The 69,289-nt window shown below is 43.8% G+C and overlaps 6 protein-coding genes and 1 long non-coding RNA gene across 11 annotated transcripts in view; 5 read left to right on the plus strand and 2 right to left on the minus strand.

Moving 5' to 3' along the window:
- The window catches only part of LOC137600501 (lysyl oxidase homolog 4-like), a 17,502-nt gene extending 7,138 nt beyond the window's left edge, over positions 1-10,364 (plus strand). The window contains exons 5-15 of the mRNA XM_068322165.1: positions 2,730-2,768; positions 2,873-3,080; positions 3,223-3,403; positions 4,628-4,782; positions 4,868-5,035; positions 5,558-5,720; positions 5,809-6,052; positions 6,845-6,960; positions 7,040-7,176; positions 9,227-9,338; positions 9,432-10,364. Of these exons, the coding sequence (XP_068178266.1) occupies positions 2,730-2,768; positions 2,873-3,080; positions 3,223-3,403; positions 4,628-4,782; positions 4,868-5,035; positions 5,558-5,720; positions 5,809-6,052; positions 6,845-6,960; positions 7,040-7,176; positions 9,227-9,338; positions 9,432-9,502 (1,594 nt within the window). The 3' untranslated portion in view covers positions 9,503-10,364. The remainder of the gene's footprint in view (positions 1-2,729; positions 2,769-2,872; positions 3,081-3,222; positions 3,404-4,627; positions 4,783-4,867; positions 5,036-5,557; positions 5,721-5,808; positions 6,053-6,844; positions 6,961-7,039; positions 7,177-9,226; positions 9,339-9,431) is intronic.
- A 2,147-nt stretch (positions 10,365-12,511) lies between these two features.
- r3hcc1l (R3H domain and coiled-coil containing 1-like) lies at positions 12,512-17,714 on the minus strand. 2 transcript variants are annotated; one of them, XM_068322017.1, is made up of 7 exons: positions 17,621-17,714; positions 16,763-17,232; positions 16,368-16,579; positions 16,073-16,143; positions 15,315-15,410; positions 15,052-15,192; positions 12,512-13,871 (listed from the first exon to the last, which is right to left on the minus strand). In XM_068322017.1, the coding sequence occupies exons 2-7, from the start codon at positions 17,213-17,215 to the stop codon at positions 13,819-13,821; spliced, it is 1,026 nt and encodes a 341-aa protein (XP_068178118.1). In that variant the 5' UTR covers positions 17,216-17,232; positions 17,621-17,714; the 3' UTR covers positions 12,512-13,818. The 2 variants fall into 2 exon arrangements, with proteins under 2 accessions (XP_068178118.1, XP_068178119.1); XM_068322018.1 differs by having other exon boundaries at positions 17,609-17,658.
- Positions 17,715-18,006: 292 nt separating this feature from the next.
- crtac1a (cartilage acidic protein 1a) lies at positions 18,007-24,383 on the plus strand. 2 transcript variants are annotated; one of them, XM_068321266.1, is made up of 14 exons: positions 18,007-18,115; positions 20,234-20,445; positions 20,535-20,731; positions 20,833-20,969; positions 21,059-21,215; positions 21,279-21,413; positions 21,542-21,678; positions 21,756-21,892; positions 21,981-22,063; positions 22,201-22,301; positions 22,454-22,622; positions 22,806-22,951; positions 23,070-23,109; positions 24,276-24,383. In XM_068321266.1, the coding sequence occupies exons 2-14, from the start codon at positions 20,246-20,248 to the stop codon at positions 24,302-24,304; spliced, it is 1,668 nt and encodes a 555-aa protein (XP_068177367.1). In that variant the 5' UTR covers positions 18,007-18,115; positions 20,234-20,245; the 3' UTR covers positions 24,305-24,383. The 2 variants fall into 2 exon arrangements, with proteins under 2 accessions (XP_068177367.1, XP_068177369.1); XM_068321268.1 differs by lacking the exon at positions 24,276-24,383 and adding an exon at positions 23,221-23,974.
- htra3a (HtrA serine peptidase 3a) lies at positions 24,375-27,630 on the plus strand. 2 transcript variants are annotated; one of them, XM_068321269.1, is made up of 10 exons: positions 24,375-25,030; positions 25,174-25,273; positions 25,382-25,610; positions 25,965-26,159; positions 26,303-26,335; positions 26,418-26,532; positions 26,612-26,680; positions 26,751-26,808; positions 26,950-27,045; positions 27,206-27,630. In XM_068321269.1, exons 1-10 carry the CDS (start codon positions 24,607-24,609, stop codon positions 27,372-27,374), a joined length of 1,488 nt encoding a protein of 495 aa, XP_068177370.1. In that variant the 5' UTR covers positions 24,375-24,606; the 3' UTR covers positions 27,375-27,630. The 2 variants fall into 2 exon arrangements, with proteins under 2 accessions (XP_068177370.1, XP_068177371.1); XM_068321270.1 differs by having other exon boundaries at positions 24,377-25,030; positions 26,630-26,680.
- A 6,403-nt stretch (positions 27,631-34,033) lies between these two features.
- Positions 34,034-35,690, plus strand: gpr78a (G protein-coupled receptor 78a). Its single transcript, XM_068322401.1, has 3 exons — positions 34,034-34,707; positions 34,801-34,914; positions 35,130-35,690. The coding sequence occupies exons 1-3, from the start codon at positions 34,034-34,036 to the stop codon at positions 35,368-35,370; spliced, it is 1,029 nt and encodes a 342-aa protein (XP_068178502.1). The 3' UTR covers positions 35,371-35,690.
- Positions 35,691-37,150: 1,460 nt separating this feature from the next.
- cpz (carboxypeptidase Z) lies at positions 37,151-43,781 on the plus strand. 2 transcript variants are annotated; one of them, XM_068322458.1, is made up of 13 exons: positions 37,151-37,342; positions 37,714-37,746; positions 37,972-38,023; positions 38,119-38,441; positions 38,556-38,765; positions 38,981-39,216; positions 40,015-40,176; positions 40,251-40,409; positions 40,515-40,650; positions 40,754-40,893; positions 41,026-41,125; positions 41,238-41,383; positions 41,503-43,781. In XM_068322458.1, the coding sequence occupies exons 1-13, from the start codon at positions 37,249-37,251 to the stop codon at positions 41,704-41,706; spliced, it is 1,995 nt and encodes a 664-aa protein (XP_068178559.1). In that variant the 5' UTR covers positions 37,151-37,248; the 3' UTR covers positions 41,707-43,781. The 2 variants fall into 2 exon arrangements, with proteins under 2 accessions (XP_068178559.1, XP_068178560.1); XM_068322459.1 differs by having other exon boundaries at positions 37,152-37,342; positions 38,981-39,177.
- An 11,514-nt stretch (positions 43,782-55,295) lies between these two features.
- On the minus strand, positions 55,296-57,325 carry LOC137600805 (uncharacterized). Its single transcript, XR_011036986.1, has 3 exons — positions 57,198-57,325; positions 56,717-56,831; positions 55,296-56,368 (listed from the first exon to the last, which is right to left on the minus strand). It is a non-coding gene; the product is annotated as an uncharacterized lncRNA (long non-coding RNA).
- Between the last annotated feature and the right edge of the window lie 11,964 nt (positions 57,326-69,289).

Here is a 69,289-nt window from a genome sequence, read left to right on the forward strand (position 1 = left end):
GACTTTTTTAAGCCTTTGTGGCAATTACACTAAAACCCACAATTCATGGAAAGTATATCATTATGATCCCATCGACTTGCCACTCCATGGAAGTGGATGGGATTGTCTAGAGGCTGTTGTGGAGTCAGTGTGGCAACCTACTGTCTCCTAAACGACTCAGTTGTTCCAGTCAGGCAGCTTTGCATTCATGCGGTATAATAACAGGTTATCTCTTTCCTGACAGTTATCTGTCAGATTCCCTCTCCAGTGTGGCTTATGGAATCTTGTGGTTGGGGTTGCATAAAAAGCCGAGCACTGAGCTGAAGATCCTGAGAATTACTCGGCTGGTTTAAAGGAGCCAGCCGTTCCACAGTCGCACCCTAGTTGGTCGTCGTGCGTGACGCTGGGTGCCTTGCCCTCATCGACCTTACAGAGGATTACGCCTCATCTCGATTGGGTCAGCGAGAACCAAAAGAACATGCTTTTCCTGCTTCTGTGAGGTTGGATGAAGCTCATAAACGTCGCCCAGTTCACAGACGTTGGGTCTTACATCACGCACCCCTTGTTTCCCAGCATGCGGTCATAACTTTGGGTAGCAATAGTGGCGTTTTAAAGGGCTTTTGTTTTTTATAGAGACAAAGCAGGGAAAGTCGATATGTACAGTATGTGCATATTTCTATGTCTGGTGGGTGCGAACCAACACACTCAACCACACAGTACTCACTGCCAAGCAGGGCAAGCAATTATATGGGTAGCACTCTCTCCACCCTCTCCTGAACCAACACCCCCACAGAGTCTGCCTTTTTAATTTACCACCACATTATGAAACATTATAAGACCGACATACACAGATAGACACAATCAATGACACACACACACACACACACACACACACACACACAACCAAACGAGTGTGCGCATCAAATGTACTGAGCCTAAGAAATAAAGAATCAACATAAGGAGAAATATGTCCTGCAGAAAATTCCTATGTTACTCCAAAATTTCTGCATCCATTTATCTCTTAGTCTAAATCTTATTTATGTACATTGTAGACAAGCAAATATGAAAGGAAATACAACCAGAAGGAATGAGGGGAAGACTCTCATTCATCTTAATGGTAGAAATGGCTGGAAAGATGAAAAAAGATGAAAAATTTCCAGGATTTCAGACAGATTTTACAATGATGAAAATGTTATCATTCCTCTGTTATTAGGTGGTGAAATTCTGCCCATCAGCACAATCCTAGATTTCCATTTCCAATGATCGACTAGTTTCTGAACCAAACCTCTCCTCGAGCCTTGGCTGAGGTTGACTGTGAAAAAGATTTTGACATTTAAATGGTTTAAAAAGTTAACATTACTGGAAAGGTAAAGTTAGTATGACCTGGCACTAATCAAGTTCTATTATTGAAGTTATTGATTACCCACCTTTGGATGATTTGAGCCACCTTCTTCCTGTAGCACTGCATGAACTCCTAGGATTAAATAAGGGTTTTAGTTGAAATACTGGACAATTTTTTTTCCACTGGTTGATTAAAAACTGCTTGTGCCCAACCAATCCTTGAAAAGCCTGGATTTGATCCGGCTCTCCTGGGTAATTATCCCTGCTCTCTGTGATTATCATCCACCAGTTGTTAAACTTGTAAAATTCTGTCTGTCTCTGTTTTATAATCTCATTTCATTTCATTCACCTTCATGGAACACTTTGCATTATTTTGGCTGCAGTAGTTCCTAACAAACCTGGAATTCCAGGATCCTTGGGTTCTCCTGGAGAGGAAACCTCTCCTGATTTAGTCAAGTTGCCAACTATTTAATTGCATTACGAATCTGATTGTGTTGTAAATTCACCCCCCCCCCATCTATTCCTGGTGTTGTGACTCATTTCATTATTTAATTCATGAAGGGCGTCAGTCATGCAGCACCTGTCTGTGGTCACGCTGGTCAGCTCTTGTGTGTGTGTGTGTGTGTGTGTGTGTGTGTGTGTCTGTGTGTGTGTGTGTGTCTGTGTGTGTGTGTGTGTGCGTGTGTGTGTGTGAAACTTCCCAGACTACCCTGGTGTATGAATCATCCTTTTTATTGAATTGCCACTTTTTTTCTTCAATACTTTAGGCTACATCATGAAGCGTGTGTGTGTGTGTGTGTGTGTGTGTGTGTGTGCGCGCGCGCGCGCCCACGTGTGTGCGTGCCCAGGCTCAGGGGTTTGGGAGGATTTGACTGGTTTCAGATCACATCCCTGGAACAAGGCTCAGTTTAGAAAACCCTCCTGTGGTCGGCGGACATCAGCGAGGCTCCTCACAGGGCTGAGTGTGTTTGAACTGACTCGTATTTTCAGTTCTCCTACATGCATCAAACCAGACATCCACTGTAGACATGTAGACAAACACTGACATAAAAATACACACGAATGTAGAAATGGAAGAAAAAACTCATGTATGACACGAAAGTGGCGGTTTGAGAGGAAAGACAGGGAGAGGGAATTATACGATGGCTCATTGTAAGTCTCTTTCCTCACCTCCCGTCCTTTTACACGAGGGTTATGTTTAAAGACGCGCCCTTTCCAACATGTTGTGCATCTTTCTTAGCTTTACGTGTTTATGTGTGTTTAGCGCCTGTGTATTTAAGGTTATACAAAGGGGAGGAGGACAGATTGGGAGGAAGGAGGAATCTGTGGGAGGGTATAGGTTGTTTAGTCTGCTGGATGTAGAACTCAAATCAAAAAATCAATCCAGTGGGATCTTCTCTCTCTTTCAGGAAACTTTGGGATTCAAAGCTGTCTGATCCATCGTCTAGGTAACATCACTTTATCCCTTTATATTTTACGGAATATAGACAATGAATGACGCGATATTGACAATCTGCCCCTGTCCCGTCTGCTTCATCTCTCCTCTGCCCAGGCTGAGGACGCAGGCCAGTAAGAAGGCCTACTGGGTGGAGAAGGTGCAGTGTCAGGGTGTGGAGGTGTCTCTGTCGCAGTGCTCGGTGCAACTATCCAACCCCAGGAGCGATGTCCCGTGCAAGGGGGGCATGCATGCTGTGGTCCGCTGTGTCCCCGGATCACAGTTCACACGCAACGGCAGAGCGCCGGCACCACCGGCCGTACCGGTGAGCGTGGAGGAGGTGGTGGATAATAGAAAATATGTTGATCTGTATGTTAGGGTTAGGCTTAGCTAATCTTGTTTTAGAGAAGATCTAAGATTTGAAGTGTCCAGGTCCCAGTCGCCTAACAAAGACTTTTGCCTTCCAGCCCGTCGTGCGTCTGAAGGCCGGGCCCCGGATCGGCGAGGGCCGTGTTGAGGTGCTGGTGGAGGGCAAATGGGGCACTGTTTGCGACCATCTGTGGGATGTCAGTGCAGCCAGCGTGGTTTGCAGAGAGCTGGGCTTCGGGACAGCCAAAGAGGCCCTGACCAGGGCTCAGCTGGGCCAGGGTAAGATAGAATCGTGTCACACAAAACATGAAACCTGTGTCAGAGAGAGCAGATGACCTCTTTTGTGAAATCCCAGAAAGTTTTAAAAAGGTTTACTGATCTGATAACATGTTGAAAGCTAGACTTTGTTCACTGTGCACTCCGAGCATGACGGGTTTAACTCCAAGATCTTTTAGACTAAACATTTCTCAGCCTAAATTTCTTTTGCTAAACGCAGCCATCCAAGAACCAAAGGCCCTGCGAGACAAATAAACCTAGAGAAAATGTTTACAGCCTGACTTCTACTTCTATTACAGAAGCTGATTGTTGAGGAACTCTACCCATGACCAATTATACAAGTGTAAACTCTACTAGGAGGTTCCAGCAATGTGAAACAATGGCATGTGTTGCTGTCAAAATAAACCTGATCAGTGTGAGAAGTCAACTCAGCTTTGAAACCGGCATTTCGGACAATCAGCCCCGGACAGGACCAAACATGCAAGACTGTGATTACTTTAACACTGCTTTTGTTGTGGTCACGAAAATATAACCACTAAATTGTCTTGGAGAAACATTTTCCAGAGATTTGACCTCATTTTCTCCCAGTTATTGTCTTTTTTTCACTTGCCGAGCCTCTGCAGTAATTCCGTAATCGCGTTAATTTCCTCCCATTATCTTTCTGCCCAAATGAGCACGTAGCATGTCCACGGATACCACAGGAGAGTTACTTTTAGCTCTATTAAATGAGGTGTTGTAGCGCTATTATGTCTGAATGAACATACTTTACTGGCAAAATGGAGCAGTGTGACTTTTAACGTCTCGGGTTGTGTGAGCAGACGAATTGTGAAGAGGTTAATGTGTGTGTTTGCAGCAACTATGTGAAGGCTAATGGCTGCTGCTCAGCGGCATTAGCTATTTAAGGCCAAATTATAGAGGTTTAGCTTGGGCCTCACACACCTACACAAACATAGATGTGTTCAAAGATTTTCCCCCATTTTCCACTTCTAGTGTCTATTTTGGTTCGTGAAACATGGCTCCATTGAGCAGCACTGTCGTTTAGACCGAGAGCGCTCTGGAGAAGCGCCGCTTCAGAGCCACATCAGAGGTTTCAATCACATCCGGACTCTTCATCCCACCCTGTGGACGTCTGAGGCCGAACATCACATCAGCTGTTGTTTTGTATGTTATCTGACTGAGATGCGTCCGACTCACTCAACTGCCCCCCCCCCCCGCCCATTTTCCTAGGTACCGGTCCCATTCACATGAACAGTGTTCAGTGCACGGGCAGGGAGAAGTCCATCACGGAGTGTCGCTACAGTCCGGTGCCGCTCTACACCTGCAAGCACAGCCAGGATGTGGCGGTGCGATGCAACGTCCCCCACACCGGCTTGCAGGCCACAGTGAGACACGCAGAACACGCATTCAAGCCCACAGACGAGGTGCAGCGCTCACAGAATGACCAGAACGTTTCTCCTGTGACTTCAGGTGCGTCTGGCTGGAGGCAGGGAGGCATCGGAGGGCCGCGTGGAGGTGCTGATGGAGGTCAGAGGGGCGAAGCGCTGGGGCTCCGTCTGCAGTGAGAACTGGGGCCTCAACGAGGCCATGGTGGTCTGTCGACAGCTGGGTTTGGGTTTCGCCTCAAGAGCCCATCAGGTATTGTCTCACTGCAAGTTTCACTGCTTCATTCTCTCATCTTCTGTCTCCAGGGCTCCCCCCCATCTTCCTGTCTCTCTCCCCCTTTCCCTCTCTCCATCTTGCTGTTTGTGTGTCTGTGCTGTGTTATTACCGAGGCCTGGGGTAATTACAGGCTTCTCAAACGTCCACTTCCAGTGCACCAAAAATAAAAGAGGGAAAGTGAGGCAAAGAGAGATCGGAAGAAATTCACAGAGCAAACAAACTGAAAATAGAACTGTGCATGGAAAGGGCAGTGTGAGTGTGCTGTATGTGGTGGTGGGGCTGCAGGGTGGGGGGCTGCCGGGAACATTTAACGGGCTGTTTTAAAAATGTGAAAAAGAGTGGAAAGTGTAATAATATGTGTTGATAGGTCTTACGGGGTTTCTCTGCTTAGGCTACTATTTTCCTCCTTCATGACTTCTTGTCGTTGTTTCACGTCTTCCCAAAGGAGCTCTAAAGATGTGGTGGGTGCGTTTGTTCTCTTCCCCTGTCTCTGTGCAGGAGACGTGGTACTGGCCTGGTTCCTCAGATGCTTCTGAACTGGTTCTGAGTGGAACTCACTGCATCGGCACCGAGATGTCCATCCAGCAGTGTCGCAGAAACACCAACGTCTACTGTCCCAGAGGAGGAGATGGTAGAGCTGCAGGAGTCACGTGTGTAGAAAGTGAGTCAAAGAGTACCAAAAAAAGTGAGTTCATATATAACCCACCTGGGTGGAGTTAACGCCGCCGCGTCCTGACCCCCCCCCACAGCTGCTCCGGACCTTGTGCTGGACGCCCAGCTGGTCCAGGAGACAGCCTACCTGGAGGACCGACCCCTCCACCTGCTAACCTGCGCTAATGAGGAGAACTGCCTCTCCTCCTCCGCCGCCAGGATGAACTGGCCCTACGGGCACCGCCGCCTCCTGCGCTTCTCCTCCCGCATCATGAACTTGGGTCGTGCCGATTTCCAACCCCGGGCCAGCAGAGAGAGCTGGACGTGGCACCAGTGTCACAGGTAAGACCTGGGGGGGAGGAGGAACATCTCCCAACTCCAACCAGGCAATTTAAAATGTTTGCTCCCTCCTCATCCACTAAGAGGAGCGCTCAGGTTTTCATTTAGAACCAAAGCTCAAATTACTCCTTCAACCAGACAGGGAGTAACTATGTGGTGACTTTAAGAAAAGCTGTATAACCTCCTCCGTGGGCCGGGAATGGACGTGTGGCACAAAACGCTGAACAACACGCCAAGCTGCCAGCAGAGGATAATGAACTTCAACGAATAAAGCAAAAGATGAATTGGGACGTCTGCAATGGGATCCCTTGATGCAGCGCCGTCACATTTTTGAGAGCCGTGCTATAAATGAACAAACACATCTAATGTATGTCATTTAACTCAATAAACACAATATTTTATCCCCAAAATGATGTTTACAATAAGCGTCCTCCTAAGCGGTCACCTAATTGTTACCTTCAGAGCCGCGGCTCTACCCGGAGCCACTGCTCTCTCATCTCAGCGGTTGTGTTTCTGGGGCCCATAATGAGAGTCACAACCCCGCGTCATGTTGGGCCGGGATCTAATCACCAATTGGCTCGGCGGTGAATGCTGGATTTGACATGCAGTGTGTCTCCAGCATCTGTTATGGGAATGGTTCCGTAATGACACAGGGAGAAGTCGAGCTGATATCTAAATGTGTTTTTACATTTGTTGGCTGTCATGCCCCCCCCCCCCCCCCTCCAGGCAGATTTATCATTATTTGTTCTTTATTTTCTTCATGTTTTAATCATTGAACTCCGGTCCAACCCTCAGGCACTACCACAGCATCGAGGTGTTCACCCACTATGACCTGCTGACGTTCAACGGGACAAAGGTGGCTGAAGGTCACAAAGCCAGCTTCTGTCTGGAGGACACCTACTGCCCCGACGGTGAGACGAATAATCCACGCTTCAAATCCATACCCAAGAAAGTTTCCGCGTCATACTTACCTGTCCTCATAACTGCCAGGTATCCATAAGCGATATGCCTGCTACAACATGGGACAGCAGGGCATCTCCGTCGGCTGCTGGGACACCTACCGCCACGATATTGACTGTCAGTGGATCGATGTAACAGACGTACGACCCGGTGAATACATCTTCCAGGTAAGGACGCTCTTTTCTCAGGGGAAAGAAAAAGTCTGCAAAGCAATTAGGAACCCACATTTTACTGTGCAGGGCAAAACAGAGTCATCTAGACCAGTGGTCCCCAACGCTTTTTATACTGGTCTTATCATTTTATTTTTTTGTATTTATCCGCCGCACCTTGATGGCCGGTCTGTGAAAATATTGTCTGACATTAAAATTGGTCTGTGGTGCAAAAACGCTTGGAGACCGCTGTTCTAGACAACTTACACAACTTTGTAGATGGGGAGTGAAAATGGAACCAAAAAAACAAACAAAACAAAAACCAAACATGTTTCCAAACTTAAAAAGAACTAACAAGATAAAAAGCTTTGATAAAAGACTATAATTTCCCTAAAGGGGTCTTAGGCTGTTTCAGGTGCCCAACATGTGTTGTTTTAAGGGTGTGTGCACATTTAAGACGATTGAATTTAGTCTGGATTTGTATAGAAAGTAGACCTGCTATTAGTCCACCCTTTCACAAAGTGCCGGCTTATTGGCAGAGGAAAACCTCAGTCAGCATTTTACGTTGTATAGACAGTTTAATGTTTAAAAGTAGAGTTTGTTGGGACGATATCGAGTGTCTCGTCTGTCTCTAGACATCCAAACTGCTGTGGTGACCTACTCATCTCTCCTCTGTGTCATTTGTTCTATTTTTTCCTGACAGCTTGGTGGCAACAATGTGATGATGTTTACAGTTTCTAATTATTTTTGAGTGTACATAAAAGTAGACTTTATATAGTTTACATGCAGGAGTGGTCCCGCCCGCGCTGTACGAGCTGTGTACACTTGTACACTTCAGAGATAAACCCACATGCATGTAATAAAGTGGAGATCCACTGTTGCCACGGCGGCCTGACCCGGCGGTGCTTTGTAGATGTGATTGCGGGTCTGTCGTAGTTGAGCCGCTTATAAATTTGTGCAAGACATGACAGATGGAGGAAGGGTGTAGAAGCTCAGTCTCCTTTCATGCAGCTGGGACTGGGAATGGAAGGCCACTTTTAGAACTGAACATTTGGGCCGATGAATCATGTCCTCCTCGTGTTTGATCGCTCCTGGATTGACCCACCGTTTAAAAATCAGTAGTTCAGCCTCCCAGGCTTTTACACGACAGCGACAACCTTTATTGTTCTGTAAAGCAGGCTGTGTGCCCTTTGTTTCACAGCATTACAAGAGATCTTAAAACCACACAACTGTCACCGTTTCAATATGGTGTTTTGCACCGGGACTATAAAATGTGCTGCAAAGTAATTGGCCGCTCTGAAAAGGCAGCGTTGGAAATATATTTAGTTCTTGACACCGAATGTAATCTTTTATTCGACCTCTTTGGATGATCATAATATTATTATGGCAGTTAAAAATTTAACTCTTTGGCTCTAAATGTAATTGGGACCGCAAAATTTATACTGTATTTAACAAAGCGAAACTGGGCTGCATTGTTGAATGTGTGGTCAGGTTATCTGTTTGAAGTGTGCATCAGGAATATTCATTTGTGTGCTTTTTTTTTTTTTTTACATATGGTGCAGGCAGGCAGACAGGGTGGAAAACAACAAACCATGACTACAGCCTAATGATAGGCTGCAGTTTCAATCCAAACCCAAAACTGTCATCTCCATCTATGGCCTTTTTTATTTTTTTTTTCCTCCAGCATGGTGATAACAGTGGAAAGTGATGTCATGTATGAACCCCCAATTTTTATACCATTCATATAGGAAAGGAGAGAACAATAGAGAACTTTTCAGCTAGCTGCCACAAAAACTAGCTGAAGTGTTGCTTCCTCACACTTCCCTGTTTTTAAGATAAGACGATTGTTCCCAGAGTCGGACAGAATGACGAGCAAAGAGTCCAGACACCCAGCAAAGAACCACAAGCAAGACCAATCGCATTGGCGACTGTAGACAAATCAAAGCTAGCACTTTCCCCTAGCTTCCAGGCTATATGCTGTATGATCATCCCTTCATCAATGCTTTCTGATCAGCTGGGCTGCCTTGAAATTCACTGAGTCTCATTTTGCATGTGCTCTGTTTAACAGGTGGAGGTCAACCCTTCCTTAGACATGGCTGAGTCCGATTTCCAGAACAATGTGATGCGCTGTCGGTGCAAGTACGATGGAGCTCGGGTTTACGTGTTTGGATGCCATGCAGGTACAGTGAGAAGAACCCACTCCATGTTCTAAACCTCAATGCACTCCTTGCTGGTTAGCGTTCATTCCATTTCTCCTCTTGTTGTTGGATCAGGTGATGCTTACAGTGCTGAGGTGGAGGATTTGTTTGACCACCAACAACAGATCTCCAACAACTTCCTGTGAATTGAGGAACGAATACATTTAAGGACGAACAAGTGAACTCCTCACCACACCTCAGTGTCAGAGGAAAGAGGCTGAATGACAATGACATTCCAGTAAATAGAAAGATGGGGTTGAGAGGGAGGAGGAGGAAGAGGTGATGCGGGAAGGACTAATATTGTTAATTAGGTTCTGGTTATTGATTGTGATCAGAAGTGATGGCTCCTGTTCAAAAGTCAAAGAAATATATGGATAAATAGAAAGAGGAGACAAAAAAATAGTAAAAGGTAAAAGGTTGATGGTCAGTTTCATGTCATCGTGAAAAAATAAAGAGTAGGCTTAGTTAAAACGTTTCTTGAATTATGTATCAGATGTATTTACCATGATCAAAACATGAGCCCGGTTAGGAAAGTATTGAGACAAAAGCACGTGAGAATATCGCCAGGCCGCTTCCTGTGCTTTCATGGCTCACATTCCAGACGCAGTACTTCCTGTGACAACTGTGTGCTTCCTGGTTTGGATTAAGAACTGTTCATTTCATGGTGCTATTTTGCCTTATTTGAATAAATATTGTAATATTTTGCAAATGTATTGTCATGTACAGTTTTATATTACCTCTTTGGAATATTTGTCTTTTAAGGTCTCTAATTTATGCAGAATTTTAATGTACTTTTAAAACCTGTCCCTGTGTGGCTGTTGAAATTTTGGTATTGTTATTTTATTCTGAAACTTTTTTTTTTTTAATTGTTTTGTTCTTTACCTGTAACCTCGGCAACGTCAGATAAGATCTGGTTGCAAAATGCTATTGCGCCTTTAACAGTACGTGGTAATGGTAGCCAAAGAATAAACGTCACGATGATAACCCAGCTTGTTATTTGAGAAATGCTTATTTGACTGTGGAGTTTTCTAATGTAGAACAAAGATTTTTTTTTTTAAATCTTCCAAAAAGAGTAAGCTAACTAGATAGTCAATAAGATGAATAATATATAATTAGATTTTTCTTTTATAAGGTAAATAATGATTTATAAAGCTCTTGCATTTTGATTTTCTCTCAATTGCAACAGGTCGAGTCTGTCACTTCCCTTGGCCGATTTTAAAAAGATCTAAACGGGGACTGGCGTTCCCATCTTTTCCCAGGCAGCCTGAGCTAACCCGTGTTTTATGGTTGTTTCCAACCTCATTCCCACTGATGAACACATGCTGACACTGAAAACTCACAGCTGCTCGTTGTCACGTTATATAGGCTATACTTTAACTAGGAGACATGACTCCAACCTTATTTTTCTCTTTTATGAGTGTCAGTGTACAATCATTTTCATGATCCAAACATAAAATGATAAATAAATATGGTGACACTGGAGGAGCGCCATGGCCCGGTCAAGTACCCGTCGCTGTTACAAATCATTTTTCCCAAGACTATTAGACATTTATAGGCAGTCATTTATAGGCAGTCAGGTCTGTCTCTTCCACAGCAGAGTTCTAGTTCTGTACCAGCCTGTTGCTGCTGCTGCAAACCCGACATTATTTACAGGACAGAGCAAAAAGGTAGGAGGAAAAAACCTTACCTGTAAAAAAACAACAACAACATTTATTGAGAATAGTGGGTAAAAATGCACAGGGTTGACCACTACTCTTCCATCCCTGAAAGAGTGGGCACACACCTCCCTGCAGGGGTCCATGTGTGGAACTGGGATCAGGCCTTTAGCTTTAGCCTCTGCAGCCCCACGATAGAAATGGAATGAAGCTAAACGCCCATTCCGTTCAACAAGACGCTGATCGCTCACTGAATGTGTCAGTGCTTTGAATTTGAAAGTGTTTGGTGTTACCAAACCCTCCAGAAGTCCTTTATGTGGTGACACTATTCATTATTCCTTCATTTGGACCGTGGCCCACTTTGCCGTTGCTCCACGGCGCTCCTGTGCAGCATGGCTAGGCCAGCGTTTGAACGTGGAACCGCTGCTTGTTCAGTAGTGGTTTGTGTTTGTGTAGTTAATCTAATGATTGTGTGCGAGGCACCGGGCCAGTGGGCTGCTCTGCGGCACATCGCACCCCCTCCTCCTGAAGCCACAGCAAAGCATGAGATTATAGGCAGGGCTCGGATCTCACACGATGGTGGAGCGCAGGGAGGTCCACTCGTTGTAAAGGTCGCGAGTCGGGGAAGACAAAGGTCCACGTGGGCCGACCGCACAGAGAGAAGTCCATCTGATGACCTCTGATCCTCGGATCTCACTGGTAAATGACTTATTTTGGAGATCATTACGAAAATCATTTGAAGCACTGGAATACCCACTTTCCTTTAATTTAAATAAATACATATCGCGTAAAAAAATTCCTCTCTTTCCTTTAGAATTGCATTATTTTGAACGATGCACTGAAATCAAATCAAATCAAACAACCACTGACGTTGCACAAATCTGTCGTTGGAAACAAGGAATCTCCAGAAACTAATTACTGCATAAAATCGGAACACGTGATTCTTCCTCTGAGGCTGAACGGAGCCACGTGGCAGCGGCTCAGTCGTCTCTGACCAACGGTCCGAACAGGTGCAGGTCGATTTCACAAATACTCATCTTTGACATAAATGCCACTTTTTTAAAGGCTGGGTGACAGATTTACCAGACAGAAGCACCTGAGGGCAAACATTACTGGTACGTTCTGGTTTGAAGGTGGAATAAAGTGAAGTAAAACAGGAGATAAATGATTTTGCAGCCTCCCCCACGCCAGGAGAGTGAGTGTTAAGAGTTAGTCCCACTTGGTTTGCGGTCGGCCGAGTGACGCCTCAAAGCAGGCGGCTGCACCCGGAGGCTCAAAGCCTCCAGAGCCTCAAGCTGCTCCGCGTCAGGAAGCCCATCATTCTGACAGAGAACTAAAAAAAAAAAAAGAAGTTTGCCGTTTACTTCAGAACACATCGTCTTTACCAGTTAAATCTACTTGGAGTCAAGAATCTCAACTTTACAAAGACGGTTTCAGTGAGTTGTGATGAAATCTTGACGTTAAATTCTCAAGAGGAACAGAAACTGCATCAGTGTTCAGATTATCTTTTATTTAACAGCTTATTCACGATAACAAAGTAAAACCAACATGTTTTTTCCCTGCTGTGCTGCCACTATGAGACCTCACACTCCTCTTCACCTTCACGGAGAAGCTTCCATGTTTTCACCAGAGTCCGTTCGTTTTGTTTGCTGGTTGGTTTACAGTTTTAGCAGGATGACAGAAAAACCACTAGACGATTAGTGAAACGACAGGACGTGGGTTTGGGAAACATCCAGTACATGTTGGTGTAAATCTGGACAAGTGTTGTTCAGTATCGACGGAGGTGTGTGCTCCACTGAGTGATGTTTCTAAGGTTCCCTTCACCAATATAAGATTTCTGCTTCTCACTTTATGAATAATGCCTCACAAAACGACATCCCCCTAAGATCTACGTTTACATGAATTCAATATTAACAACAATAATGTGACAATAAGTTCTAAGGATAGACTGACGTGGTCAGAATCATATAATGAACATCACACCATTAGGACTTTTAACTAGGCTGTTAACTGGATTCTAACTGGGATGTTAACAGTTTAAGTTGTCTTTGCTCCAGGACAGATCTTTGGCTAAAAATTTCTAATCTTCATGATTAGATGGACACATTTTTATATTTGCGTTGGACACAGATTGTGCTAAAAGTAATTCTTTATTCTAACAGGCTGGTGAAATGTCAACTAAATCTGCCAGATAAAACTTTAAATTTAAGGGATAAAAATATCATTGAAACTTATTACAAATAACTTTAAATCTAAGCATGTAGACAAAAGTTAATCTTCCATGATGTGATTGGAATCCATATTCATATTTTCGTAAATATGAATCTAAATTATGTCTATAATTATGAACTTGTATCATCTTTAAAAGCATTTAAATAATCATATCCACACAGAGACACATAACTAAATCTGTCCGATGACTAGTCACCACTCACAAACGATGAGGCTCAGCGCTTCGTCACCAACCATGGTCACGATATTCAATACGACACCTGGCACATTACATCTGGTTGTAGCACAGACACAAAGGTGAAGGAATAGTAGTCAGACGCTCTCATCTGATGTAACACAGCCACAAAATGTACAGGGGAAGATGAGGCATTCGGTGTCACTTGGTGAAGGACAGTTTTGAAAAAATGTTTAAAAAAATGGTGGGAATCCATTTCTGGGAAGTGTGGTAGCAAGCAGGCGTGTCCAACTGAGAAGGAATTACAGCAAAGAGAAAACAGCAAAGACTTCTGCCTCCGCTGAATCAAGAAAAGTTAAAAAAAAGAAAAGAAATATTTGAGGGGGTAGTTGTCATCCGGTCACTTTCCCTCCCAAGCATCTTCCTTCTGTTTGGCCGCCAAGCGTTTCTGTTCTGGAAGGTTAATGACACAGCAGAACATATCAATCAGAGACAGCCCTGACCTAAACATTTAGATTCATTGCTCTAAATTTGTGTCGCAGGGGAAACGATCCAGCGCCAGCTGTAAATTCTCTGGACGCGACTAGACGTGGCGTTCGTTCAGAGGACACAATGTTCAGCTTGTGATGCACTCCAGCGCTGACATTCACTGTGCGTGCTGCAATCCTAAATAAAGGGCATAGCAGTGCACCAGCTCAGAGAACAAAGGAGCTTTTTTAAGTTGTCTATACTCCTGGTCCTCACTGGCTGTTCAGTGGAGAGCCATTTGTGGTTTTAAGTGCCTATATACTTATGTTCCATCTGTAAAAGGAAATGACTGCTGTACTGATTATAGGAAGCTGCGCCTCCTCTTGTGAGGAGTGCAAACAGCGCCCCCATGTGGTAAAACTCGGTGATGTAAAGACATGGAGTCAGATAATGCTGTTTGGGAGCCCATGTGTTCTATTTATGTCACATACATTTAACCCCACATTATTAATTTCAGGCACGGCCCACCCAAGATGAGCCTCTAGACTGTTTCAATCAAAATATTTGCAAATTTGTCCCGCGGTGGCGATGCATCTGGGGCGTACCCTGCCTCTCGCCCAGAACCAGCTGAGATAGGCTAAAGCAACACTCGCAAGGAAGGGAGGCGGCTGAACATGAGACAATTAAGGTCATCTCATCCTCAAACAAACAGATGGATGGGTGGATACAGTCGTACCTCGAGATACGAGCTACTGGACATACGAGTTATTTGAGATACGAGACGTCGCTCTGTCCATATTTCTGTTCAACATACGAGCAAAATCCGAGATACGACCCGTACCTGAGGACACCACCTCTAATTAGCGGATGGATATAACATCAACTGAGACCGGATCTCATTCTTTACCACATGTTGGGAAAGAACAAGATACTTTATCATTGTTTACGTAACTTATATATAATTAATTATATACAGGTAAAGTCTGCGTGTCTATTTGTTGATAAATATGTTGTTTTTTCATAATTTAGATGGTTGGGGTGTTTTTTATTACAAGGCTGGAAAGCATTAAGATGATTTTAGTCATTTTAAATGATGACGTGTGACTTAAAAGCTCACAAGTCACACAACGAATTAAACTCGTATCTCAAGGTATAAATTTATTACCTCTTGCCTCCTGAAGTTTCTTCCTCTCTGCTTCTCGCTGCTCCTTTGTCATGTTAGTCTTTACACCAAGGGCACCGATCACAAGCCTGCGCGCAAGTGCTGCACTCGTCTGAGGTCTCTCTTTAGCAGGAAGGAGGTAGTCTGGGTGGTGGAAAGGGAAATACAATGCAAGGAGAGAACATATTAACACAGGTTTTTACATGGGCAAGATACAAAAGACAAACTGATAGAGAACTGCAAGGGCAGGTTCTTTGTATTTTTACCTGAGCAGCTACGGGCTTTGGCCTTCACGGCAGAGGAGGATTTGGAAAGAGGTCGCAATTTCATCAGAGGATGTTTGGATCTTAAAGCTTCTCTTGCTGAAAAAAGTAGAAACAGAAATTATTCAAAGGATGGTGAACATTGTTCGAATGATGACATTTGTAATACGTCAAATTTTCTCATACAGTTTACAAAAACATATAATGCAGCTGGAAACAAAATGACACATTTTGGTGCTTCTGGATCAGCAGGAGAATGAAGCTGAAGCTGAAAAGAAACCCCGGCTGACAGAGACCTATGGTGGTGGCTCAGAGATTCTCTGGTACTGCTCTCCCTCCTTGTACACTGAAAACTTGCTGCATGTCGAGGGTCACATGGATTCCAATGTCATTTAAGTCCTCTGAATTCTATCAAATACAAAATTTACAGTAGGATTTGGAGAAGTTTGCTGCAGAAGTTTAACCAGGAATATTCCAGAAGCTAGAAGTCTGCCAGAAGCCGGTGATTGGATATACGTACATTACGTTTGCAGCAGGTTATAGAAGAAAAAGGATTACACTAGAGATATTAGTGAGTAAGGGCTTGAATAAGTTTAATGTCTAATTGCAGGTCAGCAGCACAAAATCAATGCACATAATGAGGTTTTTCAGTGAAAATGTGTTGGTAAGGGTCCACTATCCTTTTTATTTAACAGTTTTGTGGCAGGAAAACGTGAAACTAAGGAGGTTAACATATTGTGAGGTAGCAGCACTCCACTGACCTGCTACAGGACTTGAGAAGAGGCCCAAAGCATGTGCGCTGTCAATCCATTTGATGTCAAAGCCTCTCTGTCTGAAAACACAGTGAGACATTACAAAAAAAAACAGTAAATAACCTATAAAACAAAAGTTTCTTACGCACAGTTATATCTTGTATCATACATAATAGTGCTTGATTATAATGTTGATCCTAAAATGCTGCAGGATGTGAAACCTTAACTGATGAATGGGGACTATTTTTCAGACTAAAAACTTTGAAGATTAGCATGGGTACATTACTACCACATTCCTACTTACTGGTAGCTCTGAAATAACTTGAGGAGATCTTCTGTCCTGAACTCCGCAGGGAAGTCGTAGATCTCTACAATGTGAGAGAGCTCATCCTCGGTGAGGTCAATGTCATCATCATCATCATCATCATCATCATCATCATCATATCGGTCCATGTTGTAGTAGTCAAACCTGGGCTCCTGGATCGACTCTTTCTTTTTGCCTTCTTTCACAGCGAGCTTGGGGAGTGAGGCAAACGAAGGGTGAGGACAAGTTGAAGATGACAGAAATGGCAAAACCCGGGGAGAAACCAGGCTGATAATTCTAATTTATTCAGTTGTAATAAAATTCAAGCTAGACAACACGAGGCTCTGGTTATTGTGACTTTGTTTAGTGGCGACATGCGGATTCCAGTCTCTCACCTCTGACAGCAGGTGGGGATCCAGACAATCTCCATCATCGTTGAACAAGGTGTCCCAACTCTCCTCATTTCCCTGTTCTTCCTGGAGCGAAACTGCTTCCAGCTGCAAGTGAGTGTCGTCCTCCACACTGGTCGGGACAGGATGTCCATTTGGCTGCACATCTGGTTGCTGCTCTTCCTTGTCAGCGTCTTGTATCTCACCTCCAACAGTGGGACTTTTATCTGCTGCTCCGGCCTTGTCCCGTTTGTTTCTGGTGTTCTTCCTGGCTTTGTCTGTGTAGCGAGGTCTGGGTCTTGGCTTAGCTTCTCCTGGGGTCTGAGTTTTGTCTTTGGAGCCACGATTGTGTTGCTTGGGGAGATGCAAGTCCTGACTTTGCTTCTTTGACTGAGATGGAGGTGTGGGTGTTGGCTGGGCTGGAGGGCAGTCTGCTGTTGATTGATCCGAGTCCATCATTCAATGATTTTAAACACCTTGATCGTTGAGGAAAGTAAAAAAAGGAAAAGACGTAAAGAAATAACAGCGAAGTAAATAATGTCTAAAATATTTTGCGCCACCGTGCCGTCTTTAAGGGGAATTATAACGTATAATTTTTTAATTATAACACCATTAACCAGTCAATTAATTTAAAAAATGGTCTATAAATTAAAAGGTTAATTGTCAGTTACTTGGAGCTAGCATCCTAATTTAGCTAGTTTAAATGAGCTCCTCTTCCCTTAGCTGCGGGTACAATCCTTATCAATCAAAGACAAACAACGAGAATTTATATAAACATAGATCAAAATTTAATTATGTTTCATCATTTTTTAGCAAAGTAAGTTTAGTAATTTTATCTAGGATAATTATTACCTCTCAGCTTACCCGTGTTTGGTCTGTTTAGCAACAAATTCTCGTCGCACAATTGACGTACGACGAATACACAGCATTCTGGGTAATGAAGTTCATTTACGGTTCATCTGTATTTCTATCAGAGTAATAATTGCCTTCATGCCAGCTGGAATAGACTCCAGCTTCCCGTGACCCGCTGCGGAGGATGAAGAAAATTGATTAATTTTTTCTTGATGTCTCTTATATTCTTTTTTTTTTTATATAATATTTTTGTTTCGCAGCGCCTACAACAAGAGAAGACGTTCTCCTCTTGTAGACACGCCCACAGAGGTACAGCTTCGCTATTGGTCAACGCTAGAATTGGTCACGGTGCCTTCTGCTGATACGTCAACCTTAAACGCGTTACACAAGCTGTTTCGTAAATTTGAAGCCGGTGACTTTTGTAAGGTGCAGTCAGACCACATTAAAGAAACGGTACGAGCCTGAATCTCCATCTCTGTCTTCACCAGCGGCGCTGCAGACTGTCCGGTAAGCGGGTTTTTCATGCAACGAAATTTCTGCATGCCAGTGTCCCCAGAGGAGAGATAGTGAATATATCGGTAGAAGGATGCTGAGTTTTGAACTGCCATGCAGGAGGCCTAGAGGAAGACCAAAGAGGAGGTTTATGGATGTAGTGAAAGAGGACATGAAGGTAGTTGGTGTGAGAGAAGACTGCATAACGGATATTATGTTTTGTGACTTAACAAGCATGTAAAAAAAAAATCATTCATTATTTTAATGTAGAATTATTTCTTCGAAAATAGTATATAGTGTAGTATAGTATGGGAAAAGTCTATTTACTAGTGATAAAGCCAGTGTTCCAATATATACTGTACATTTATATTGTTACTAGTGGGAACTTGTGGAAATTCTACGATCTTCTTCTTCTTTTCCTTTCGGCTTTCCCCTTCAGGGGTCACCACAGTGAATCAATTGCCTCCATCTAACCCCATCTTCTGCATCCTCTTCTCTCACACCAACTACCTTCATGTCCTCTTTCACTACATCCATAAACCTCCTCTTTGGTCTTCCTCTAGGTCTCCTGCCTGGCAGTTCAAAACTCAGCATCCTTCTACCAATATATTCACTATCTCTCCTCTGGACATGTCCAAACCATCTCAGTACATACAGTATTGGTATTATAAACCAACCACACCCAACGTAGTCAAAAATTAACATGGTGACGTAACGACTTTGTTTTGGCAAATCATGTGCTGGGGGACATTGCCAAGCCGTAGATCACATGTGTCAAACTTAAGGCCCCGGGGGCCAAATGTGGCCCGCCACATCATTTTATGTGGCCCGCGAGAGCAGTGTCTAAAAGAAAATTACATTACCCACAATGCAGTAATTCAGCCCATTTTAACACTGACAAAAATGTCGGGACATTAACAAAATGAATGTCCTAACTTATGTTTGATGTTATTTTTCTTTTTTCTCTTGGATAGTTTGGTCTTTGATTGATGGAGTTCTGTGGGCTTCATAACTCGACCAATTAAAAGGATTTATTTTATAACATAGAAACAAACTTTTCTTTCTGAGCGACCGTAATGTTTGTGACTTCAATAAGTAATAAATTCCTGCTTATTTAACATTAAGGAGTAGTTATAAGTAATAAATTCCTGCTTATTTAACATTAAGGAGTAGTTAAAGAGTATATTACATTTATTTTGTTCAATTTATATTACATTTATTTTGCATTTCATTGCATTTCAGTTATATGTAGTTGCATTTATAAATTACATCTGGCCCTTTGAGGACAGCCATTATGCTGATGTGGCCCTTGGTGAAAATGAGTTTGACACCCCTGCCGTACATGAATGTTAGCAGGCTAACTTGAGAAAGAAAGCTAACTAATCATGAGACTGGGAGAGGAGCTAACGTCAAAGGAAAAGGCACCTGTCAAAAGAGCAAGTGGAAAAGAAATTTTAGAGAAGTGATAGTTCTGTTAGCTGACTACATGAACAGAACTGTATGTAGTTACTGAAAGACCGTCGTTGTCAGATGCCCGAGGAGCATTTTGGATTCTACATCGATTGTCCCATTCCAAACGGAAACCGTAGCTGGACAGACTGTTCCTGCTAGACAGCTAGTTTCACTCAGAAATCGTTTCCGTTTTCTGTGTCGTTCCTGCTATTTGGACTCTGCTCAAAAAGATGAAAATGGTTGGAAACTCTAAAATTATGTTAACTGGGAAGTCCATGTGTAGTTATTTCTTCTCCTAACGTAGCAGATGCCTTACACCATATTGTTCACGTGATTCCTTCTGGCAGATGCACCGTTATTGGTGGGGTGCCGTGATTGGTTGGGTGCTTGATTGACAGGTAGTGGGAGGAGTTGGTGACAGTGTGACAGCATGAGACTTTTCAAGTGAGCTTATTCAAATATATAGGTGGGGATGTTAAACTCCTTGTGAATTATTGTAACATGTTCTTTATGAATTAAAGTCCTTCTATCGTTGCATGGTCCCTGCACCCTGATTGCATGATTTTCTTATCCTCTGTCTGTTATGTTACAAACACATAGCAAGTTAATTCATCATACATCCATCATAATTCCTTATTTCTGTCTTGCTGCATACTAAAGACGTGGATTGTGTTCTACCAGGTGGCAGTGATAATGTGGGTTGTTGCTGTGCTCCTTCTCGTGGTCGGACTGGGGGGGGATCAGTTCCACGCCCAGAGCTCTGAGCCCATGCTGTTGGACGTAACGCAGGCGATGCTTCCTCCCGACCGTCTGAACAACCCCACACAGCTCAACTATGGGATGGCTGTAACAGACGTGGATGGTGACGGTGACCTGGAGGTGGTGGTGGCAGGGTGAGAGTGAGATCGACAGCATGTTAAAGAATGATTTCCATCACATGTGATGGCGTCGCATACATTAAGTGTGTGGTATGTTGTCTCAGGTACAACGGGCCCAACCTGGTGCTGAAGTACGATCACATCCAAAACAGACTGGTCAACATTGCTATTGATGACACAAATTCTCCATACTATTCCCTGAGGGACCAAGCAGGAAATGCTATTGGGGTTACTGCCTGTGATGTTGATGGAGATGGGCGTGAGGAGATCTACTTCCTCAACACAAATAATGCCTACTCTGGTAAAAGCTTCCTTATTATGTCCTCCTTTGTCCACAAAATAGTTTAAGAATGATGTATTTATTATTTTTGTCTGATTATAAATGACTTGTTAAAAATTCAGGACGGGCGAGTTACTCCGACAAGCTCTTCAAGTTTCGTAACGGATGCTTTGAAGACCTTTTGAGCGACGAGATCAATGTGCGCCGTGGCGTTGCTTCGTGGATGGCGGGACGCTCAGTTGCTTGTATTGACAGAAAGGTGAGTAACTGTTTATAAATTCTAAAAAAACGTATTATTTATGTCTCTATTGCCTGTTATTCACATTTTTACCAACCTTCCCTCTGCAGGGAACGGGCCGTTACTCCATCTATGTGGCCAACTACGCCAGTGGGACCATCGGTCCCCACGCCCTCTTGGAAATGAATGAAAACGACAGTGATGTGAGCAAAGGCATCATCGCTCTGTCAGATGTGGCTGCAGAGGCCGGGGTCAACAAGCTGACAGGTCAGAAGTCAGTTCCGTCACGACTAAAAGACTTCCCCGTCAGCTGAAACAGATTCTGTACAGGTGGGCGCGGCGTGGTGGTTGGACCAATCCTGAACCGGGCCAGGTCAGATGTGTTCTGTGACAACGAGAACGGACCCAACTTCTTGTTTAAGAATAATGGAGATGGAACTTTTGTGGATGAGGCCAGACAGTCAGGTGAGAATGAAATCATTTAAGGAGCTGAAAGCGGAGAGAACTGGAATTCTGAAGCATTAAAAGGAATGAATTTCTCAGTACAACACCAGCGGACCTTATGGTTTTTAACATCATGTCACCTTCTAAAGGCGTGGAGGACCGGTACCAGCATGGCAGAGGCGTAGCTCTGGCCGATTTTAACGGTGATGGAAAGACTGATATTGTCTACGGCAACTGGAACGGCCCACACAGACTTTTACTGCAGAACAGCGACTCCAAATTCCGGGTAAGGAGTGTGCAGAACAGTGAAGGAAAACGAACACAGCTGGTAAAAAAAAGTCTTGATGGTGTTTTCTCACGCAGAATATTGCCAGTGGTACATTTGCTGCTCCTTCGCCTGTCCGTACAGTCATCGCTGCCGACTTTGACAACGACAAGGAGTTGGACGTGTTTTTCAACAACATCGCTTACAGAGGCAAAGCCCCAAACAGGCTGTTCAGGTCACCTTATAACCAGAAGCTTCAGACTCATCCTGAATTATTCCGCGTCTTATTATTTAGGTATGAAGGTTTTATTATTTGCTCACAGGGTTTCGAGGAGAACTGATGCAGACCCTTTGATCCAGGAGCTAAATGTGGGCGATGCTGCAGAGCCGCTGGGGCGAGGAACAGGTCAGTTACTTGCTGCGTCTGGGATTTTCTCCCACGATATTCTTCTTAATCTGAAAGCTCTTAATTTGAAGGGTCGTCTAGAGGGCTGGGTGGGGGTGTTTGGCGGTTGTGTAGACAGCTGTGTTGGGTGTGAACAGGGGGCACTGTGACGGACCTGGACGGGGATGGACAGCTGGACCTGCTACTGGCTCATGGAGAAAGCGCCCAACAGCCCATCTCTGTCTACAAGGTCACACAGGTGTGTATGCTCAGGTGCCTGTTGGTCATTGGTTGAAAAAAGAAGGGCCACCAGATGACTCTGAGAATCACAAGTGGATTAATATATCTGAAAAGATGGAACTCATGAGTGAAAATGACAAAAATAAACCCTGAGCTGTCGATCTTCACCAGGGCTCGTCCAACAACTGGTTGCGGATCATCCCTCGCACCCGGTTTGGAGCTTTCGCCCGCGGTGCTAAAGTAACGGCGTTCACCAATCAGAGCGGAGCTCACACACGCATCATTGACGGAGGCTCGGGGTACCTGTGTGAGATGGAGCCCGTCGCACATTTTGGTTTAGGTACCTCCCCTTGTTCTCCATCACTCGGTGACACTAGTCTCAGAGGAAGTTTGGTAACCACTGCTATCACTTTATGGCATGCATTAACCACCTGTTCATTTCATTGCATGGCCTGTTTTATTTTGAAAGCCTTTCTTTTATCCTGTCTGATTCAAATTGATTATTTCCACTCGCGGCTCAAAGGAGACGATGAGGTGACGGTGATGGAGGTCTCTTGGCCCGATGGCACCTCCCTCACTCGGACGCTGCAGCCTGGTGAGATGAACTCCGTGGTGGAGGTAGCCTATCCCAAAGAAGGAGACGCAACCGTGCTTTCTCACGACACACAGGTACGGATCAACAGCATGAATAAAAACATTTAACCAATGAAATATAAAGATGCCTGACACAAGATCACTTTCAGTTCTTTGTTTGGCTTTAGTGCCGATAAGCGTCTCTTTTGTTTAGTGTGGTAAAGGTTTTATCGTCAGGAACAGCTTCTGTGCAGGTAAGCTCATTTTTTCATGACTGTAGTTTTTAAATGAAGTCCTTTCAATCAGAAAACAACCTGTATTGTTTTTTTCTTAATTTTTTTCCCTATATTTTCATATTTCTACAGAGCTGTGAGGATAATCGCATGGAATTTAACAGAAAAATTCTGTTGGAATTTATGTTCCAGAGCATTTCACTGTGATGTCTTTTTGTCAGTATTTCAGGGGGTTGTTGTTTTGTTTACTGGTAGTTGTGATACTTTAATAAGTTTGTCCCACCCTTTTATTAATGAATCACTCCTACAGCTACTGCTAAAGTATCTCTCATAAGTCCGCTACCAGCTGAACAAGAGCTAACAAGGCATGTGCCATGTCGATGTCACTTCCTGGCTGTTTCTGCACACGAGGCATCAGCAGTTCGTTCTCTTTCTCCTGCCTTTTCTCATCCTCCTTCCGCTGTGTTTTCTTGATCTAATGTCTGCCTTTCTTGTCCTCCATCATTTTTTGTCTTGTTTTCCTCCTATATTGTCCCTCTGTTCTTGCAGCACTGGCCCCATTTTATGATGGCATCCGCTCCTCTTCGGCCTCCTATTGTAAGACAGTTGTGCTGCAGTGTTTCATGACGTTGTCCGTATTAGCAGATCTTAGGGGATGGTAATCTTCTTCCAGCTTTGAATGCAGACAGTTACTATCAGACCTGACTTCTGTGATGTGCACTAAGTGGGAGAGAATTGTATTGAACGTGTCCTGTTTTGTCTGAGGAGATGGGTGACCAGTGCATTCCCACCATGTCACAAAAGAAGACTGAAATTCTGGGATAGATCGGATGCCTTATGACCTGTTTCAGTGTTCTGTATCCAGTCGAGTGCGCATGTAGGCTTGCTGAAGCTTGTCATAAAAATCATTAAAGTTCTTTTTTTTACATAATTAAAGATTAAATGTGTGATGTTTTTAATTCATACATTAAATCAGTATGAAACACAAGAGGCCTTTCACTCTGCAGACATTTTAGCTCTTCATAGCAGGAGCAGCTAAAGTTTTGTCATGTCCTACTGAGGCGTATGGAAGGGAAAGAACAAGATACCTATAATTTGGATGCACATCAGTCACACGCAAATAGGACGAGCAGAGGAGGAAACAATAACTTTTCTATAAAGGTGTTGTGTGTTTCTGTGGCCACTAGGTGGTGCACGTCATCACATGCAGTCATGAACGACTCCCCCGCTCCAGTGCGCTCTGGGGGCTCCGGCATCACTCCTTCATCAGACTGATGAAGGGCCACAAGTCTGTCAACATATGTTGGTGAGGATGAGTCAGCAATGTCCTGATTTCAACCTGCACAAGCCTCATTGGACCGGTCACTTTTGGACAGTGGCTTAGATCCGCGGACGAAGGAAACAAGGGGGGAGATAATTTTTTTTATCCAGACAAACTCGCTGTTTGGAGGGACAAACTTTTTCTACACGACATAAAGTGGAGGATAAATCAAACCCACCCGGATTTTCAGGATCACGATGCATTTTCTTTTAATTGCAGCGGCGCTGCTTTTTACGCACGACTTCCCCGGCGCTGCGCACTCTCAGAAATGTCCATCAAAGTGCGATTTGAGTTCATGTCCGAGCCCCAGCTGCCCCAGCGGGTACGTCTTGGATAAATGTAACTGTTGCCTGGTGTGTTCGCCACGGGAGGGAGACCCCTGCGCCCGCAAAGGCGACCTGCCCTGCGGGGATGGCTTGGAGTGCAGGATGCTCGCCGCGGGGAGTCGGCGTGGCTCCAGAGGGATCTGCCGTTGTAGAGTGGAGGATGAAGTGTGTGGAAATGACGGGAGAACGTACGGTAACGTGTGCAGGCTGACAGCAGCCAGCCGTAAAGCTCAGCAGCAGGGAAAACCAGCCATCAGCCAAGCGCACGGAGGATCGTGCGCGCCTTCGGACGCAGGTAGAGGAATGCTCGCAAAGCAGATGGCAACGTATTCATGATGAAGGATAATATGTGAAATGAGTGTTTTAACCTTCAGTATTAAGATGAAGTTAAATTAAGCAACATGTATTAAACGAATGAATGTCACGGTGTGGATGTAGGTCAGCCTCATCCCGGCAGCCCGCGTCAAAAGTTCAACTTCATCGCCGACGTGGTGGAGAAAATCGCGCCTGCAGTTGTCCACATTGAACTGTCTGTGAGGTGCGTGACGTTTACGTCCTTCAAAGTTCTTCAAAAATCATAAAACTGACAAGCCGTGAGGGAAACAAGACGTCTCTCTCCCCACGTCCTTCCCCTCCCTGTCTCCAGACATCCTTTGTTCGGACGCCACATGCGTCTCTCCAGCGGTTCTGGTTTCATTGTGACCCACTCGGGGTTGATCGTGACCAACGCTCACGTGGTAACCGCGGTGACCACGGTACCGGGGAGACCCCAGCTGCGTGTGCAGCTCCACGATGGCGACGCGTACGAGGCTGTGGTCAGAGACGTGGACAGGAAGGCCGACATCGCGACCATCAAGGTCAAATTCAACCCTCAGGTAAAAAAATAAAAAAAAAAATCCGCGGAGCAGGAGAGGTTCTGGTCCAGCCACCCCCCCACCCTGAAAAAAAAACAACAACAAGAACCCACATCCCCACAGGTGTGTGTGCCAAAGTCTGGCAGTGTGCTGCTAGACGTTCATGTGACTCAGACACACACACACACACACACACACACACACACACACACACACAAAGATGTGTGTATTCTCACACCCGTATCTCAAATATTTGGGCACTGAACTCTGTTTCTTTGTGCTTTCCATTTCTTCTCCAAACTCCTTCTACTCTTCACCCTTCTGGTCTTTCCTTTGTTTTCCACGCGTGTCTGTCGTGTGTCTTTGTGGGAGCAGAAGAAGCTTCCTGTGTTGTCTCTGGGTCGCTCAGCTGATTTGAGACCCGGGGAGTTTGTGGTGGCCATCGGAAGCCCGTTCGCCCTGCAGAACACCGTCACCACCGGCATCGTCAGCACCGCTCAGAGGGACGGCAAGGAGCTGGGCATCAAGGACTCAGACATAGACTACATCCAGACGGACGCAATCATCAATGTGAGCTCTGATGCACACACACACACACACACACACACACACACACACACACACACACACACACACACACACGGTTTTTTTGTCTTTGTGGTCAGTTTCCTTTTTTATCCAACTGTCTCATATTTCATGTTTGCTGGGAGAAGTACGGCAACTCTGGAGGACCTCTCGTAAACCTGGTGAGTTGTGATGCTGGAGATGACTGTGATTATCAAATAAGACTGATTTGGGAGCTGACTTCTGTTTATTTGGGGCTTTCAGGATGGCGAGGTGATAGGCATCAACACTTTGAAAGTGACGGCAGGGATCTCCTTCGCCATACCCGCAGACAGAGTCACCCGCTTCCTCGCCGAGTCGCAGACTAAACACAGCAAAGGTGGGAAAGAAAGCGCAGATGGATTCAGCGTTTGAGACGCTGATGGAGACAAACTTTGTTCCAACTGCTTATTTCTTAGTAAATGTTGTTTTAACAGAGAAGACCAGACTGCACGGGAGACCTCCAGAGGAGCATCAGTCTGATGCAGGTGAGCGACCCGGCCTCCTCGTGTTCCTGGCTCCAGCTCCACTAAGTTTACAATTCTCTGCTGCTTTCAGGGTCGTCTGGAGAGAAGAAACTGTTTTTAGGCATCCGGATGCTCGCTGTCACCAAAGTGTAAGTCCACACATCCACATCCACACATTTCCACAGTCAGTGTTATGAGACTTGTGGTCAAAATGAAGATGCATACCATGTCCTTCCATGAAAGCTTCCGTTAGCATGATCTCGATTGCTGCTGTGTCTCATGTGTCTCAGACTGGTGGCAGAGTTGAAACGTCAGATTCCAGACTTTCCTGAGGTCAGCGGTGGAGTGTTGGTGCAGCAGGTCATACCCGACACCCCGGCACAAAAGTACGTTCACACACACACACATGCACACACACACACACACACACGAAAACACACTAGATTGCCAAAATTGGCTGACCGGCCTTCACGCACGTTTGAACTTCATTTGCACTTTTACTGGCATTCCATCAACCAATCAGTAAGTGTGTGATCCGTGTTTCAGAGGAGGGATTAAGAACGGTGACGTCATACTCAAAATAAACGGACGACCAGTCAGGAGCGCTGAAGACGTCCGCCAGGCGCTGCAACGCGATCAGCCTCTCCTGCTTGAGATCCGGCGAGGAGAGAACGACTTACTGTTCAGCATCCAGCCTCGAGTCATCGCACACTGAGGAACTGCTCATGTGCTGTTAGGGGGGAACAGTTGTGGGTCATTAAAGTTCCATTTGGCACGAGTAGCGTGGAATAGTGAGCTGCTGCAGGGATGTTTGAATGAGAGCAAAGAAAAAAGATGTGCTGTCATATTTCATGATTTATGTTGCATCAGATGGATTCTGATGACTCAGTGTGTTGATTCTTGCAAGCCTTGTGTGACCAATATATTGCATTGTATATTTAAGAAGCTCAAGGACCTTCAGAATAAAAGCGTCCAGAGATCCTCGTGTGTTGTGTTCTGTCGGTGTGGGCAGGCGGCTCCTCTGTTTATGTCTTCTCATCCCTCCTCGCTTCCCTCTGTATTGGAAAGATGTTCTCTTATTCAAACAAACCTAAAATGATACCACACACACACACACACACACACACACACACACACACACACACACACACACACACACACACACACACACACACACACACTTTGTTATTGGAAAAGTTACTTTTATCCTCTCCTTTTTTGGTAATGGAAATTCTCATGCATAACAATTTCTGTAGCTTGAAGATGAGGGCAGAAAATCCTTGTGATACTACTTTTACACAATCTTCTGAACATATTTACTCCAAAATAAAATAAAATGCTAAAGTATAACTGAGGCGAATTTGTTGCCGTGATGAGGCTCCGTCGTAGGACCAGAGTTGGATTAATTTAAAATATAATTATGGAATATAAGTCAAATGTCAGTTTTAAGAACTCATACAATCACCGCTGAGATTGCAACACATCAATCGCGTGTGCTCTGAATAACTTCTTTATTATGTTGAGGTCACTCCAAAATCAAACGTTGATAATAGTATACCCTACAAATGGATGCAGTCACGTACAAATTAAGTTCCAAAATATTCTTTGTTTTCCCCTTTTAAACGTCTCAACAAATTAAATTTTCCCTCCTCATCACCTGAAAGTGACCCCACCTGGGGTGGGACGTGTGCACAGAAAGACATTCCGCTACTTATTTGAATAAAGACTGCACTGTGTTGCTATTGGCTGTCATGCAGAAATGCGATGCAAAAAGAAAATATACTTCTCAGAGTCCTCGGTGTGTGTGTGTGTGTCTGTGTGTCTGTGTGTGTATGAGTGTGTGTGTCACTGACCCAGATGCTTGTGTGGGATGGTTTCTAGTCTCACTATGACACACTTCCATAGCAGAGCTCCAGGCGCCCACAGTGTGACAGACAGAGGATAAAATACAACCGCATTAAAACCATATTTTCCTTAACTGACTCTAAGTCAAATAAAAGTGAACACTCTGTGATGTATGGGGTGTGTACTACAGTATTTTCCCTAGATGGAATCTGCTTCAAACACAAACTGTAGTTCCCACAGTGACCACTAGATGGCATGTTTGGTACAACAGTTTCCTCCTGACGTGGCAGGATCCCCACATCTCTGGCCCCCAGCAGGGTCGATCTAACACAACACAAAGGACAACAAGCATGTGATGCTTAAGTTTTTTTTATAGAAGCGTTCGTATAAAATTATCCTCGTAGTCTCAGCATTGATTCTAAAATACGTACGAGTACGAGAAAAAGCTGAAATCATTAGTTTTTATAGTAAATTGGAGTGAAATTAATCGGCAACTACTGGGAAAATCTTTTCTGTCATTATTCCAGTAAAAACCTTTTGAGACCCAAGATTCACATACATAACCGTTTTCTGATTTTGATCTTGTTACACTTTAAAATAAATATTTATTTTTTGTTAAATTTATTTTAATTTAATTTAGTGTAATTTTTTATTTATTTTTTTGTTTAACATGAATTTTGTTCTGCGTGGTTGAGGGGTCACTTTGGGTTGTTCTTTACATTTAAACAGTACAGATATAATTAATCAGATGATAGAAAATCATAGATTCACCTTTTGAACAAATCTGCTAAATTCAACCAAAAAGTGAAATTTTTGGTTAAATTTTCTGGATCTTTTGAGCAAATAATTGAAGCTGTCTTTCATTTATTATCTTTTGCTTCCTTGTTTAGCCCTGGATCTAAGATACTAAGCAAAAGTTACAGCAGGGAATAATGGACCTCCAGCTCCTGTTGTGCTCATTATTCACAGAGATAGAGGTAAAGACTGGGACTCATTTATAGGGGCCTGGAAGCATCATGTTACCCTGTAGTCTCTCATCGGCATCCCTTTCCATTTTAGGAGATTTAGGTCGCAGATGAAATTCCAGGGTTACTAGCAATCAGTCTCAACACCTCTGGCATCATTATTTTACATCCATTACATTTTGCAATCAGCTTTATCACCTCATAATAAAACGTTAAAGAAAAAAAAAACTTGTCCAGCGCCAGTTTACATAAAGCTCTGAGTGCTTCATCCACCGCTGGTCATTAAACATCTCCTTAACGGAGCAACGAGACACTGGGAGACGTAAAAGCTGCAGTTAAACTGTTCATTTTCAGAATGTCGAATCTCAGGCTCACAGTAAAGTTAGGAGTTGGAAGAACTTTGGGGACGCAGCCTGCAGAACGGGACATCTGGCATGGCAGCAGAGCTATAGGCAGATTGGACTCAATTAAAAAGATCTTGTTAAACCGTGCATTACAGTAGCACAGGCCCTAACTACTTCCATCTGTCCAGAGTCTAACTCTCACTGGGTGCCTCCCTGCTTCACTGACCAAAAGGATTGTGGGAAACCTGCTCAAAGATGAGAGGAGCGAAGAAACCTCAAAGAGTTCAAAGAGAACACAAGAGTCTGTAATTCCACCACGCAAGACAACATCTGCCACACAACAAGACTCCTCAACGGGCCATAGGTCCATGTGTGTTCTGATTATCTGATCAACAACCCGCCTCCGCCTCCACAGGAACCCAGTTCCTGTTAAAACACACAGTTCATGAGGATCCTTAAGAAGGAGGCTTAGAAGAGTCGGTTTTCAAAGGCCACGTAGTTTCTGAAGATTTAACCACTGAATTCCTGGCATAGCAGACACACACACACACACACACGCGCGCACTCACACACATGCGCGCACACACACACACACACACACACACACACACACACACACACACACACACACACACACTCAAGCGACTCGTGAGCCCAGAAATCTTTTGTCCGGGCTCCAGTGATATCTAAATCCTGTGAGCCTTTGCTGTGTCTCTCAACTCCTTTTTCTTTTCTTTTTTTTTTTTTGGCAGACTGCTGACTCAGGCTTTCCACTCCTTCCTTCCTCTCTCCTATCCCCCCCTTCCTCCATCCCTCCCTGTCTTTATTCTTTTACAAATCCTGTTTATTTCCCCCCTGACAGAGGCATTTCTTGGGATTTTGGAAAAATTTAGCAGCGTATCTTCATTTGTGTTTTCTCTCTCTCTCTCTCTGTGTGTGTGTGTGTGTGTGTTAATGTGTTTATACCCATGATGTATTGCATCTATAAAGTCTATGAGACAGTTTATGAGGGTGCATGGACTCCAGGTTTTAACTGTAGCTGGAAAACATCTCTAGTGTTTTTATGTATGTATTTATTGTGCATATATAACAACAATATAACGAGTAGTAAAATGATAAAAACAAACAAGAGTTAAAATGATTTTTTTACTCTGGCAGTTCAAGTCTCTTCTTCAGCGCTATTATTATTATTGATATTATTATCAATCCTAACCCTAACCAACCCGCACCCTTTAGAAAGCAGAAGATATGACATTATCATCCTCCAATCAGAGCGTAATGAGCTGCAGGACCTGTGTGTCTGTCCAATCGGAACACATTTCCAGTTGATTATGTTAGCAGCTCTTTTATATTTAACATTAGTAGCTGGGGTTCATGTGGCGCTATCGTTTGTCGTCCTTGAAACAAAGGTTTGCAAAAACAACACAAACATCCAAAAAAAGACATGTGTGAGAAAAGTGTCCTCTCATCCTTACATCATCACGCTCTCTGGTTCCCACACTGTTATCACATGACTGAGTGTGAGTTAAAGTGAGGGAGGGAGGGCGGGGGGGAGATCGACATGCAAGCGTGCATGAAAGTGACTGTGTGTGTTTGTGTGTGTGTGTGTGTGTGTGTGTGTGTGTGTGTGTGTGTCTTGTCATGAGCGTGTCTGTGCGAGTTAGCGTTAAATGTGCAGAGCTTTTGCTCAGCAGCTCACTGGGTTCAGGCCTATTTATACACCTACCAACCCTCCCCACACTCACACACACACACACACACACACACACACACACACACACACACACACACACACACACACACACACACACACACTGCAGACAGACTTGACATTTGTTTCCATTCTCTCTTATTTCGCCCCCACTCCACCACCACCACCATCCCTGAACAGACCCTGAACAGATCCTCCACTGGGGGGGAGGGGGGGTATGCTGATTGAGCGTCAGCTTGACAGAATGCCTTGCTCCCGGGCTTCTGGGTTTGGGATTGACTTGAACAGACAGATCAGGGTCACTGCTGCCAAACAGGCTTGACTCTCCATCCACAGTCGCTTCCAGCCTCGAGGAACACTTGAGAGAATCATCTGTTGAAGAAGTGTTCCGATGGAGGAAGGGAGCGATACACCGATGCACCAGCTGAGGTTAGAGTCATCTTCTAGCTCAAAAAGAAAGAAATAAGGAGCGACGACGGCGATGACAGAACTCCAGATTGTGTTTCCTGCTGTGGAAATGGTGATGTTATGTAACGGTGCACAAACTCACAGCCCATACAAAGCCATTGAGCCAGGAGGACGCGACGGGGGGGCAGATGGACCCCCTCGCCTGTTAGAGGGAAATCTTAAGTGTTACTGCCATCAGCGTTCTGCTGCTTGCGTAACAGCTTCTCCGGCTGTGGGAACCCAGAGGAAACACGTGACCACTGGGAGGGTTCCTCCTGGATGGGGAGGATTCCTCATTCCCTCCCGTCTTCCTCCCATCCCCCTCTTTTGTTTTTTCTTAGTAACAAAAGGGCTTTTCGTTTACCTATGGAGCCACTGAGAGAACACATCCAGGGACAGGACGGGCTTCTTCTGGCTTTAGATGTGATCTTGAAGATTGAATGGAAACAAAGCTGCAGGGACAAACAACATCTGGAGGCTGCCAGGGAGATGTGCAACACAGCCCCCCCTTCCATAAATGATGATGTCTAATTAGCTTACCCCCCCCCCCAAAAAAAAAAAACCCCAAAGGATATAACAAAGGATTTATTCTCCCATACGCCCCCAAACCTCAACTGCAGTTTGTTCCATCGTGGGGTTTTTCCAGAGCGGGTATCCAACCACACGTTTTTCATATTTAAGTCCAGTTAAGTCACTTGTGACACAAAGGCGGTTGTATTGTCCATAATAAATGAACACTGTTTGCCACTGGGATGGAAATATTCCCTGCACCAATAGAAGAAGTAATAGTAGACCAACCTGAATTGGCCCTGAGGGACACCAGGGGCTGAGAATGAACACGACCCTATATGTTAGCAGCTTTTCTTTAAAATATATTAAAATCTGAAGCAGACTCCAGCATCCTGTAAGAAGCTCTAGGGAGACAAATGTATGCATTACCCATTTTCTATCCATGCATTCTGCACGTGTCCTGCCTCCTTAATTTTATTCCCAGCCTCGGGTTCCACCCTTCCTCTCTTCCTTCCTTTTGCTCCCTCCTTTCTCCAACCTGCTTGCATCATGCAAACAACATCCAACACTGTTGTCTGATATTTTTAACGGCTGTATCCTGATGGCAAATGACAGCCGATCAACAGAAATCAAGGCTGAAGCAGATGAAGTTCAAAGAGTTATGAAGCCACTGGAGATTCGGTGTTGCTATGGAGATGAGTGATTTTCTCTCTTTTAGTGTGCGTTTGTGTGTGTGTGTGTGTGTGTGTGTGTGTGTGTGTGTCTGTGTGTGGGAGTATGCGTCACCTGATGTTTGGAGGATGGACTAAATCTCACTGTGGTGACAACTTTTATTGATCCACTGGAAGATGTTTCAAGGAATTCAAGTGTCAAGGTTCATCTAAGTGGTTACACACACACACACACACACACACACGCTCGCGCACAAGCACGCGCACACACACACACACACACACACACAGAAAGAGAGAGATCCCATATCTATTTACATCAATAATAATAGTGCTGATAATTCTTTAATAACTGTGCGACAGAGTCAAAATTCCACAGCCACCACCATCGAGTGCTTTCAAAAGCACCACGCCATCTTCATCCTGAACATTACCTCCTGCTTGCATGAACACCGTGTGAAGCGTCACATGAGCCAGCCACCGGCTACACGTGCAGAGCGCCCGGCCCTGACAGCTCCGGAGGAGGCGCCGGTCAGTGCGCATGATCGGGCGCGAAAGCGGAGCGCTTGGCAACCTGAAGTCTCCAGTTTTAGTTTTTCCACTTTGGCTGCTGGGGAAAGCGATGCGGGTCATTTTTGACATCCTTTATTTTGACGTCACATAAGCAGCAGCTGGTGTCGCTGACTGACACTGACTGACAAGGAAGGCGTATTTCGGTGTTTCAGCACCGGACAGCTCTCTCCGAGCGTCTTGCGCGCTCCTGCCAAGTGCGCCTGGAAAGTGACCATCCGTCACAGCTGGCGGCGGGGAGGAGGGTGGAGAGCATGGCGCACCATCCACTGGATCATCCCCACAGCGGCTGCTAAAGCGAGCATCGAGCGATGAGCATACCCGAGTTCCTTCTGGAAGTGTCCATCGTGGTGATCGCCGTCGTGTCGCTCCTGACAAACTTGTCAGTGCTGCTATGTTTCACCCAAAGTGCCGAGTTAAAGTCCCTCGTGCCAGGTATCTTCATCCTAAACCTCTCCTTCTCCAACGTCCTCCTCACCATCTTCAACATGCCCGCCACGTTTCTCGGAGTGGTCAACGGCGCCAAGCCTTTCGGGGACTCTCTCTGTCAGGCGATCGCGTTTGCCGAGACTTTCCTGACCACTAACGCGATGCTGAGCATGGCCGCGCTGGGCATGGACAGGTGGGTGGCCGTGGTGTTCCCACTGAGGTACTCCAGCAAGATGCGCCACAGGGACGCCTTCCTAATCGTGGCGTACTGCTGGCTGCAGAGTCTGACCTTCTCGCTGACCCAGCTGTTGATGAACTGGGGGGGTTACAGCCACACCTACGCGTCGTGCACGGTTCACCTGGACGCGGAGGAAGGGTCTCACCTGGCCGCTTATGCGACCTTCACGGCTCTGTTCCACTGCAGCAGCTTTGCGCTCTGCCTCTTCGTCCTGTGCTTCGCCTACCTGAAGGTCCTGAAGGTCGCCCGGTCCCACTGCAAGAGGATAGACGTGATTACGGTGCAGACTTTACTCCTGCTGGTTGATCTTCACCCCAGGTAAAGCAGAGTGGAGATGAAACCTTCTCAACACCATGAGATGTTGGCAGCTGGGTTTGTTTTAATGTGTGTGTGTTTGTGTGTGTCCGTCAGCGTGAGGGAGCGGTGTCTGGCCGAACAGAAGAAGAGGAGGCAGCGAGCCACCAAAAAAATATGCATCTTCATCGGCTCCTTCGTCCTCTGCTTCTCACCGTATGTGATCACGAGGTATATCATCATCTGTTCTTCCTCACATGGACACATCACCGCTCTTCTCATGTTTGATATATTAACACACAGACATCACGGTATTCATCTAAATTAAATATGACCATGACATAATGGATGGAATTCCTAATTCTGACTTGTTGATTTGTTTTTGACAGAAGTGGGCTGAGTAAAAACATTAAGCGGCTTCTTCTCTGCGTGTGTTGTTCCTGCAGGTTGGTGGCGTTAACCTCGGTGTTCATACCCCGGTATTGGGGCGTTGCTGCCAAATGTCTGTCGTACGCCAAGACGTCGACCGACCCGTTCGTGTACTGTCTGCTGCGGCAGCAGTACAGGAAGGTCTTGGTTGGCATCATCAGCCAAGTTTTGAGAAAGGATCGCTTCTCCCTCTCCATCCACAGCGCGAGCAGCACCCTGGACACCGCAGACGACGCCTGCATCGCTAGAATCACCTGAGCTTCCTGCGCGCATGATTCAACAGTTAAATCCTTTCTGCTGGAAGGTCAGAGGTCAGGACCAGCCTCACAGATGGGGTTTCGGACGCCTCTTTAATAAGAGTGGCCCACAGGAACGGTGAGGCCGGCGTCTCATGCCTGGGGAAGGAAATGTTTCCACGGGGCTTGCCGTGAAACTGGATGAAGCATTCCCAAGGAGACGTGACACGGAGCACACATCACCACGTTCATCACTGTAGTCGTCGTAAACGTGTGAAGTATCTTTGAATGTGTTGACTTTGGATGTGATCTTCAAGTTTCAGTGGAAAAAAAAGTACAAGATATTCCTTTGATCACTGTTTTGACGCTTCGATTAAAGTTTGTGTTGACAAGTGACAAAATGACCACAGAGTGTACAGATGGGAGATGTATCACCGATTAAAGAATTAACCTCACTACCTTCAGTATGTCTGAATCGGTCATTACACGTAACGCTGCAGGTCAGTTATACATGTTCATTTAGTATCAATCGGTTGCAAATTTGTTTTTCCCATAGAATTGTATGAGCTGTAATCAGGGCTTATAGCAGGAGGGTTCAGGCGGAGAAACCTAGACTAGCTTCAGTAGCCAATCAGGTTCTGGAGGTGGAGCCGTGTGACTCCATGGTGAAATGTATGGATGAATCAAACACATCAAATCAATAATGAATCAATAGATTAGAAAAGTTTCAATCACTCAGTCCACACACATGAATGATGTCATCTTATTTTCCTATACATTTACCAACATCATTACTGGATCTCAGTGGTTTAACCCATGAGCGACCACAGCACTCCTGTTCTCTTCAGTTTCACTTTCTGTTTCAGAGGGTTTGGAAATACTGTAGTTCGAGTCTCTGCAGGAGCGATTGGTGATATGAGTAAAAACAGACATGTATTAAATGACTTTAAAGAACGTTCCCATGGAAACGCTTATCGTATTAATCGGTGACTAATATGACTTATTGAATTATTACATCCCGCTTCAAAGCGGTGATGTATTGTAATTGTCAGTGTTCGTGTGTGCGTATGTCCACCCATTAGTCCACCAAATATCTTCGCAACCGTTGCAGATAGAAAGATGACACAAAAAGCACATTACTGGGGCGGCAAAGGGGATGAAATTGAGATGATGACCTTGATCTTGGGAAATCTTCATGGTCAAATTTCAACTTCTGTACACTCAGGAACTGAATAAGATAGAAAAACAAGGGAGAAGGTCAGTGTAAGACCATAGATCAAAGCTAGTGCTCTGATCAATGTCAGTAGGTCAGAGCACTAGCTTTGATCTATGGTCTGAGATATTTTCTATCCTGAGATATTTTTGCACGTATCTCAGGAACCGGATAAGATAGAAAAAGGAAACGAAAGGCGTTATATTCAAGGAGGCAAGGGGATGAAAATTAATCACAACCTTGACCTTGAAAAACTAGGTCAAGGTCACATTTTCATGACAAATAGAAATCACCAGTTACATGTTGGATTATGGGTCTTTCATTAAATGTCCCTGACCCATGAAAGTAGGTCAGGGTAAAATTTTGAATTCAGGGGTGTCGCGGGATGTTGCAGTCTCTGACTGCCTTGTTATTGTTATTGTTGGGTTTTTTTTATCACGGAACCCTGGCGTGGGAACAGACCCCTACTTCAGAGGTAAATCCCACGTATGTGGGGTAAGAAGGCAGGCTCTTCCCTCATCCTCACCTCCTCCCACCCCCACGAGCCACGTTTCTTCATCATGCGCAAACAAAAGAGAGAGGCTTCCGTGCGGCAGCGCGTATTTCTCCCGCAGCGCAGAGGAGGGACACATCAGCGCTTCGGACGCACACTGCCACATCACACCGCCGACGCTTCCACGCTCCAACATGCGTTTAAAACTTGCGCTGCTCTTTATCTCCTTGACGAAAAGTTGCTGGTGCGCCCCGCAACAGACTTGTTACCCCGGAGACGAGGCGTTGGGTAAGGAAGACCTGTTCTAGAGATGTGTAGGAAGGCAGAAGAGAAAAGACCGACCTTATGCATTAATTAATACATTTTTACTGAAGTACACGCGTTGTTATTTAAATCCATTTAAAGTCATTGAATTTATCTGCTTGATATTTTTACTTCTTCCTTTTTCTCGTCTTGTTGCAGCCTAACAACCTTTCGTTGTGACGTATATTCGAGATGTAGACAGAGTGTCACCTATTTTGTGTGGGTTTTTTTAGCCACATCTGTCTTGTCTTAAAATAAGTCGGAGCAGGTCTCTTGTGAAAATGTCGCCCCCTAGCGTTTCATTTTATTTAGTGCTAATGTCTCCATGCTTGTGTCTTGTTTGTTTTCTCTCACAGGGAAATGCAGCAACAGCGTTGTCGAAGAAAAACGTAGGTGTTGTTTCCTTTACTTAGAAATTTAAGGACTTAAATGAAATCGCGTGAGTTTTTATTCAGGTTTAATCCACAGATGTTTTTCTAATGCTCAAGGTGTTTTTTTATGCAGAGTTTTCAAGTTATGACATTCAAATATTTAAAAAAAATAAACTTAATAAACTAACACAGCCCTTTTCAGCATTAAAGTTACCAGTTTCCTCCTCGTTTTCTTTCCTGCAGCGACCTGCACGGAGCTGACCTTGGGCTACTGTAATGATATGGAATATTCTAGGTGAGACGTTGTCGTTGAGTGGGTGAGACATTCTGTCCCAGATGAAAATGTTTACATGCATTTGAAGTCTGTTTACCAGCTGCTCCCCTCTCCAGGACCATGTTCCCCAACATCCTTGGCCACCGGAACCGCATGGAGGCCGAGTCGGGAGCCGAGTACCTCCTCCTGAGCGTCATCCATGGCCTGCTGAATGGGGAGTGCTCCCCTGATATCCGTCTCATGGGCTGTTCTGTCCTCGCCTCGCCCTGCCAGAACGACAAGATGATCAAACCGTGCCGCAGCGCGTGCGAAGCGCTGCGAAAGAACTGCGCCCACGCGTTCGAGTCCATCGAAATGGCCTGGCCCTACTTCCTGGACTGTGACCGCTTCTTTGCCAGTGAACAGGAGGGCTGTTTTGACCCACTGGTAGGGCTCAGAGGTATAAGTCACTCTGTTGTGTTGTACTGATTGGATCAATGCTAATTCAATGACTCTTTGAAACCAGCAAACCGTCCCTCTCCTCCCTCCCTTCATCCTGGTGTCCCTCCTCCAGCCATAGAGGAGCCGTCAAGCATCTCTCCCGAAGAGCCCGGCACCATCATCCAGTTCACCTACACCTCCAACAGTCAGATGTACAACATACTGAAGAGAACAGCCGCCAAGTGCTCGCATATCTCTCACGTGTACAGCATCGGACGCAGCGTGGAAGGCAAGGACCTGCTGGTGATCGAGTTCAGCAACAACCCAGGACAGCATGAGCTGTGTGAGTAAAGAGGAGCGTCGATCAGCAGCGGATCCGGTTATTATCACGGGTCCGTTTTCTCCCTGTCGTGTCTCAAACATTTCCACCTATCTCTTCATCATCTCTCTCCTAAATGTGTGACTATTGCAGTTTTTCTTTGATACTTGCGAGCATTATTATAAGTACTTAGTACTAATAACTTTTCCTGCTTCAATCATTTCTTCTTGAAACTGCAGTGGAGCCGGAGATCAAGCTGGTGGGCAACATGCACGGCAATGAGGTTCTGGGACGCCAGCTGCTCATCTACATGGCCCAGTACCTATGCTCAGAGTACATTCTGGGGAACCATCGAATTCAGACTCTCATTAATACCACGCGTATCCATATTCTGGCCTCTATGAATCCAGACGGTTATGAACTGGCTGCCTCAGAGGTAGAGGATAGCTATGATCCGGAGCTCAGCGACCAGGAAGTAAATACTGTTAACAGAATTGAAGACAAACCACTTATATCCAGTCTCAGCCTGCTGTCTGTTCAGTGTGTTCGCCTTAAAATATGGAGGTGGAGGCATGGTGTACTCTACTGAGATTGATCATTGGTAATATATTGGGATTTTCAGCTTTGCTTGTGGGTTGTAAAATGGGACACCATGGAGCAACACCTTAAGAAGCTTCAGGTTTGTAATTTTTAAAATACCAAAAGACCATGCTCTCCTTTTTGATGAGTCCTGATTCAAAGAATGTAAGAGTCCCGAAGCCTCCCACCTCCTGGCTCTCGTCTCTTTTGTTATATTCTATTCTGCTTGCGTCCTCGACATTAACCACAACTTTACTTGCTTGTTTAGCATTGCCCACATCTGCAAAAAAATTGTCTTAATCATTTCCTCTACCCCTGACTAGCAGGAGTTGTCCATGCATGTAATGTACATGTGAAATGAAATCCTATAGTACAACATCAACAACACCACACAGTGATGTATGATGAATGCATAGATTATCCTTTATGATTGATCTGATGGATTGATCACAGACCAAATGTGTTTACTGCTTGCCTCTGATTTTAATAGTATCCCCTCACACTTCAGCTTGCTTCTTCTTCCATGGTGGATATAAGGTCTTGTCGACATGTTAACAAGGCTATTAACAAAAATAGTCTAACACGTTCCTTCTGGTACTCATGTCTAATATTAATGTTCACATTCTGCTCTTCATCATCATCTTCATTCTGACACATATTAATGCTCTCAACTGTTTGACCTGAAATGTTTCAGGGTCACCTGTTGAACGGTTGGACCAACGGACGGACTAATGCCCAGAATATTGACCTCAACCGCAACTTTCCTGACCTCACATCCATTTTCTACCGGAACCGGAGAAGCAGGCACTACCGCATCGACCACATCCCGATCCCTGATGCGTACTGGTTTGGCAGGGTCAGTTTTTACCGTTCAGATCTGCGGAGGCCGACTGGACACGGGGTTCTTACAGTTCTACATCTGGGCTGTAGGTGGCTCCAGAGACCTACGCGGTGATGAAGTGGATCAGGTCGCTTCCCTTCGTTCAGTCTGCCAGCCTCCACGGGGGGGAGCTGGTGATCTCATATCCCTTTGACTTCTCCAGAGATCTGCATGAGGAGAAGATGTTCTCACCCACTCCTGACGAGCAGGTAGGAATGGATAGGACGACGGATGTGTGACGGATGCCTGACGGATGTGTGAACTGATGATGAGACCCAGTAATGGCTGCATCTACCCATCTCTCCCCCCGTCAGGCCTTCAAGCAGCTGGCTCGTACCTACGCAGACGCCCACGCCACCATGTCCAACAACGACACAGATCGGTGTGGGGCCTCTTTTTACCGAACTAGGGGCATCATCAATGGTGCATTGTGGTACAGTTTTCCTGGTGGTGAGAAAAAAACTCCTAAAACTACAGCGAGAACTATTTACACCTCACTTTTCTGTTATTTCCTGGCTTCCTGAGAGACTCCATAGGTGTGTCTGCTTTGCAGGTATGTCAGACTTCAACTACTTACACACTAATTGTCTGGAGATCACCGTGGAGCTCGGCTGTGACAAATTCCCCGCGGAGGTCGAGCTTTACACGGAATGGAAGCGCAATAAAGAAGCTCTGCTCAGTTTTATGGAATCGGTAAGTTGTTGTTCTTACCTGAAATAAAAAGTTTGCTCATGTTTAAATAAGTGAACCCTCTCCTCCTGAGCTGAGGTCATATCAAATAAGGACATAAAACTACTTCCTGATGTGCTCCTTGTCCCTGAACAGGTCCACAGAGGGATAAAGGGAGTAGTCAAGGATATCAATGGGAACAGTATAAAAGGCGCAACTATTTCCGTGAAGGGGATCAGGAAAGACGTCACCACAGGTAAATCCATCCTGCATGTCCCTTTCACGTCCATCACTTCCTCTGTTCCGTCATCTGATACCCCCCCGACACATATACTGTACCTCTCATCCCTCTCTTCCCGTCGCCTCAGCTGAAGATGGAGACTACTGGAGGCTGCTGAACCCCGGCACTCACATCCTGACGGCAACGGCCAAGGGTTACTCCAGGGTCAGCAAGCGGGTGTATCTGCCTCACAGAATGAACAGGGCCGGACGCGTCGACTTCGTCTTGGAGAAGGTCGGATTTTTATTATCGTGTTCAAATGATACCATTCAAGTATAAAATGAACCTATCCCACTCCGTATTGTGCAGAGGTAGAGCCTCTCGTTTTCACCTTTTCCTCGTCTTTGATCCAGGTTCCTTTGGAGCCAGATTTCGATGACTACCTCTTCCCCACAGTGGACACATGGGATCGCTTCGACCCCTACAATCAGTTTGAGCGCTACACCGAGCCAAACGTAGGCGAGGGAGGAATAGAGCGGCAGGAAAAACCCTGGTGGTGGAACTACTTCTCCCAGTCTGGCATCACGCCTCCACAGTGGCTCCTGCGAAATATCTAAAGACATCGCACAATATAAAGATCCCAGAATTCACTGGGAGACTGGTGACAAATGGTCAGACATCCAGTGCCACACAACAGTGAACACTGACATCAGCAGAACAACATAGGTCTTTATACTTTATGGAAGGGTGTGAATAAGCTACTTCCACCGGGCAGCGCATTTAATTCTGGGTTTTCTTTTGAAACATTCCACTTTAAGTAAAAGTGAACCACTGGGAAGCCTTAAATGTCCAATTTCGAAAGATATTCAACTGTCAAAAATAATGATATGCATTGCTTTGAGTGTTCCATTAAGCAGGTGAGGTGAGGATAGCTGTATGCAAAGTATTTTTACACATTTTAAAATACGGAGTTACGAAACAAATGTCATGCAGACTTGACTTTTTTTTTCTGTGCCACTGGTGATTTACCTGTATATTTTAGATTAATTTACATGCATTATACAAGACCTAAGGGCTACAGTAAAGCTCTCAGACACGTCACAGTGTCAGGTATTGAGTAGCAGCAGTAAGCTGGTTTATCAACACCATTATTTTATATTTGTGAGGCATCAGCGTCCACTTTTTACATCTATTAATGAATGAATGCCGGCGTTGGTGACTGAGGGATAAAATACTGACCTGCGTAGAAGCGGACGGAGGCTTGGATCACTGGAGGGAGCCAGAGAACAGGCGACACGACTCGCGGCTGTGTGGAATCTGTCTAATGAGTGGTCAGATGTGGAGAGTTTGTGTTCTCCTCAATCACAAGAGAATTAATTGATCCCTCTACAAAGTGGTTGTAATGGGTTCATCCATTCACGTTAGGTAAGTGTGTACATCTCACCATGAAATAGACTAATTCCTAGGTAAAAAAAAACATTTTGTACAGAACTATTTTTGTTTCTGCATGATTTGTGGACCTAAATTTAAAATTTCTTCTTGTGGGATAACGTTGAAAAAAGGACAAGCTTTCTGGAAACTCATTAAACGTAGAAGAATAATATTTTATGAGCAGCTTTATTATGTACTGTAGTAAATTGAGTTAAGAAACAACAGCCAATTGACTTCTTTTTACGAGAGTTATGGCCCTTGATTATGACACTTTCATTTTACAATCCCATCATCATCATCGTTTCACTTCAATCGTAAATGCCTCTTGACAAAAGCACGCAGATGAGCGACGAGCATCATGGACATGGGATATTGATGACTCCTAGTTAATGTTATCTGCTAGTGTTAGGGCTGGAGGAGGGTGTGTCATCACACGTGTTGGTTTGTACGTGAACAGTCACCAGATATTGGGGGGATCTTTGAAGGTTTGAAGGGGATCAGGGTTCAGATGAGTCGATTATTCCCTTTATGATCTAAATGAAACACCCAGGTATGGAAAACTAATCACGTTCCACTGTTATGTGCAATTAGATCCAGATTCAGATCTGCTTAATCCAGATCAAGGGGATTAAAATGCACATTTGGAGGGGCTGGACATGTTAACTGATGACTGATATGATGACTACATCTTCTACGTCACCATTATCTTTACAGTTTCAACGGAGAGCAAACATCTGACCTCTCCTGACTTAAGTCCTGCCGTTTCTAAAGCGCGCTGGCCTGTGCTAGAAGTAATGTACATAAGTGAGTGTGTTAAAAAAGAACATGATTGATATCCGTAATCTATAGCATAATTAGTTCCAGTATATTGGGTCTGCAAAGTATAGCCTATACGATGTAATTCATACAGTTAACAAGGAGGCTAAAGTAGTTATTGACCTTGTAGATTGGTCATATATGCTCAGAGCAGATTTTATGATGATGAGCTTAATGCAAGTCTGCACTATGTGGACAAACTTCCTCATTATGAGACTGTGTGTCAGTGAAGTTAAATTAAATTCAACGTAAATGATCTTTAACTGTTGGACACTTCATTAGCATGAATAAAAGCCTCAAGTTGCAACTCCTGTAATATTCTTAGTATATCTCACATATCAGGGTGTATAATAGTTTACACACAAGTTGTGCTGAAGTCCCTTTGAAAACCTATAAGAGTGTGCATCAGCATGTCGTTAAACTATAAAGGTTTCTACAATTTTGATGGATGTTTTCAACTTAATTGATTTATTGAAATGGAAAAAGTTTTAAAGCAGGAAATGAAAAATAAAACTAATTTTTTTGATGTTCCAAACTCAAAAGCAATATAATATTCCTTTACTAAAAAAGCATAAGATGTAATTACTTAATAATTCATTATTATATGGTTGAGGAGCTGTGGACCAGTTGTGATGTCCGGTCCTTTTGGAGCCGGTTCCCTCTGAGCAGAGACTATTTAGATGGATTCCACTGGTGTGTGTGTGTGTGTGTGTGTCGGCTAAGAGAAGGCGATCGGTTTTGGTGCATGTTCACAGACTGGACAACAGCTAGCATGTAACTGAACTGTCATAGCTTTAGCTGCCATTCATTCAATGTGAAAGTTAAAGTTGATAATAATGGGAGATTTTCATCATTAAAAAATACATTTTTACAGCCATAAGTGGATTTTTTTTAGCCATGAAAAAAACCTGTGATGTCTTTGTTTTCATATTGAAAAGCAGCATCTTTAAAAATGTCCCATTTCAGAAGAGAAAATAATAGAAAGAATGTTTTACAGTTATTGATCTAATATTTACTGTTTAGGATGATATAAATTTTTTTTAACCTTTCAAACCCTGGTTGTTGGTAAAAGTTCTTGGTACACAGAACATGTAAATAATAACGACATCTGACCTTTTAAAATTTTAATTTTACTTGTTTCTTGTTTAATGATAACTTATTAAATTTAGTGTCAAATGAAAGTTGTATTTATAGGTTTTCTTTTTTAAAAGTTTGATTTTTGAATCATGCGGTAATTACAGTATCTCACCTAAAATACCTGGAATGAGCTCCAACATTTTCTCCAATATTAAGTCTGCACATATACTATAAACTATACTATACTATAAATGCCAAACTACCCTCCTGTGATCTTGCTCTTTCTTCCTCTTTTTCTCTCCCTCCATTCATTCTTTCTCTCTCTGTCAGTCTGTCTGTCTGTCGTTCCTTTAGCTATTTAGCCGCGATGCCCCACGAGTAGAGGCCTGCTCAATGTGGCAGACATGATTTGTTTGCTTTGCAATTATTTTCCATCAGTGGAGACAAATGGATTCATACTGGAAAAAACTACCCACATGGACAGGGCCGGAGAGATGAATACATCAGAATGGACTAATAGGTGAGATGGTGAAAGATAAAGATAGAGACGGATAACATAGAGAACCCGGGGTAAAGACAGCCTTTAAAAAGCTCTAAGACAAACATCATCTCAGAGACATGTGGCTGCTCTGCGTATTTAAATCGACAGCATGGTGTTGCACTCTTACTGCGTTCAGGCAACATCTTTATGTTATCAATATTTGAAGAAATATTGATCTAAATGTAAGAATAGGGTCCAAAATGAACAGCAAGAAAATAGAAAGTTGTGATATATTTTAGAAGTTGAAAACCTGTTTTATAACAATGAAAATTGTACACAAAATATCCTGCAAGGTTTTCATATTGGATTGATTGGAAAGTAGGTCTGCCTTGATTATGCATGATCAATTCATCGCCCTCATCTTTATCTTAGTCAACTGTGGCGGATATAATTTCAGACATGACTGAATGATGGATCGGGGGCAGTGTGTAAGAGTTAAGCATGAAGAGACCCCTGTGTTTAATGCTGGATGCATCTGAAGTTGCAGCTTTTGTTAACTGAGTCCATTATTTCATATGTTAGTTCTACAGATTTATTTTGATTGTGCTTTTTGTTTTGGACATCCAAGCCTTTTTTTTTGTCTCACATTAGCAATGATTGAGTATTTACAGAATTAAAAGTTCATTCTCATTTGAAAGTTTGTACTTGTGTTATATTATCTTTAATTAAGTGTAAAATGCTCTTGATGATAACTTTATAAAAGCATAAAAATTATCATAACTTTATTAAAACATGATGTTGTCGTAACTTTCCAAGAGGAGTGAGTTCCTCTGACCGACACCCAGCAGGACTTTAATTGCTAAAGATTACTGCAGCTTACTTGACCCACCCAGCATCCGCACTTTCCACCTCCACCAGACATCTTCTTGGTAACTGTTTACAAATGCGCTTATGTAAATATAGTGAATTGGATTGGATTATGTGGAAATACTATGTAAAGATATGATCCTTATGATTTAAGCATCGTTTGTAGTTTACTGTGATGCGTTCTTTTTAATCTTACTTATAAATAATAAGACCTTAAATTTTTCAAACGCAGATTGAAACTGATTGACAGAAAATGCAGTTAGGGGTTTCGGATGGGGTTGAAGGGTCTCTCCGTTTTGCCCCTAAGGTGTGATGAACAGAACCGGTCTGCAGACTTCTTCTGTCTGGGTTGAATGTTCAGACGTTTCTCGGTAAAAGAGATTAACCTCTTCCGATTGCATCGCCTTGATTTTGTTCCTTCTTTTGCCCTCTGTCATCCTTTCCTCTTTACGGCTCTATTTCCCTTACCCTTTGCTAATGCCTCTGCTGAATACCCCTTGTCCTACCGTCCCCCTCCTGCCCTTGTCCCCCCTCTTCCCCTCCTCTCCTTCCCTCCCTTTCTATGAAGGGCAGGTTCAGGGGTCACCATTTACTCAGAGAGGGCTGAGAAAGTTGTATGGGCTCTGCCCTCAGGGCTGCCAAGTTGCATTATCATCAGGGAGATTGTAGGTAGGCTACAGCCACTGGCTGCCGGCACAACAACCCCAGCGTCAGCCCCAGCACCGGGCCGCAGACTGAGCTCGGTTCAAATCCTCCTCATGCCTGAGCGCCCGGCTGGCTCCAAGTCAGCCCTCCACTGCACTGACCTGCTGGGCAGAACTAATATGTATGTCTAGACTTCCTGGGAACTCCTCTACCTGAGAATACACAGCTGTAAAGAACGAGATCTGATTGTACTTTTTTACTTTTACATGTTGTCCTGCTCTGTGTCACCAGAACCTTTCATCACAGTAGAATCAGTTGATGTGTGTTTAGAGATGAGGCATACTGTGCTGTTGTCCAAAAGACATGACAATTGCTCTGATAGAGGAAGAACTTGTGCAAAGTATGGATATGTTCCAGAGAAGCCATCTGTAAGATATTTTATCATTTGACTGATTATCAGTTTAGGGGAGGAAAGATTTTGTTCTCTTAAATCAAAAATTTGACATTTCGCCAAATGATATGAAGCCAAAGTCGGGAGACTGTTAGCAAAGCTGGAAGTGGAACTGGACTGTTTATTCATCCTCTGGAGCTGGTCCTGGGTGGAGTGGAACTTGGACAGGTCACTTATCCTTCCAAACACCTTCAGAACTGATTTCAGAAATGTCCAATCAGCCACCGGCAAGGCTACCACCAAGAGAAGCTGCACCATTTGGAGTCGGAGCGATGAGTCTCTGAGTCTGATTCAGTGTGCTCGTCCAAACCCCCTGTAATTATGAAAACAGCACCCGGTCCACTAATAATGAGTATGTGTCATGTTCAATCCCCTGTCCCCCTGTCTGTCCGGGCCACAGAGGCAGCAATTACAGCCGCCGGACACGGCCTGCCTCTGGACGGCGAGGGCAGAGGGACAGTAGGATCTGTGTGGAGGTGTGAACGAGTTGTGTGCATGCCTTCATGTGTATGAGGACATTGGGGGTAGTTTCATCAAAGACATTCCTATTTAGTCAGACGGTCAGTGAATGACTGCTGATTAATGCTGACCAGAAAGATATTGGTCAGTATTCACTAAATCAATTAGTAGGGATGATAGATTGACAGTTTTGGGTGATAGGAAATAGGGGTGAAAGAGCAGGGGCGGGAATCGAACCCATGGCCTCTGTACTTTGGACATTGCATCCTGGGTCATGAGTGCTGTCCAACATTTTCTCTAATTTCTGGAGAGATGACACACGAATGCTGAAGTGAATAGAATAAAGCATGTTTGGGATATTTGGTAAATGAATGTTTGGAAAGTTGGTGCAGATCCAAATCCATCCAGATCAAACAAATAGATTCTGGGTAAGGCCTGACTGAATTAAAGGGAACCGCTGGGGCTTGGTGGGGTACAGTATGTCCTCCACTGATATCCATTCCAGTTTTCGCCATGTTTTTTTTCCAGTTCATGCTTCGTATTCTGAGATGATTTGTTGATTTTCAACATAAAGGGAAGGTATGAAAACAATATTTCCACTTTCTCCTTGAAGTCGAAACTTCCTTCTTATTTTAATGTCTAACTAAGTTTGACAACTAAGACCTTGTGCGACTAACACACAGTTGGACATTTCTCTGAACCACTTTCTTTGCCAAACGCTCATGGCTACCCATCCATGACTCCTACAATGGCCATCAGGAGGATTTACTGAAACATTCACTGATCCTTCTCATTAGCCCGTCACTGTCTTACTGCTTTTCTCTACAGGGGCATGACGGACCGGTGTCATGACAAACAATAAAGCAGAGTCAGGCTCTGACCCCAAGACTAATTTGGCAGTTTAAGCTCTTTCAAGAAGTAGGTGTTTCGCCAGGTTTCAGTTTGCTTATCCTTCTTTCTCCTTTCTCTTCTTTATTGGTGAAAAGAGAAAACTTCCTTTTGGTGCAACGAGCTGTGAAGGGCAGGAAGCACATTTTAGGACTTGTTAGAATTAGACAGCACTCCGACTGAACATTTTAGATCAGCCCTAGAGCTTAACGGTGTTTCTTCATTCAAATCAAACCATTGCAATTATAAGAAAGACAGGTCTTCAAACATGACTGGAACTAAACCTCCGCTGTTTAATGAACAAGTTGGGTTCCTTTTGTTTTTAAATTTCATTTCTCATGATTTGCTTTAGGACAGTATCTGCTTTTGATTTGGCTGGACTGCCGTCGCATCGTACCGAAGCACCCAGTGTCTTGTTGCTGAAGGGGTGAGAGGTCGGAGGAGGGTAGCCGTAAGCAGCGACAAAGCGTGTGAAATTCGACACAGCTATGCACCATTTGTGTGTGATTACATCAATTTCCTAGGGCAATTTCTGTTGGCACCTTCTCTCAGACAGATACACCCACAGCACAGGGATTTATGATAGGAAGCAGGGCTGGTAAGCTTCCAGATGATGACTTTAAATGCATGTTACAGCCGTGCGAATTTTTCCTTCAGCGTTTGAGAAAACAATTTCAAACTAACATCATGAGGTGAGGGCTTGAAGAGATTAGATGAGGTGTAAAAGTCTTAAATGACTGAAAACATTCACGTTTCAGCTGACATTGAAGTGGTGGGGACAAAGAAATGGCATGCAATCACATAACGCAAGCGTAAACATAATTTTCTATTTTTATTTTCTATTGTGGTGAAATGATGCAAAGCAACAAAACCACGCATGGAAATGGAAGAAGAAAAGATGTAGAGCAGGAATTAAGGGATGATGATGTCTGCAAGTGGGAAAGCATTGCCTATTTAAAATTATTAATTTGCTTGCTTTGGTAAAAAAATGTCCTTCAGAATAAATGCCAGTAAAAAAAGCTTCTTAGCAGTAGTGGTAGGCGAGAGTGTAGCCAAACAGCATAGGATGGTGGTGTGTAGGATGACTCTGGTGGTGAGGAAGATGAAGAGGGCAAAGGTAGAGCAGAGGACAAAGTGGTGGAAGCTGAAAAAGGAAGAGTGTTGCATGACTTTTAGGAAGGAGTTAAGACAGGCTCTGGGTGGTCAGGAGGTGCTTCTAGGTGACTGGACAACTACAGCTAATGTGATCAGGGAGACAGGTAGGAGAGTACTTGGTGTGTCATCTGGAAGGAAAGTAGATAAGGAGACTTGGTGGTGGAATGAGGAGGTACAGGAGTGTATACAGAGAAAGAGGTTAGCTAAGAAGAAGTGGGACACTGAGAGGACTGAGGAGAGTAGACAGGAGTACAGGGAGATGCAGCGTAAGGTGAAGGTAGAGGTAGCAAAGGCCAAACAATGGGCTTATGATGACTTGTATGCTAGGTTGGACAGTAAGGAGGGAGAGACTGATCTATTCCGGTTGGCAAGACAGAGAGACAGAGATGGGAAGGACGTGCACCAGGTTAGGGTGATTAAAGATAGGGATGGAAGCCTATTGACAGGTGCCAGTAGAGTGATGGGAAGATGGAAAGAGTACTTTGAAGAGTTGATGAATGAGGAAAATGAGAGAGAACAAAGACTAGAAGAGGTGGCTGTTGGGGACCAGGAAGTAACAAAGATTAGTCAGAATGAAATGAGGAGGGTATTGATGAGGATGAAGAGTGGAAAGGCAGTCGGTCCTGATGATATACCTGTGGATGTATGGAAGTGTCTGGGAGAGTTGGCAGTAGAGTTTCTGACTGGGTTGTTCAACAGGATCTTAGATAATGAGAAGATGCCTGAGGAATGGAGGAGAAGTGTGCTGGTGCCCATTTTTAAGAACAAGGGAGATGTGCAGAGTTGTGGGAACTAGAGAGGGATAAAGCTGATGAGCCATACAATGAAGTCATGGGAAAGAGTAGTTGAAGCTAGACTAAGGGTAGAAGTGAGCATTTGTGAGCAGCAGTATGGTGTCATGCCAAAAAAGAGTACTACAGATGCAGTATTTGCTTTGAGGATGTTGATAGAGAAGTACAGAGAAGGCCAAACATGCATTGTGTTTTTGTAGATCTGGAGAAAGCTTATGACAGGGTGTCCAGAGAGGAACTGTGGTATTGTATGAGGAAGTCTGGAGTGGCAGAGAAGTATGTTAGAGTGGTGCAGGACATGTATGAGGACTGTAAGACAGTGGTGAGGTGTGCTGTAGGTGTGACAGAGGAGTTCAAGGTGGACGTGAGACTGCATCAGGGATCAGCTCTGAGCCCCTTCTTGTTCGCTATGGTGATGGACAGGCTGACAGACGAGGTTAGACAGGAATCTCCATGGACTATGATGTTTGCAGATGACATTGTGATCTGCAGTGAGAGGAGGAAACAGGTGGAGGAGAAGGTAGAGAGGTGGAAGTTTGTCCTGGAAAGGAGAGGAATGAAGGTTAGCTGCAGTCAGACAGAATACATGTGTGTGAATGAGAGGGACCCAAGTGGAATAGTGAGGTTAGAGGGAGAAGAGATCAAGAAGGTGGAGGATTTTAAGTACTTAGGGTCAACAGTCCAGAGCAATGGAGAGTGTGGAAAAGAGGCGAAGAAGCGTGTACAGGCAGGATGGAACGGGTGGAGGAAAGTGTCAGGTGTGATGTGTGATAGAAGAGTTTCAGCTAAAATGAAAGGAAAGGTGTACAAAACTGTGGTGAGACCAGCGATGTTGTTTGGTCTAGAGACAGTGTCACTGAAGAAAAGACACGAGACAGAGCTGGAGGTAGCAGAGATGAAGATGCTGAGGTTCTCTCTGGGAGTGACCAGGATGGATAGGACCAGGAATAAGTACATCAGAGGGACAGCACATGTTAGAGGACAGAGAGGCCAGACTGAGATGGTTTGGACAATCTCTCCAGAGGAGAGATAGTGAATATATTGGTAGAAGGATGCTGAGTTTCGAACTGCCAGGCAGGAGGCCTAGAGGAAGACCAAAGAGGAGGTTTATGGATGTAGTGAAAGAGGACATGAAGGTAGTTGGTGTGAGAGAAGAGGATGCAGAAGACAGGGTTAGATGGAGGCAACTGATTCAGTGATTCCCCTGAAGGGAAAAGACAAAAGGATAAGAAGAAATAAAGCTTCTTACATTACATTCAGGTGGAATTCCTGTGACATAAATCACTGTTTCATCATTCAGATAAAACAGTTTTACATGTCCTCCATCTTTCTTTTAACCTCCAATCCTTTTAGTTTTTATAAAAAGTAGTGAAGTAAAATGTAATTCAATTAGGTGGTTGTTACCCCGAGGCAAATGATGTTCCTTCTCTTCTTGCTGCAGCTCAAAATCCTCTCATTTTTTACTACCTTATGCAATGTTGACAAGCGGACCGTGTAATATTGTTATTAGTACACGTGTCCACCAAACATTTATGTGCGCAATGCGAAAAAAACATGCATCCTAAACGGAGACCAATGTGCATCTAAATTGTGGTATAAATTAAAGAACAGATGGATTAAATTATTAAAGATCAGCTCATTCATGTAACCTGAATACAACCAGTATCAAAGCAACCTCATATTCCAAGAACCTCCACACTTCACCCCCTGAGCTTTGCTTCTGAACTAACAGTTGTTTTGATGTACCTTCCATTTAATATAGCCATACAGCAAACTGACCATTTCTAAAGGATTTAATGTTCGTTACCTGGTTTGATTACATTTTGAAAATGTAGAATATTTGCTCTCAATTAAGACAAAAAACAAAAGCTAAAATTGTTAGCATGCTTCCTTGGATGTTAATACTAATTTATTTTGGAACTAATGTGTTTTACAGCAAATCCAGTAAGACATTTTAGGAAAAAACTAAAAGCTGTTTATATAATGTTCACTTATATCTTGAAAGAAAGTCTTGTAGACTTGAGTCAGTTTCACTGTATGGACCTGGACTGTGTGATGGACCATTTAGATTGCAACTGATCCTGTGTGTAACATAAACTGCGTCAGTGTGTATACCATCCTCCACCTCCTCACCACAGCTTCAAACATTCTGGGACAACTACCACAAAGACTCTGGTGGCCCCAAATGGTATTTGGAACAGTCCTAGAAATAAAAACCGAATTGAATTGGGTGCCTGCTGAAGCAGAGTTCATTTTACCTCAAGAAACTAGTGCATCCCTGATTTGCACTTCAACAAACATTTGTGCATCCCAACATGATGTTTATGCATTCCAAAAGAATAACAGAATATACTATAGAAGCCGTACGCAAGGATTGAGGTTTGCCAATCGTACAATAAAAAAACTAACCAAACTTAATTTTAACAATTTTATTAATAACTATGTCATAACTGTTTAAGTCAAAAAGGAATAAGTAAAATTACATATTTTTATCAAAATGTTAAAGCCTGCTAGAAAGCAGCTAATGCTAAGCTAACATCTGTTGTCTAGATCAGCGGTCCCCAACCTTTTTTGTGCCACGGACCGGTTTCATCTAAGACAATATTTTCCCGGACTGGTCTTCATTTGCTCGATAATCGTTAATGATGCCAGGAAAGCTGTAGTCTAATAATAAATCATGCGCAGCGGTTTTATGTAAAATGTAGACATCAACAGACAATAAACAACCTTTTTTTCAAAAATTGATAAAATCTCTGTGAACAAAATAATTGTAAGAAATAATTTTATTAAAAACTCGATTCAAGTCACTGCTCTGATGAGCTTTATTTTGAAATATAGTGACTTACAATCAGTGCATTCAATGTAGGAGAAATACTGATCATTTCCAATAAAAGCGTGAACAAGTCAATCAAATAATAATAATTACAATAATGAGAATTAGTGGTTGGGGACCGCTGATCTAGGGGTAACGGGACACAATGACACCTGAAGTGTGTTCCGTATGTCCGGTCTACTCCGCAGTTTGGTTTTCTTTACGGTCACTGCAGAAAATCCCGCTTCACAAGGACAGGAAGTTGGAAATGGAAGCAGAGTTTTCTATACTTTTTGGGTGATATCAGGATAATCTGCTTTGATTTTAATGCAGGACACTGGTGCAATTGTGGGCGCTTAATTGTGTGGGCTGATAACCTGTCACGTGACCAAGACCTGTCAAGTGGGACAGACGCACGCATTTCTCTGTGCGTCATTCTGCACAGACATCACTTTTCAAAATAAAACATCTTTCAGTCTCTGAAATAAATAAAACAGAAGTAGTGTGAATTATTTTTTCTTTCTGTGCTGCCTGGTAACAAATGACTCACGGACCGGTACTGGTTCGCGGCCCGAGGGTTGGGGACCACTGGTCTAGATGACTTTAGAAAGGTGCTTTAACTGTACCCCCTACAGCAATCAGGACGGTGCGCTTAAAATATATTTGCAATTGATCAGGTCAATTTAGATATTTCCTCTTGATTGATACCAAAAATTCTAATCCCAAAAATAGCATTCATCGTCTGAAATGGCGCTATTAGGAATTTTACTCTTGATAAATCCAACAATCTACAGCCTCTGCAGAAAACAATACTTCAATCCTAACTTCACCCTCCCTCACTTCTAGTTGTATTTCACTGACTGAGGTGTGTAAGACTTTGGCAGGGTTGTAAATAACTCAATAAACACTCTGAGATCAGTGACCTTACTCTTTCTAAAACAAGGCTTTGTTGGTCATGTTTCCTCAAGGAGAAGAAGAAAAAAACAGAAAAAACACTTAAAAAGTCAGCGATGAAGAGAGAGAGCATTAGGAAAGACCCTGAAGGCAAATGGCAGGGAACATCAGTCCCATTAGACGGAGCTACTTTAGCTGTCATGCAAGAGTATGTGAGAGGATGTAGTCAGCATCACTGAACACACATAGATAGCCACAGTGAAGATGATGGTGATTCAGATCTATTTTTCATGGTCGATTGGACGATTGAACCTTTAGGTAGTTTTCAGCTGTAGATGTTTTTCTGTGCTAGCACAGATGACAAGGATGAATGTAAGAACATTTTTTTTTGGAGTAGAACATTTTTTTCCTCATAATTTACTCGATTTTTCAAGAGAAAAACAACACGAGTTTGTGATTCACTCCCATATCACATGACTTCTGGAATTGCAACTGACCTCAAAGCCATGCAATCTGCTCTGCAGCTAGAAGTCAACCGACAAGTCAAACCAAGTGGCGTAAACTCTCCAGAGATGTTCGGTTTGTCGGAGCTGATTAAACCCAGGGAGGCGTAAGCAGACACTCTGGCGTAACACGTGGTGGTGTTGAGTCGAGCCATTGGCCTCAGCCTACTTACTGGGCGATGTGTTGGGACAGGGAGAATGAAGCGGAGAACTTGTACGGATGGAGATGATGATGGTTGATTTCTCACACACAAGTCTCCCTCTCTCTTCCCTCTTTGTATTTAATGACATTTTCTATTTGATTTCACAGCCAAAGCTTATTATCTAGTAATTGTGTTTGCTTGTGCAGGCATGCATGAAACTGTGTTCATAAGAACAGTTGTTCTAATGGCTGTATGTTAGAGACACATTTTTTCATGTTTGCATGCAGCAGAAGAGAGAGAGAGAGGTTTTCCTATTGTGCGTAGCTGTGTTTGTTGCAGAGGAACACTATGCAGGTTTTCTCCACAGCTCATCTCACTGTGAGATCACGTAAATACGATGTGACAGCGCACAGTGCAGCTCAGCAAGTGGTGCTGGGATTTTAATTGATGATAAAACCACAGAGGGCTCAGAGGGCTGTTCGGGTTTATGCGTCCAGAGTGTGAGAGGAATGGAACTACAAGATCCATCTGGGACAGCAGAACCCCAAAAAATGTCAGACTGAAGCTTTGACAACCAGAAAGTACGATACTGACTTGATAATGTTCGCATGAACGTCCCTATGCTCGTCATTCCACCGTGAGGGGTATTCTTATGGTAGTTGTTATGGTAATTAATAACACATACACCAGATTTAGTTCTTTGCATGACTGTCTTATTTTATTAACTGTTTTACCAAAAGTAAACTTTGCATCTGAACATGCTTATCATAAAACCTTGATACGTTTACTGTGTTCTCCCCCATATTTCTGTTATCTGTTACACATCAAGTCTATAAAACCACACTGATCTCTTTGCTCCTTTTCACTTGCGGTGAGACACCATCTATGCATTTGACGTTTCTGCCATCATTCTTTTTTCTTTTTTTTCTTGGCTCATTTAACAAAACTTACAGACCATTTATTCATTCTTTCCTTGAATTTTTTATTGATTTTCAATCCCAGACGGCAATATTTTCACCACTGCAGCCTCTCTTCAAGAGTTATATTCTCAAGAGTTGTAAATGTTGGTGTCTATTTATCTCAAAATGAGAAAACTGGGATCATTCCTTTCAAAACTGCAGGAATCAAACAATGTGAAAAATATCTCAGAGGAAGATCTTTGCACTGTTTATTAAAAAAACCCAAGGTTATTCCTTTAGCTTGTATTTCAGCATTGTGTTAATGCTCCTTGTTGATAAAGGTAATATTTTATTTGTATATCACAATCATAAAACCGAGGTGCAAATGCATTAAAATAATTTTGGGTGAACCAAAATAATTGACTTAGTTTGGACATTTCTTTAGATATTATAACAATAAATTTGATTTTACACGTAAATGCTTAATCAGCTGCTACTATTTCATTGGTCAAACAGCAGCATTGAGCTTGTGTCCCAACGCTTCTACCTTTTCAGTCTTGCTGTTCCCGTTTGCCTTCAAACAAGTTAAACCCAAATCCTCTGCATATGACCCTCTTTAATCTTGTATTAGCCCAAAGCGATCCTGCGTTAGCTCAGTGCTCTGACATACGCGTCGATGAATCTCACGCTGAGGGGTCATATTCACAGGAAATACTTGGAATTGAAATGCTTGAAATTAGCATAGATTCAGTTTAGCCTACCGCAGTTTATCATGATGGGGGCTATTGAAAAAGTCACCTTTCGGCTGAGAACAAAGCTAATTTTAGCTTAGCATTAGCGTTAGCAAAGAGGGGGCTTAATCAGGCTGCAGAGTTGTCAGAACATATAAACACATGCTTCCAAGGGTTCCTTTGGAGTTTTAATCCCGGGTCTCGGCAGGCGATGACCTCATGGGTTGGACTGGTGCCTGTGGGAGGATTGGGAAAACTGTGTTTGTCTAGCAAGCCACTCACTGAGGTGTGTGTGTGTGTGTGTGTGTGTGTGTGTGTGTGTGTGTCTGTGTGTGTGTGTGTGTGTGTTCTTGATTGTTCTGTTGAAGCATAGACTTCACTGAAACAATAGGCTGAACTTTAAAAACATGCACAAGAACAGAAGTACAGCGGCGTTTTCATTGGTATGTGGTGTCAGACGATGCTACAGCATGCCGAGGCCCCAGGACATGAACACAATGATATTTCAATTGTCTCCGCGCCACATCGCATTCACAGCGCGCATCGCTCTTCCTCATGGCAATGAGATAATTGAAAAGGTTAACCTGTCAGCTTTATCTTGTGTTATTTGTAGCCCCTCAGATGAAAACGGTGGTCAGGGACGTCTGTGACTGGCAGGATGGCACGCTCGTCCCAGTCCTCCATGACCTTAAGGCCACGCTGTGCACAGAAATGATGACAGCACTGCTATAAAACCGGAGAGAAGGTTACCACGTCTGGTTTTTGCCAACATCCAGCTGCAAGAGGGGACAAATATTACGTCGTCCAATCAGATGTATTCTGCTCTACATCAGAAACACAAATCATTATGGGTTCTTAGAATGATCTAAGCGAATATGTAGTCAAGGCAGACAACCTCTTCACGACGCCCTGGATCCACCGGGGGGCAGGGGGCTTTGGTGTTAAAATAACTGCACATCTTTGCAAAGACAACGTTAGAAACCGGACACACACACACACACACACACACACACACACACACACACACACACACACACACACACACACACACACACACATACATACATATGTTCAGCACAAGGACTCTGGAAGCAGATTGCTTTGCTGTCAGTGTCAGGGACTGTCAATAGCTCCAGCCATCCATGGACACCATCGGCCAGTGAGACTCAGGACTCACTGGCTCCACTGAGCTCCACAGCAAACACAACCTGTCAGCACAAAGCAGAAGGCCTCAGGGTTCGTTGGGAGTTAAGGCTCTTTTATGGACTGGACTGATGGAGGCTGGCTCGGTACGCAGAGAGGGTGAAGATCAAGGATGTGGCTGTTGGGAGGAGAATGCTGATGCTGAACCAGCCCAGTGGAGTTTGATCTAGTGATCCAACAAATATAATAAGGGAAACTGAAAGCCACCAACATTGAGGGCGGTGTATGCCTCCAGAGGAGGTCTTTGTTCTTCAGAGTGAGTCCAAAGTGAATGCAAGATCTGTAGTAGTCTGTTAATGCAGATGATGTCATTAGTCTGGATACATCATGCATGCAGCATTTACCTAATCAAGCAGTAAGATAAGACCAATATGGTCTCTCACTTGGTGTGTGTGTGTCTATGTGTGTGTGTGTTCATCCTCTCTCCCTGAGACCCACCCCTCCGGCCTTCCAGCTGAGTTCACAGATCTAAAGTCGAGTTAATCTGGTTTTACCTGTAGTCCCAAAAACAACATGGGAGTAATCCAGGAACAGCTGTAATCAACCATGAAACCAGCGAGGGCGGCCAGCGAGCTCGGGTCAGGGAGCCCAACAGGAAGAGACCTCAACGCCGGGACTTTGAACTAATGATCACAAATGAGGTGGATGTGCTGATTTGAGCCCCACCACGCCGGGGCAAACATAGAGTGGTGTAGATTTGGTGCTTTCGGCAACAGGTCTGTGAGTGTCTCTCTAGATGAGGTCGTCTGCCTGCAGTGAAAATAGTTTTCGGCGTCGGTGAATCTCAACACAGAACCATTATATAATAGAGACGGAGGGGTAGAGAGAGGCAAAGAGGAGGGCAGGAGAGAGAGGGGGTACAAACAGATGAATAAATGAGTTAAGTGGGGAGAAGGGAATTTGTGGCGCTTTCATCTCCCCTGTCAACCCCCCCTCGCTCCTTGCTCACCCCCCCTTTGGACAGTGGAGTGTGTGCTATAAGTGCTATATCCCCCTCTCCTTTCGCTTCACTGCCTCAACACTCATCTCCCAATAGAAATCGCTCTTTGGCATTAAATATGTAAAATTAGCATTTTAAGTAGAACACATTTCTGTGTCGCGCCCTGGTCCACCCCACCCCCCACCCCCCCCACACACACACACTCTTCCTGCTGCCCAGCCTTGAGCGCATAAGCCACACAAACTCGTGCATGCATATGATATGCATTTGGTCATCTCCATGGTAACAATGTTGGGGAAAGGGAGGGGCGCGTAGATGGAAGAATAAAAAGGTGTATCAGTGGAAGTAGTTGAGATTGTGTCTATTTTTTATTTAGTGAGTTTATTCGGGGGGGGGGGCTGTTAATAGGAGGAGATCAGGACACATATACAGATCCTTCTCAAAAAATTTGCATATTGTGATAAAGTTCATTATTTTCTGTAATGTACTGATAAACATTAGACTTTCATATATTTTAGATTCATTACACACAACTGAAGTAGTTCAAGCCTTTTATTGTTTTAATATCGATGATGTCGGCAAAAAAGTAAACAAAAACCAAAAATCCCTATCTCAAAAAATTAGCATATTTCATCCGACCAATGAAAAAATTAGGGTTTCTAATACAAAAAAGGTCACCCTTCAAATAATTATGTTCAGTTATGCACTCAACACTTGGTTGGGAATTCTTTTGCAGAAATGACTGCTTCAATGCAGCGCGGCATGGAGGCAATCAGCCTGTGTCACTGCTGAGGTGTTATGGAGGCCCAGGGTGCTTCGATAGCGGCCTTAAGCTCATCCACAGTGTTGGGTCTGGTTTCTGTCAACTTCCTCTTCACAATATCCCACAGATTCTCTATGGGGTTCAGGTCAGGAGAGTTGGCAGGCCAGTTGAGCACAGTAATACCATGGTCAGTAAACCATTTACCGGTGGTTTTGGCACTGTGAGCAGGTGCCAGGTCGTGCTGAAAAATGAAATCTTCATCTCCATAAAGCTTTTCAGCAGATGAAGAGCTGAAGTGCTCCAAAATCTCCTGATCGCTAGCTGCATTGACCCTGCCCTTGATAAAACACACTAGACTAACACCAGCAGCTGACATGGCCCCCCAGACCATCACTGACTCTGGGTACTTGACACTGGACTTCAGGCATTTTGGCGTTTCCTTCTCCCCAGTCTTCCTCCAGACTCTGGCACCTTGATTTCCGAATGACATGCAAAATTCGCTTTCATTCGAAAAAAGTACTTTGGACCACTGACCAACGGTCCAGTGCTGCTTCTCTGTAGACCAGGTCAGGCGCTTCTGCCGCTGTTTCTGGTTCAAAAATGGCTTGACCTGGGGAATCCGGCACCTGTAGCCCATTTCCTGCACACGCCTGTGCCCGTTGGCTGTGGTTGTTTCTACTCCAGACTCAGTCCACTGCTTCTGCAGGTCCCCCAAGGTCCTGAATCGGCCCTTCTCCAAAATCTTTCTCAGGGTCCGGTCACCTCTTCTGGTTGTGCAGCATTTTTTGAGATAGGAATTTTGGGTTTTCATGAGCTGTATACCAAAGTCATCAGTGTTAAAATAATAAAAGACCTGAAATATTTCAGCTGGTGTGCAATCAATCAAAATATATGAAAGTTTAATTTTTATCATTACATTATGGAAAATAATGAACTTTATCACAATACGCTAATTTTTTGAGAAGGACCTGTATACACACACACACGCACACACACGCATACACGCACGCACGCGCGCAGGCACACACACGCACACACACAAACACACACGTCATTTCATGAATTTCTATTTACTCACATTTCATTTAATAAAAGCACCAGAATATTAAAAACAAAACTTTCATTCATTGTCAACTCTTGTTCCGATAATTGCGGGTCAAGGGGGTACCTGGAGCCTAACCCAACTGGATTGCAGGCGAGGGGCAGGGGTCACTCCGAGCATGACGCCAGTGTACTATGGAGCCACAAACAACCACTCACACCTACGGGCAGTTTGGAAACAATCATTTCACCTAAGGTGCATGTTTTTGGAGGTGGGAGGAAGTCAGAAAACCAGGAGAGAACCCACACGGAACAGGGCAGGACTGGAACCTGGAACCATCTTGCTGTGAGGTGACAGCACTGCACCCCCGTGCAGCCCCAAATCAGAACATTTTGATTGTAAATTATGCACAAAGTCATCCCATCACGTCCAGTTCTATAAAGTGAAGACAGCGATGACGTCATCAGTGACAGCAGAAACATGTGACCCTTGTTGTTTTCTGCTCATCCCATTGTCAAAAGAATAAAAAAAATTAAACAACGCATGTTAAATCAAGTTGGGGTCACTTCATTACATCAGTAGAGCTAAATTCACTCAAAGACATCTTGTAGCCAGATTTTAACCACCTCCTGAGAAAAACTACGGCAACTTCTTAGGACAAATTTGCTTTAAATATTTAACCACTAAGGATAAAGATAAAACTGCTTCTGAATTTCATTCAGTCTTATCTCTAAGTCAGAAAGATGGGACAGAAATACTGAATGGAGTGAATCTAAGATTGGAAAACTGACGAATGGAAACACAGAAAAATACATCGTTGATAAACAGAGATGCAAAACAGAAGCATTGAGGACAGACGTCTCACTCTGCTCAAACTCCAGATGCCATAAACAAACAAAAATTATACAGAGGAGGCCAGCCGCATAAGAGCAGACAGGTACGCCAGAAGGAGAGCTGCACAGCAGATTTAAGGGAGGTTTAATGGGCTTGTAGTTCTTATAATCATTGATTACACATGCCAGAGCGAGGAAGATGCAGTTATACAGTCTGTGTACGCTAGGTATGCTAACTTGTGTAGTCTTAAACACAGAAAAACACTTTAATGTAATTTGACAGCAGGCAGCCGCATTCAACCCCCCCATTTACTCTTAGACCCTTGACCGATTTTGGCCGTTATTTGGTACCTTTGATATTTGTCTCTGTATACCACATTAAAAATGATTTAACATACCCATGCTTGGTATGTTCATCTACAGCACAACTTCAGCTATATGAAGAGATAGTTATCATTTCCCTATAACTTACTATATTGACATACTGGGGCAAAATAGACACGCACAGTCAAATTTGAAAATGGAAAAATTGTATTTTATTGCACATAAAAACCAAAAACATGCACATCGAATTGATTTGGAACTCCAAAAAGGTTCCCATAGGCTTCTAACATAATTATATACAGTTTGTGTCACTTATGCCACACTTCAAAAGGAGTTTTTCAAAATAAGACACAGTGCCACGTGAAAAGCATGAACTGGGAGGCATATTTGCATCATGTGACAAAATGCGCAAATCGAGGTAAATGTTTGCATCACGTGACAAAATGCACGAATCGTGAGACATGTTCAAATCACGTGAACAAATGCTTGTGCGATGGCGACTACATGGACAGAAATACGGCGCCTGCCATTTGATTAGACCAATAAAAGAAGCCATTTGAACTTAGATCAAATGTAAACAATCATATCCCTTTTTGTCCGGGGTCAATCGGCTCCAAATGAAAACCGGAAGACAGTTTCACATCTATACTGTCGCATAAACATGCGCACAGCAATCCATGTGACAGACTCTATTTTTTAAGAGTGGTTTAAAAACATCATGTGATCTGAACGCGGGGGCGCGTTCATTGTGTTATAAGGCTTAAATCAGTCACTACTGGATAACAGTTAAACATTGACCTTTCGACCCCATAACTATTTGACTCATCTCTAACGAAGTGCTAATGTGGTGTTGAGATTCAATTTACGTGAGATTCAGGACCAATAAGAAGGGTTTAGAATCACACCTCTGGTAGCTACTCCACAGAATCTCCTTGGAGGCAAAGTTCCAGCTATCAGTCATGTGACTTCATACATAGTATTTTTTTTTATTTAACGCGTTCTAGTACAATCAAGAACATCAGCAATGTTCGGTGTCACAGAGAGGCGTTGACCTAACTATGACCGTCTTAGGCTGAGGTGCGTTATTCAAACTCCGTTACCCCTGTGGTGTGAATGTGGCTGGACAAAACGTGCCGCCGCAGCCTGGCAAGGAGGGAACGCTCCCATCAAACTGTCAGCGGCGTGAAGAGAGGAGCCAACTAGTGTGTGAAGGCCTGGAAGGTGCAAGCGGGGCAGCGAGTGCTGGGTGCAAAGTAATTTTATGCTCTGCTTTGTGTTTCCTACACACAGACATACACGTACACACTCGCCATGTGTTTCTACTTTATCGCCTGTTAGTGCACGAGTGTGTGTGTGTATGTGTGTGTGTGTGTGTGTGTGTGTGTGTGTGTGTGTGTGTGTGTGTGTGTGTGTGTGTGTGTGTGTGTGTGTGTGTGATAGCCTCTTGCTCGTTCTCCAGATCTGTATGAGAAACAGCCGCCGCAGACGAAGATCATTAAAGTCTCATTCATTAGAGTCGTCATTTAACTTCAGATCTGCCCTCCGTCCAGTCGCTCTACAGGCCTCCGTTGTCTCGTAACAGACACACACTTCACACACACGTTTTGCACATATCAGGTCATGAAGCCCCCAAAGCCTTTTGGTTTGTGCACATTTGCGTACCGTCGCCCTGCCTGTTGTCCTAAGGTATTCTCTTAAAATCCAAACGTTGAAAGGAACCAACTCTCATTTCAGCAACCAAACGCTCAAAATAAACTTTGGCAGGCCTTTCCGTCCGAAGCGGCCTGATAATCAATCATAACCGGGCATACAAATTCATCAGCTTGGATCCATTTTGCCGTAGTTAGAGATCAAAAGGTTGCAAGTTGACTATAGGAAGTCCAGGTACTAACCCAGACTAATTTATCTAACATGGGAGAGATTTCGCCCCCTTAGGAGACGGGGACATGGTTTTTCTCCATCACTTCGAATATCCTCAATGGGGCTCGAGGGCACTTAGTCTTGCCGCAGCATATCCTGTACGCCGTTTAACATTCCATTGATCAGATTAATTGCAGTTGATTGTGTCCTGTGTGAGGAAGCCTGTGAAAGTACACCTTTAACTGCAATAATTTATAAGTTGCATCAGTTACAAGATGGGGCTTTACTTTCCGTTCAGGCCTTTGGTTTTTTTCTGCTCTGTAAATTTGCATCATCATGTAGTATATTAATTAAAGATTGCTGACAGTATCAACATTTTCATTTCTTTTCCTCATTGAAAATTTGACTACTTTCCAGCGAGTATGCCAAATTATTTATTAGTTTATCAGTTTTGGGTTTTTTTTGCAACTTTCTCTCTTATCCACTCTCTCTTTTCACGCACATGCAAACATGCATGCACACTGCCTTTCTCTGCAATTATGAATAATTGTGACTGCTGTAATGTGTGTGTGTGAGGCTGGAGTCCCCTGGTTCTCCTCACTGCTGGAGGGGGGGCCCGTCACCTCTGCACCGCCAGTTTCAAGTGTGTGCACAGACACACAAACACTCCTTGCACGTTAAATGAAAGGGCAACATTCAGGAAGTGGCAGCACTTTGAAGGCAGCATTTCATGTTTCTAAGCGTGGAGCACTTATTGGAGGTCAGGCTCAGGGTCTATTAGACTTCTCATATTAATTACAGAGGGTGAGAGGCGAGAGATCCAGGGAACAACAATACGCCTTGGTTACCTTGACCCGGGGACCCAGGATGTTTTTCTGTTGGTTTTTGGTTGTTAACTCTGACAGCCTTGAAAGACGACTCAGTTTTTCAGACGAAGGGTTTGGGTTCATTTTTCCTGTACCCACTCAGGGGCCAGACTGAGTTCAGGGTAAAAGATTGCTCAAAATATTCATCCATGCGACGTGCCAGCGTATGTGTTTGGATATTTGGTATTCTAAAGACCTAAAGAGAGCCAGAGGTAATAGCTAAGATCTTTGGAGACTCGGTGCTGGGAACCATGGTGGTGATTATTTTCCAGACATCGAGGGAAAGGCAATTTCAGTGCACTGCCTGAGGATTAATGCCAGTGAGTATTTCCTCAGTGTGCTTTGTGTGGTTCGGAAGGTGTTCCAGGCCGATCAGATGTACCATTACCATGTAGGCCAGTGATATCTGTAAGGGCCTTTTTGTCTCCGTTACATGTGGGGGAACATGCCAAAACATGCAATGCTCAATCTCCCAAAGTAATAGAAACGTAAAATACATAGACCAGATCAAACAGACACCCACGCACCTCTCGAGACCCCTCAGCGACGATATCCAACACCGCAGACCCAAACGCATATCCTCACTGATGCAGTATCGCCCGGCCCTCGTTATGCACGCTACCTGGAGTGTGTGTGCGTGTGTGTGTTAAGCAGATATGTCAGTTTAGACTAAGGTGATCGGCTCGCTCCAGCCCTGCTCAAGCCCCGCGGGGGTATCCCAGTGTCCCGCTGTCCCAATGTGGGAAAAGCGGAGTGTTGGATGGGGTATCCCGTAGCGCCTGCCTGGCTCCTGAGCAGCAGACGGCTAAATCAGTCACAGATTGGATTATGAACACAGAGTTATGAATACATCCTTCTTAGGCTGCCCACGCAGGAAAACACAAGCACAAGCTATTTCTTGGGACTCACGTTACAGCATAGACTCAACATGGAGACCAGCGCCCAATTGCTGTTTTGGGTCTTTAACAATACATCTCCTTAAATTCTTATGGCTTCTGCGCTCTCCTTAGATTGTGTCCCAATCGAGAATTCGCTTTCTCTTTCTCTCACCCTCGTTATCCATCTTTCTTCTTCTGTCTTCTCTCCCCCTCTTTCTTTTCCTCCTTTCTTCTCAGCCCTGAGGTCAAAGACTCAGTTTCAAAGTGTTGATCCTCATCTGAAATCTATTGCAATCAGCGCAGCGCTGGACATGAAATACAGGCCCGTGAGATCCGATACATGTGTGCTAGCATGCCTGTTTGTGTTCAGATGGCTTTTTGTTACAGTTTCAATCCAAAATAATCAATGAGACACTCGGTCGAGCGTTTGCGAAACGTGAAACAGGATCTGCATCCATGTACGCTCCCTGCGTTCATGTTTATTGGATCGGCACATAATCTATTAATGGCATTTTGCTCTGAGAATTAGAGCTGCTGTTTTCTAAGAAATAATGTGATCAAACGATAACCAGCTTTTCTGCCTCTATTCTAGTTTTCCTACTTGCTACTTCATATTCACAGAAATCTCACACTCCTTCTAAATACTCTTCACACCATCCGGTTCTGCATATACTTGTATTAATAATACAGTTTGAAGATTGGTACATTGATGATTTAACTACACATTTAATTTCTCTGAATCTTCTAAAGTTGTGAGAAGAAATTTAAAAATCTGCAATGGGAGTGAGAGATAACACCAGAACGTAGGAGGTTTTAAAACAGAGCTGTTGTTTTGCAGATTATTTCCATAGGCTGTCACGACTGAGATTATAGCAATGTATGCACCGTGTGTGCATGTGTGTGTGTGTGTGTGTGTGTGAGTGTGTGTGTGTGTGTGTGTGCAGGGTTTTGAGTATCGTCCTGATCACCAGGAGATGATAAGATGAGCGTGGTCGCCGTCTTTCATCGCCCTGGATGAAACATTCCTCTCTAATAGTTTGGCTCAGCCTCACAGTTTGTGAACACAGGTTAGTCAGAGACCTCCTCCGTCCAATGGACAAAAATTAGAGCTGCTTTTGCATGAGGAGCCAGAAAATGTGCACTTTTAAAAGCTTCTTTTTTTTTTTGCAAAAAGAGACAAGGATAATCTTGAAAATGCACTTTCGCATTTCCATCTGCAGTCATTACAAATGTTAAATTCCACACTTTAAAAAAAACTACTCAGTGGTTTTAGGGAGACGTGTCTCACAAATGCAATTTTTTTTATTACTGCCTGATCTCCATCCCAACACGGATAACACAGGCAAGACTCTATTCGCTTCTATTTGCCGACAGCGTCTCTGAGAGTTGCCTTATCTTGTTTTGTTTTTTTAAACTCACAATTCTGTGATCTTTGTCCACGACTAGTCTTCCCATGCGCTGGCAGAGTTAGGAAAAGGCCAAACCAGTTCTCTGTATTGTTAACAACATTTAATCAAAGCCCAATCAAAATAGCTGCCTTTCTTCCCGCGCCTGCTTGGAGGTAAAATATGTCTGTCGGAGGGACTCTGGTCTGGAGCTGCTGACAGACAACCAAAGAGAAGACTCTGTATGTTCTTATCTTCCTCTAACCCTCCTGTCAAATCAACCTGCACATGAAAGAGAGACAAGAACCCCCCCCCCCCCACACACACACACACACACACAACAGCAGTGTCTCTAGGAACTCTAGGAACCCAAAGAGATGACCACTTTTTAAAGTTAAATTCTCAGATGTTTTACTCCCAGTTTAGTCCTCCAGGATTAAATCCTCCATGTGGATTAAACTCCCAGTTTAATCCACATGGAGGAGCTTCGGTTCTTCTTCAATGTTTTTTTTTTCCCTTCCTTTGTATTTTCAGCTAATTTACTTGAGTGTAAACAATAGATCCACTGGTTTCACTGCAGATAGTGTTTCCCATATGGGAACGGTCAGACTTACAGCTCGGGTTCCCAGTCCATATGCTGACCACTCCGACTATCAATCACTGCATCTAAATGACTCTAAAGAGCCATATTGATTACCAATACGGAATCATAAATCAACTCCTTTTCTCTCACTTTCATTCTCTCTCTCTTTCACACACCGTCATGCACACACATGGACCTTATGAAGTGGTAACAATAAATCTGGCGGAGGCCTTTGGCGGGACAGGGATGCAGATGAAGTCATTCTCAAGCCGCCTGTAACCTGATAGACGATTAAAGACAAAGAGAATCAAAGGAGGGGAAGTATGATGGCGCGCTGCAGAGAAATGTTTACTTCCTTATGGTATTTAAACATTCTACTTTGTACGCCAGTGAGGCGTATTTCATTTTTATTCCACATACAAAGTGATGGACGTGTCTCTTCCATGCAGTCCCACTCCGTAATGGGACGCATGATGCTCTGCTGCTTGGCCAGAGGGCATACATGGACACGCCGCAGCAATAAGAGCATTTTAGACTTGAAATGTATTTTTATTCACTTATTTATTTATTCCCAAAACACTGCTGCAATATTGATTGAATCAAGAAGATGTTGCAGCATTTTTTTTTTTCAAAGCTTTTTAGATTTCCTGAAGAGGAGAGGCATTTTTGATCTGTTCTGTATTTAAGATGGAGCAGCTTTGCTTTTTCTGGTTCTTTTTTTTTTTCTTTGTGTGTTGCGTGGGCACTATCTCTGTTAGTTTGCTTCGTCGCACGGAGGTTTCGGTTTTCACCCTCTGGTTTGATGTGTAAGTATGGGCACCGGGATTCTGAAACAACAAACACGACAAGCTCTGCACAATAAAAGTATTCCATCTAATATTTATGGCCGTGACTCTACAGTCTCTGACCAGAGGTGCGTTCAGCCACTCAATTTAGTGTGAATATAGAGAGAGAGGGCAGAGTGCTGCAAACACTTGATATTTTTAGGTGGGAGAACTTGTTCGAGATCTTCACTCAAAAACAAACTGGGAACTTTTCTTGTTCTATTTCATGTCAAACTAAAAAAAAATATGTTTGATTCCATGACTTAACAAAAGCCAAAAATAAAAATGTATTTACATCCAAGGTCTTTTTTCGCTGCTTCACAACTAAAACACAAATTATTATTTGATTTCATTTTATTTTACGCAGGAGGGGAAAGTTAATTTGATGAGCCTGATTTTTGTTGTTGTTATTGTTGTGGATTAATACGAATTTGTTAAGAAATTTGATACATTCTAGAAACAAAAGCTCTGTCATGAATCAATTTAATTTCAGTTTTCCCCTCAGTAAACATCTGCTTAATTGTTCCTCTCTCTCTTTCTACTGCTCCATGAAGAACATTTATTTGATTCTCTTTCCATTTTTCACAATGGATTATTTTGTCGATTATAAAAATGAACTTCAGCATTCCGTATATTAATTGTGATACATGGTTAAATTATTGTTGCCTATTTAATATGAAAATAGTAGACGTTGCTACGTTTTTATTAGACTTATTACAGTTTGGCGTATTTAATTTAAAATTAGAAGAATGGTCCACAGAACGGATGTTTTTCAGCTGATTTCTGCTTTTTATGGCTTCATCTTCACAATTTAATATTTTTTAGAAGCACATTTTTTTATTCATTGCTAAGGGAAAGGAAAAGGCTACTATATACCTTAAAGTCAAAAAGCAGTATTATGGGATGTTAAAGTCACTGTAGACACAAGCAATTTGATTGCCTAATGTGGCATCTTGTCATTAGCATCATCGTGGATGGATGGATGGATGGACGGACGGATGGATGGATGAATTAATTTTAACTCTTCTCAGAAGGACTGCTGAAGGTGCATCAGAATCTTGACGGCGCTGCAGAGCAGGATGGCATGGGGTTGGGGCCCGGGTGTGACGTGTGCGCTGCAGACACACAAAGTTCACCCAGAGATTCCAGAGCAGGATATGATGAAGACCTGCAGTCGGTTCTGTGCTCCAGTTTGAGCGTCTGATCTGAGCGAAGCAGACAGGCGAGAGCAGCGTGCCCTAGAGTCATGTAAAATGCAAAGGACTATACGACTATTAAAACCTCCTGATGGCAGAGCGACTACACACAAACACACACATCCTTATTTTTATACACATAGAAGTGCATATTCACTTATTTTTCAATCTCCACCATTACAGCATGTGGGGAGAAGCAGTTAGTATTCATTTTATGAATGGAACACAATCATATTAATTACATCTAGGTTTGAATCTAGACAGATTACAGCTCTTTGTTTTATAATGAGGTCCATTATCTCATATGTTCGATCAACATAAATGGAAATCTTCTTTCTTGATCAACGGAAAATCGACCCAGATTCACGACTGTGGTTTGTTAAGCGTCTTCATCGCACCTCTTCATCCTAACTCGTCATCTGGTATCTCTTCCACAACCCCACTCAGAGCACTCCTAAGT

Source organism: Antennarius striatus, chromosome 8 (assembly GCF_040054535.1).
Source record: "Antennarius striatus isolate MH-2024 chromosome 8, ASM4005453v1, whole genome shotgun sequence".
Taxonomy (NCBI): Eukaryota; Metazoa; Chordata; class Actinopteri; order Lophiiformes; family Antennariidae; genus Antennarius; species Antennarius striatus.

Excerpts from the sequence above, each read along its gene's own strand:
- r3hcc1l (XM_068322017.1), bottom strand. The coding sequence starts at position 17,215 with ATGATGGACTCGGATCAATCAACAGCAGACTGCCCTCCAGCCCAGCCA. Across the intron at positions 16,580-16,762 it reads ATCCCCACCTGCTGTCAGAG|CTCGCTGTGAAAGAAGGCAA; the intron begins GTGAGAGACTGG and ends TCACTCCCCAAG. Across the intron at positions 13,872-15,051 it reads GAAACTTCAGGAGGCAAGAG|AACAGAAACGCTTGGCGGCC; the intron begins GTAATAAATTTA and ends TTAACCTTCCAG.
- crtac1a (XM_068321266.1), top strand. The coding sequence starts at position 20,246 with ATGTGGGTTGTTGCTGTGCTCCTTCTCGTGGTCGGACTGGGGGGGGAT. Across the intron at positions 20,970-21,058 it reads TTGCTTGTATTGACAGAAAG|GGAACGGGCCGTTACTCCAT; the intron begins GTGAGTAACTGT and ends TTCCCTCTGCAG. Across the intron at positions 22,952-23,069 it reads TGCTTTCTCACGACACACAG|TGTGGTAAAGGTTTTATCGT; the intron begins GTACGGATCAAC and ends TCTTTTGTTTAG.
- htra3a (XM_068321269.1), top strand. The coding sequence starts at position 24,607 with ATGCATTTTCTTTTAATTGCAGCGGCGCTGCTTTTTACGCACGACTTC. Across the intron at positions 25,031-25,173 it reads GTGCGCGCCTTCGGACGCAG|GTCAGCCTCATCCCGGCAGC; the intron begins GTAGAGGAATGC and ends GTGTGGATGTAG. Across the intron at positions 26,336-26,417 it reads GAGGACCTCTCGTAAACCTG|GATGGCGAGGTGATAGGCAT; the intron begins GTGAGTTGTGAT and ends TGGGGCTTTCAG.
- gpr78a (XM_068322401.1), top strand. The coding sequence starts at position 34,034 with ATGAGCATACCCGAGTTCCTTCTGGAAGTGTCCATCGTGGTGATCGCC. Across the intron at positions 34,708-34,800 it reads CTGGTTGATCTTCACCCCAG|CGTGAGGGAGCGGTGTCTGG; the intron begins GTAAAGCAGAGT and ends TGTGTCCGTCAG. Across the intron at positions 34,915-35,129 it reads TCACCGTATGTGATCACGAG|GTTGGTGGCGTTAACCTCGG; the intron begins GTATATCATCAT and ends TTGTTCCTGCAG.
- cpz (XM_068322458.1), top strand. The coding sequence starts at position 37,249 with ATGCGTTTAAAACTTGCGCTGCTCTTTATCTCCTTGACGAAAAGTTGC. Across the intron at positions 37,747-37,971 it reads CAGCGTTGTCGAAGAAAAAC|CGACCTGCACGGAGCTGACC; the intron begins GTAGGTGTTGTT and ends TCTTTCCTGCAG. Across the intron at positions 41,384-41,502 it reads TCGACTTCGTCTTGGAGAAG|GTTCCTTTGGAGCCAGATTT; the intron begins GTCGGATTTTTA and ends TCTTTGATCCAG.